Source organism: Pongo abelii, chromosome 20 (assembly GCF_028885655.2).
Source record: "Pongo abelii isolate AG06213 chromosome 20, NHGRI_mPonAbe1-v2.0_pri, whole genome shotgun sequence".
Classification (NCBI taxonomy): domain Eukaryota; kingdom Metazoa; phylum Chordata; class Mammalia; order Primates; family Hominidae; genus Pongo; species Pongo abelii.
In genome coordinates, this window is record NC_072005.2 from 22,074,384 (window position 1) to 22,146,472 (window position 72,089).

The window sequence follows — 72,089 nt, forward strand, 5'->3', positions numbered from 1 at the left end:
ACAACTGTAAAATTTAAAATAAAGTACTTTTAATACTTTAAAATAACAAAGTATTTTTGTTATTTTACTAATCAAATTGTTTGTAATAAAAAGGATAAATGCTAGAGGTGATGGATGCCTCATTTATTCTGGTGTAATTATTATATATTATATGCCTGTACCAAAAAATGCCATACATGGCATAAATATATACACATACTGTGTAACCACAAAACTAAAAAGAATAAATAAGAAAGGATAAAAATGGGGCCAGGCGTGGTGGCTCATGCCGGTAATCCCAGCACTTTGGGAGACCGAGGCTGGTGAATCACGAGGTCAGGAGATGGAGACCATCCTGGGTAACACGGTAAAACCCCGCCTCCACTAAAAATGCAAAAAATTACCTGGGCGTGGTGATGAGTGCCTGTATTCTCAGCTACTTGGGAGGCTGAGGCAGGAGAATGGCGTGAACCCGGGAGGCGGAGCTTGCAGTGAGCCGAGATCGCGTCACTGCACTGCAGCCTGGGCGACAGAGCGAGAATCCGTCTGAAAAAAAAAAGGATAAAAATTTAACCTGTGTGAAAAATATTTTTTAACTTATTTGCAATTTGAAGCCACTGGCAGAACAGAGTACTAGAGGTGTTATTCCACTATGTTTTCAAATAGTATATTGTTACCATATTTTACCTACACCCTTGAGTAAGGTATGTTAAAGTTAGTGGAATAATAATGCTCTATTGAATGCACAAGGCTTTTTTTTTTTGAGATGGGATCTTGCTCTTCTTATCCAGGCTAGAGTGCAATGGTGTGATCTTGGCTCTCTGCAATCTCTGCCTCCGGGGTTCAAGTGATTCTTCTGTCTCAATCTCCCAAGTAACTGGGATTCCAGGTACCCACCACCATGCCCATCTAATTTTTGTATTTTTAGTAGAGACAGGGTTTCACCATGTTGGCCAGGCTGGTCTCGAACTACTGATCTCAAGTGATCAGTCCACCTCAGTCTCCCAAAGTGTTGGGATTACAGGCTTGAGCCACTGTGCCCAACCAGAATGTACAAAAGTCTTAACGTGGTAAAAGAAAACATTTAATTAAAAATTAAGTCCACATATAATCTAAAAATTTTAAAATGTATTGCATTTTATTAAATAAAAGTACAATCAGTAACATTATATGGTACTATTTTCATTTACATTTAACTAAAATATGTTTTTCTCTCATAACATGAAAGAATATTACTCTGAACAACTACCTCATACATCACTGAGTAAGTTAACCACAAAGAGCCTATTCACTTAGATTCTTATCATGCGTCTTACATTTCAATGTCCTTATTCTTTTATAGAAGAGGTCATATATAATTCCCACCTAATAAAGTATCTCTCATATCTCTGGTGCAGCAATAGTTGATCACATGCTTTCACAGGTGAATAGAAATGAAGAAACAGCATGAAGTAATTTGAGAGTTAGCTTACATCATTATTTACTTTTAGAAAGTTTTATAATTTTACCAAAAAAGTATGCTTGAATGTAACTATGACTTTTCAAAGAAATGTCTACTCATTTTAAAGTTATATAAAATTAATTTACTCACCAACTGTAATTTTGGATTTTCTTTTTTTTTTAATTATACTTTAAGTTTTAGGGTAAATGTGCACAACATGCAGGTTAGTTACGTATGTATACATGTCCCATGTTGGTGTGCTGCACCCAGTAACTTGTCATTTAACATTAGGTATATCTCCTAATGCTATCCCTTCCCCTTCCTCCCACCCCACAACAGGCCCCGGTGTGTGATGTTCCCCTTCCTGTGTCCACGTGTTCTCATTGTTCAATTCCCACCTATGAGTGAGAACATGTGGCTTTTGGTTTTTTGTCCTTGCAATAGTTTGCTGAGAATGATGGTTTCCAGCTTCATCCATGTCCCTACAAACGACATGAACTCATCATTTTTTGTGGCTGCATAGTATTCCATGGTGTACATGTGCCACATTTTCTTAATCCAGTCTATCATTGTTGGACATTTGGGTTGGTTCCAAGTCTTTGCGATTGTGATTACTGCCACAATAAACATATGTTTGCATGTGTCTTTATAGCAGCATGATTTATAATCCTTTGGGTATATACCCAGTGAGGGGATTGCTGGGTCAAATGGTATTTCTAGTTCTAGATCCCCATCTACAACCATCTGATCTTTGACAAACCTGACAAAAACTAGAAATGGGGAAATGATTCCCTATTTAATAAATGGTGTTGGGAAAACTGGCTAGCCATATGTAGAAAGCTGAAACTGGATCCCTTCCTTACACTAATACAAAAATTAATTCAAGTTGGATTAAAGACTTACATGTTAGACCTAAAACCATCAAAACCCTAGAAGAAAACCTAGGCAATACCATTCAGGACATAGGCATGGGCAAGGTCTTCATTCTAAAACACCAAAAGCAATGGCAACAAAAGCCAAAATTGACAAATGGGATCTAATTAAACTAAAGAGCTTCTGCACAGCAAAAGAAACTGCCATCAGAGTGAACAGGCAACATACAGAATGGGAGAAAGTTTTTGCAATCTACTCATCTGACAAAGGGCTAATATCCAGAATCTACAATGAACTCAAACAAATTTACAAGAAAAAAACAACCCCATCAAAAAGTGGGCGAAGGATATGAACAGACACTTCTCAAAAGAAGACATTTATGCAGCCAAAAGACACATGAAAAAATGCTCATTATCACTGGCCATCAGAGAAATGCAAATCAAAACCACAATGAGATACCATCTCACACCAGTTAGAATGGCGATCATTAAAAAGTCAGGAAACAACAGGTGCTGGAGAGGATGTGGAGAAACAGGAACACTTTTACACTGTTGGTGGGACTGTAAACTAGCTCAACCACTGTGGAAGTCAGTGTGACAATTCCTCAGGGATCTAGAACTATAAATTTTGGATTTTCTATACTCAGCAGTCTGATTTAGTGTAATGTCTGAAGTGTCAGTGCCTTAGCTATTTGTACGTTAATTCTCTGATAATTATATAAACTCAATTTAAAATAAATATTTCTTCATATTTATTTCAACTGCAAAAGTATATTTTAGTATGAGCTCTCTGGCGTTTTCTATGCTATAGTTATTGAAAAAATGTTTTCCCAAATTGATTACATTTGCTAAATTCTTTTCCAATATAAATTCCCTAATGTTGAACAAAGTTTCAGCCACTGCTTCAGGATTATTCTCTACTACAAAATGTGTACAATAGGCTGGGCATGGTGGCTCATGCCTGTAATCCCAGCACTTTGGGAGGCCGAGGTGGGTGGATCATGAGGTCAGGAGATCGAGAACATCCTGTCTAACACAGCGAAACCCTGTCTCTATTAAAAATCCAAAAAATTAGCCAGGCATGGTGGTGGGTGCCTGTAGTCCCAGCCACTTGGGAGGCTGAGGTATGAGAATGATGTGAACCCGGGAGGAGGAGCTTGCAGTGTGCAGTGAGCTGAGATCATGTCACTGCACTCCAGCCTGGGTGACAGAGTGAGACTCCGTCTCAAAAAAATAAATAAATAAAAATAAATGTGTACAATAAAATCTGTGATACAAGTATTACAACCCCCTTATATTGTTTTTGTCTTCAGGATAGACTCTTCACTTTAAAGTCTTGTATTTCTGAAAAGTCATTTGACAGTGATTGTATTTATATTATTATTATTATGAACTCTCTGATGTTGTGTAATATGTGAGCAGGTATTAATGACTTTTCCACATTCTTTATATTTGTACACCATTTCTCAACTATAAATACTTTCCTGTACAATAAGTTGTGAACACTGGTTAAAAGTTATATTCTTCACACTTGGAGTTTTCTCCAGTATAAATTATTTTACTTGCAATCAAGTGTGAAAACGATTTAAAAACTTTTTCATATTCTTTCTATTTCTAGAGTTGTGCACTAGTATAATTTTTTTTTTAATGTTTAGAAAAGTTTGAGGTGTTGTTAAAGTACTGTGAGATTCAGGATCATAGAGTTTCACTCCAGTATGAAACATCTTATATCTGTTAAGAATTGAGGACTTGTTAAGGGCTTTGTGACATTCCTCACACTTTAGGATTTTTGTCCAGTATAAATTATGTGTAATAAGGGTTGAGAACTTTTAAAGGCTTTGTCAACTTCTTCACATTTGTAGGTTTTATCTTCCACATGAGTTCTCATCTTTAGTATGAGTTGAGAACTGGGTAAAGGCTATGCCACATTCATCCCATTTGAAGGGTTTCTCTCCAGCATGAATTCTTTTGTGCTTAGTATACGTTGAGGATTTGTTAAAAGCCAGGCCACATTCTTCACATTTGTAGGGTTTTTCTATTTTGAATTCCCTTATGTTTAGAGAGGATTGAGGAATGGTTACAAGCTTTGCCACATTCTTCACATTTGTAGGGTTTCTCTCAAGCATGAATTCTCTTACGTACAGTAAGGTTTGAGAAATGATTAAATGGTTTGTCACATTCTTCACATTTGTAGGGTTTCTCTCCAGTAGGAATTATCTTATGTTCAGTAAGGTGTGAAGACTGGTTAAAGGCTTTGCCACACTCTTCACACGTGTAGGGTTTCCCTCTAGTATGAATTATCTTATGTGGAATAAGATATGAAGACTGGTTAAAGGTTTTGCCACACTGTTCACTTTTGTAGGGTTTCTCTCCAGTATGAATAATCTTATGTCAAATAAGAGCTGAGGACTGGTTAAAGGCTTTTCCACACTCTTCACATTTGTAGGGTTTCTCTACAGAATGAATTCTCTTTTGTTGAGTAAGGGTAGTAAGAGCTGAGGACCAGTTAAAGGCTTTGCAACATTCATCACATTTGGAGGGCTTCTCTCTAGTAAGAATTCTCTACTTATGTTCAGTAAGGTGTGAAGACCAGTTAAAGGCTTTGCCACACACTTCACATTTGTAGGGTTTCTCTCCAGTATGAATCATCTTATGTTGAGTAAGGGCTGAGGACCAGTTAAAGGCTTTGCCACACTCATCACATTTGTAGGGTTTCTCTCCAGTATGAATTCTCTTATGTTGAGTAAGGTGTGAAGACTGGTTAAAGGCTTTGCCACATTCTTCACATTTGTAGGGTTTCTCTCTAGTATGAATTATCTTACGTTGAGTAAGGTGTGAAGACCGGTTAAAAGCTTTGCCACACTCTTCACATTTATAGGGTTTGTCTCCAGTATGAATCATCTTATGTTTAGTAAGGGCTGAGGACTTGTTAAAGGCTTTGCCACATTCTTCACATTTGAGGGAATTCTCTGTAATGTGAATTCTCTTATGTTGAGTTAGTTGTGAAAGCATGTGAAATGATTTACCGCATTTTTACATTTGCAAGTTTTCTTTTCAATATATCTTATCTTATGTCTATCTGAATTTGAAAATTTATAAAAGACTTTCACATATTCATCATATTGATATATTTTGCTCTGGGTAGTTATCAGACATTAATTAAGTCTATTATAACCTCCTTTGCCACCTTATACTCATTCACACTTTTACAGCCTAATCTTAATTGTAAATTATCATGTCCACATTTATCATATCTCCTCAGTATGACTTTTTGGAAAAAATCTTTTATGTCTCACTCTGGCCAAAGGTCTTCAGCAATATGAGAACACATAACTAAAAGAAATTAAAACAACAAATTACTCCACTTACTGGACTCAGGTAAATAATTTTTACAAATCTAACCTATAAAACTGTATAAACTACATAAGCAAGATGGCATAGCAAAATACCACAGGCTCTAATTTATTCAAAAACATATTTTGGAAAATTTATAAATAAGTGTGTGAAGTGCCCCAGGTGAGAACAATGTAAAAAGCAACATGAAGAAAAAGAAAAATCTGTTATATTAACCCAACACACTACTTCCTTCTCCCCAGTATAACATAGTGCCCTTAGAAGTAAATTGCCAACTCCTTGTTTCTATTTAAAAGACAAGAAAAATATTGGCACATACATTTCTATGTCTGGCTTTTAGGGGTCTTTCAAGACACTGGTTTCAGTCTCTCATTAAATAAAATGCTAAAAAAAATATTATACTTTGGAATGACAATTTGAGACTACTGAGACCAAAGAACAAATGTAGCAAGTGATTGATAACTAGGAAGAAGAAATACAAATAAACTTTTTAAACTAGAAAGTAAAACAATTCAGATAAGACACATTCTAAGAACATGTTTGAAAGGCTTCCAGAATGTCTAGCCATGACAACTGCTTTCAGACTATGCCAGGATAAATCTACATTGTAAAGATTGTGACAGGTAGCTTTTTTTTTTTTTTAATGTGCAAGTCTCAAAGATTACAATATGTACAAAATATTAGGGCAACAAGGCCCCATCAAAAAAATTATGAAAATTTCAGAAAGCAATCATTATAAAATAAAAATGTAAAAATTTTAGAAATTTAAAATAAGTTGAATAATACTCAATGAGTAAAAGGAGCACAGACAACTACTGAAAATCAGAAAAATTAGAAAAACAGCAAAAATATTAAAAGTATTTGAAAAACAGTAACTGTGGAGGTAAAAAATACAAAAAGACATAATAACCAATTCTAAAAGAAAAAATGGTATAAAAATAAAAAAGTTCCACAAACTAAAATACACAAGATATTTATAAAAAGCACATCTATAAGAACAATTTAAAATGTCCGAGACAAAAGAGAATCTCAAGAGCTGCAAGATAAAAGTGATGTCTCATTTATAACCAGAGTTACACAATAAAACAGTGAGTTTTTCAAAAGAAAATTTTGCAGGCCAGAAGAAAACTGTGTGATATTGCCCTGAAGAAAAATAGCTGTCAAGTGAGAAGAATAATCATCAGCTAAAATGTCCTACCAAATAATAATAAAAAAAGACCTAAAATAACCAAATCCTAAGACAGTATATCGGCACTGTAGATGGCCTATTTATCAAAGATGCTGAAAAATGTTTCTTCCACTGAAAATAACATGATGCAAGAAAAGACATCGTCATATAAAAATACATACGTTGCTGGGAAACATACACACAAAAAATTGAATTTCTTAGTATTCTCATAATGGGACAGAAAACACATAATTATTCTCTAAAATTAGAAAAATAAAAGCACAGAAAGTATTGTAAATATCTGTTAATAAATACACAACTTAAAAAGATATAATCAGCAATATCAATAACAAAGTTGAGGGCAGATGTAATGAGGAAAAATTTTTGTATGTAACTGAAGTTCATTTTTCACCAGATTAAATATATACTGTTTTATCTTTTAGAGGTTTTAAGTAATTCCCAAGGTACCACAATGAAAATATCTGCGTAGATACCCAAAAGAAAATAAGAAAGAAGTTAAACCATATCAATACTAAAATGAAACAGACACAAAGGAAGACAGAGAGAGAGAAAATGAGGGATAAAGATACAAGAATCAAATAAAATAATTAATAAAATAACAGGAAGTCTTTGTCTTTCAGAAAATTACTTACATATATGTATAATTAACTTTCTAATCAAGAGGCATAGTTTCAATAAAGGGATTTATTAAAAAAAAAACCTCAAGACTCGACTTGCCTTTCTACAAGAGTCAGTTTAGAACTAATAATAATAAAGCCTGAAAGTAGCAAGATTGAAGTAAGCATTTTATCCAAATATTAACCAAATTAGAGCAGAAAAGGTCAAATTAGTATTACACAAGCTACATCTTAAGTCAAAAACTCATATTATATAAAATGCATATGAAGTAAATACTCCAAAAAGACAAAAGACATTAAGCAATAATAGATTTATTCACTGGGAACCTATGAAAAATTTGTACATACACATGCATGTATGTGTGTATCTCACATTAGGGTTCCAAATATGTAGGGTAAATATTGACATAATTGAAGAAACACATAAAAAACAACGCAATTATAGGAGGATATTTTGCTACCTCACTTTCTCTGATAATAATAAAATAAGAATATTAGTAAGGAAACATTGGACTTGAAGGCAGTGTAAAACAAATATTTCTAACAGAGATACAGAGAACACTTCTGAACATCAGGAAACACACCCTTTGCAATAGCTCATACAACATTCTTTTTGATAGACCACCTGTTAGGTCAAAAATAAATCTTAACATATGTTGTAAAACTAAAATTTTGAGCCAGGCATGGTGGCTCACACCTGTTATCCCAGCACTTTTGGAGGTTGAGGCAGGTGGATCACCTGAGATCGGGAGTTCAAGACCAGCCTGGCCAACATGAAAATACAAAATTAGCCGGGTATGGTGGTCTCTACTGAAAATACAAAATTAGCCGGCTGTGGTGGTACATGCCTGTGATCCCAGCTACTTGGGAGGCTGAGGCAGGAGAATCGCTTGGACCTGGGAGGTGGAAGTTGCAGTGGGCAGAGACCATGCCACTGTACTCCAGCCAGGGTGACATAGCAGGACTCTGTCTCAAAAAAAATAAAAATAAAAATAAAAACACCTGGCCAGCCGTGGTGGCTCACGCTTGTAATCCCAGCACTTTGGGAGGCCAAGGCGGGTGGATCATGAGCTCAGGAGATTGAGACCATCCTGGCTAACAGGGTGAAACCCCGTCTCTACTAAAAATGAAAAAATTAGCCAGGCGTGGTGGCAAGCACCTGTAGACCCAGCTACTTGGGAGGCTGAGGCAGCAGAATGGTGTGAACCCCTGAGGTGGAGCTTGCAGTGAGCCGAGATCAAGCCACTGCATTCCAGCCTGGGTGACACAGTGAGATTCTGTCTCAAAAAGAAACAAACAAACAAACAAAAAAACACCTAAAACTTTGGGCTCATGCCTATAATCCTAGCAGTTTGGGAGGCCAAGGTGGGTGGATCACCTGAGGTCAGGAGTTTGAGACCAGCATGGCCAATATGGCAAAACCCTGTCTCTACTAAAAATACAAAAATTAGCTGGGCCTGGTGGCATGCGCCTATATTCCCAGATACTCAGGAGGCTAAAGCCCCAGAATTGCTTGAACCCAGAAGGCAGGGGTTGCAGTGAGCCGAGATCATGCCACTGTACCACTGCACCCCAGCCTGGGCAACAGAGTGAGACTCCTGTCTACACACACACACACACCCTAAAATTTTATGGATTACTTTCTATGAACAAAATGGAATAAGAATATAAAACAATAGAAAAAATTGAAAAATTCACAAATATATAGAAATTAAACAATACACTCAAGCATGCTCTTGTTCAAAGGTTAAAATAATTAATATTGTAAAGATGTTTATACCGTTTAATGTAATCTACAGATTTAATGCAATGTTTTTCAAATTTCTCATTGCATGTTTTGAAAAAACAGTAATAGCAAACCCAGGAGTGCTATTGCAAGAGACAATAAAGGACCCAAAAATCTTCAAAGAAAAGAAACAATGTTGGAGGCATTATAATTCCTCATTTCAAAACAGATTACAAGGCTAAAGAATTAAAACAATTTGGTATGAGTATCAAGCTGAAACCAAGACAAATCAAATAGAATGCAACACATAAACTTTCACATACATGGTCATATAAAGAGTCATTTGCATTCCCATAATAATCGTAGCATAGTTACTGAAAGCCAATAGGTAAAAACAATGCTAGTTTCTGTCACCAAATTATTTAATACATATAATTTGAAATGTAAAAATATTGGAATATCACTCAGTTTTCAAAAAGCAGAAAATATTCTAACAACTACACAGATAAATCTTGATGACATTTTGCCAAGTGACATAAGTCAGCCACGAACAGACAGAGATTGTATGAGATATATAAAGAAGTTACACCACTAGGAACAGAAAACAGAGTGGTGTTTGAAAAGTGCCACAATAGAGGAAAGATTGGTAGTAGTATAACATGCATTGAAATTTAGCTTTGCAAGATAAAAACACTTCAGCAATGTTGCATAACAATGTAAATATAACTAAACTGAATGTTTGAAAATATTTTATTATAAATTGTTGTGTTTTTGACAAGTACAAATGAACAATAATAGCTAGAAGAGAAATGTAGTTATGAGAGTTTTTTTTTTTTTTTTTTTTTGAGAAGTAGTTTCACGCTTGCTGCCCAGCTGGAGTGCAATGGTGCAATCTTGACTCATTGCAACTTCTGCCTCCTGAGTTCAAGTGATTCTCTTGCCTCAGCTTCCCAAGTACCTGAGATTACAGGTGCCCAACACCATGCCCGGCTAATGTTTTTGTATTTTTAGTAGAAATGGGGTTTCACCACCTTGGCCAGGCTGGTCTCAAACTGCTAACCTCAGGTGATCCACCCGCCTCAGCCTACCCAAGTGCTGGGATTACAGGTGTGAGCCACCACGCCCAGCTTACAGTTTTTAAATTATCTTCAGTCCAGGCACAGTGGCTCACGCCTGTAATGTCAGCACTTTGGGAGGTTGAGGTGGGTGGATCACAAGGTCAGGAGATCGAGATCATCCTGGCTATTGAGGTGAAAGCCCATCTCTGCTAAAAATACAAAAAATTAGCCGGGTGTGGTGACAGGCGCCTGTAGTCCCAGCTACTCGGGAGGCTGAGGCAGGAGAATGGCCGGAACCCAGGAGGCAGAGCTTGCAGTGAGCTGAGGTGGCGTCACTGCACTCCAGCCTGGGCAAGAGTGCGAAACTCCGTCTCAAAAATAAATAATAAATAAATAAATAAACAAATATTAAAATAAATTATCTTCAAATCCCAAAATATTTCTTTCACAGAAAAAATAATATGGATTCACAAATAAACAGGATATGGAAGATTCACAAATAATAGGATGTTCAAATTAGGAGAAATTTTATTACTCACTTACACAGGATTCCACAACCATTGACAATAAAACTACACAACAAATATACAAGTTATAAAGCAACATAGGGATAATATTTATAAAGGCAAACAAACAGAGATAATTACAATTATATTGGCAATAGATGTATGGCTGATTCATATTTAATTTTGCTCCACACTGTCTTAAATTGTTCAGAATTAAATATTGTCATACACAATTGTAAACTAAAAAATCAAAACACAACTGACTGGTATGAGGTGGCATGTTCTAAAATATATAATACAAAAATACAAAATTGCAAAACAAATTTAAAATGCAGAATGTAATACTTATTGGACAGCATCAAGCAGATCAATAAATTCATGAACAAAATCTTCAAAGAAGACTATAGGGAAAAAGTAATACAGAGTTTACTTGCAAATACAAAAGACTATGTAGTTCCCAAATTTTGAGGTAATAAAATAATACCTGACCAATAATACTTGATTTGAAATTATTTTACTTCAAAAAAGGATAAAAATAAAGACTTTCCAAAATAAAAGGTGAGAGTGTTCATCACGACTAGCACTGTTCTACAAAAAATGCTATATGGTGGCGAGGCACAGTGCCTCATGCCTGTAATCCTACAGTTTTAGGAGGTCCAGGCAGTCAGATCACTTGAGACCAGGAGTTCAAGAACATCCTGAGGAACATGGTGAAACTTTGCATATAAAAGCAAAGAAATGCTACAATGAGTCCATTATGTTAAAAAATAAAATTCTGCACAGCATCATATGACTATGCGAATATAAAGCTCTCTGTTAAATGTAAACATACAGACACACATAGAATTCATTACTGTTATAATGATGTTACATAAAATGCCTAAATTTCTTCTGTAGAATATGAAAAACAAAATATAAATCTGCATAAATATGTTATCAGATATAAAATATAAAAACTATGCTAAACAAAATTAAAAAATAAAGCAAGTCACTACAAAATTAAAATTTAGGGTGGTAAAACAGGAAATGAGAAAAATATATCTATGAGAAGCACATAAAACAATAAAACTGGCTCTCTCTCTCCCTCTCCCTCTCCCTTTCTTCGGTCTCCCTCTCCTTCTTTTTTTTGGTCTCCCTCTGTTGCCGAAGCTGGACTGTACTGCCGTGATCTCGGCTCGCTGCAACCTCCCTGCCTTGGGCTCCTGTGACTCTCCTGCCTCAGCCTGCCGAGTGCCTGGGATTGCAGGCGCGTGCCGCCACGCCTGAATGGTTTTTGTATTTTTGGTGGAGACAGGATTGCGCCGTGTTGACCGGGCTGGTCTCCAGCTCCTGGCCTCCAGTGATCTGCCTGCCTCGGCCTCCCGAGGTGCTGGGATTGCAGACGGAGTCTCGCTCACTCAATGTTCAATGGTGCTCAGGCTGGAGTGCAGTGGCGTATTCTCGGCTCGCTACAACCTCCACCTACCAGCCTCCTGCCTTGGCCTCTTAAAGTGCTAAGATTACAGCCTCTGCCTGGCCGCCACCCCGTCTAGGAAGTGAGGAACGTCTCTGCCCGGACTCCCATTGTCTGGGATGTGAGGAGCGCCTCTGCCCAGCTGCCCCATCTGGGAAGTGAGGAGCGCCTCTGCCCAGTCGCCCAATGTCTGGGAAGTGAGGAGCGCCTCTGCCCGGCTGCCCCGTCTGGGAGGTGAGGAGCACCTCTGCCCGGCCGCCACCCCATATGGGAAGTGAGGAGCGCCTCTGCCTGGCCACCCTGTCTGGGAGGTGAGGAGTGCCTCTGCCCGGCCGCCACCCCATCTGGGAGGAAGTGAGGAGCACCTCTGCCCGGCTGCTCTGACTGGGAGATGAGGAGCACCTCTGCCCGGCTGCCCCATCTGGGAGGTGAGGAGCGCCTCTGCCTGGCCGCCACCCCGTCTGGGAGGTGAGGAGCACCTCTGCCTGGCCGCCCCGTCTGGGAGGTGAGGAGCGCCTCTGCCCAGCCGCCACCCCGTCTGGGAGGAAGTGAGGAGCACCTCTGCCCGGCCACCCCGTCTGGGAAGTGAGGCACGCCTCTGCCTGGCCACCCTGTCTGGGAAGTGAGGAGCGCCTCTGCCCGGCCACCCCATCTGGGAAGTGAGGAGCGCCTCTGCCCGGCCACCCTGTCTGGGAGGTGAGGAGCTCCTCTGCCCGGCCACCCCGTCTGGGAGGTGAGGAGCGCCTCTGCCCGGCCGCCACCCCGTCTGGGAGGAAGTGAGGAGCACCTCTGCCCGGCCACCCTGTCTGGGAAGTGAGGAGCTCCTCTGCCCGGCCACCTCGTCTGGGAGGTGAGGAGCGCCTCTGCCCGGCCGCCACCCCGTCTGGGAGGAAGTGAGGAGCACCTCTGCCCGGCCACCCTGTCTGGGAAGTGAGGAGCGCCTCTGCCCGGCCACCCTGTTTGGGAAGTGAGGAGCTCCTCTGCCCGGCCGCCACACCGTCTGGGAAGTGAGAAGTGCCTCTGCCTGGCCACCCCATCTGGGAAGTGAGGAGCGCCTCTGCCCGGCCGCCCCTTCTGGAAATTGAGGAGCGCCTCTGCCCGGCCGCCCCTTCTGGAAATTGAGGAGCGCCTCTGCCCGGCCGCCCCGTCTGGGAAGTGAGGAACGCCTCTGCCCGGCCGCCCTGTCTGGGAGGTGAGGAGCACCTCTGCCCGGCCGCCCTGTCTGGGAGGTGTATCCAACAGCTCCGAAGAGACAGTGACCATCGGGAGCGGGCCATGAGGACGATGGCGGTCTTGTTGAAAAGAAGGGGGAGAACTGTGGGGAAAGGAAGGAGAGATCAGATTGTTGCTGTGTCTGTGTAGAAAGAGGTGGGCATAGGAGACTCCATTTTGTTCTGACTAGGAGAAATTCTTCTGCCTTGGGATGCTGTTGATCTATGGCCTTTCCCCCAGCCCCCTGCTCTCTGAAACATGTGCTGTGTCAACTCAGGGTTAAATGGATTAAGGGCGGTGCAAGATGTGCTTTGTTAAACAGATGCTTGAAGGCAGCATGCTCTTTAAAAGTCATCACCACTCCCTAATCTCAAGTACCCAGGGACACAAACACTGCAGAAGGCCGCAGGGACCTCTGCCTAGAAAACCAGAGACCTTTGTTCATGTGTTTATCCCCTGACCTTCTCTCCACTATTATCCTATGACCCTGCCATATCCCCCTCTCCGAGAAACACCCAAGAATGATCAATAAATACTTCATTAAAAAAAAATCTAAAAAAAAACAAACAATAAAACTGGGAATAGAAACATTTCTTTAAGCAATTATTTTAAATAAAAATTAATTAAACTATTTAATTTTAAAAAATGTAATCCCAGGACTTTGGGAGGCCAAGGTGGGCTGCTCAACTTGATCTCAGAAGGTCAAGACCTGAGTGGGCAACATGGCAAAATTGTGTCTCTACAAAAAATACAAAAAACCTCGCTGGGTGTGATGGCACATACTTGTAACCCAGCTACTTCAGAGGCTGAAATGAGAGAATCATCTGAATTTGGGAGGTTGAAACTGCAGTGAGTCATGATCAAACCACTGCAAACCAGCCTGGTTGACAGAGTGAGAACCTATCTCAAAAATAAAAAAAAATTATATTTAAACAATCAAATGCCTAATTGGCTTAAGAAAAATAGCATACAGTATGCTGCCTACAAGAGATTCATTGTAGCATTTAAATAGGCTGAAAATAACAGAATGAAAAAAATCTATATTCCATGCTAGTAGTAACTACAATTGGGTGAGGTAGTCATAATTATAGTAGACATGTCTTAAGTACTAGCATGAGACAATGATTGATATTACATAATGCTAAAATGGGTCAATTTAACTGGTATCTATCCATTGTATATGTATATATATGTATACATATAGATACGTGTATATATAACACATATATACATACACACATATAGATATCTATATAGGGCCGGGCATAGTGGCTCATGCCTTTAATTCCAGAATTTTGGAAGGCCGAGGGCAGGTGGATCACGAGGTCAGGAGTTCGAGACTATCCTGGCTAACATGGTGAAACCCCATCTCTACTAAAAATACAAAATCAGCCAGGCATGGTGTCATGCATCTTTAGTCCCAGCTACTCGGGAGGCTGAGGTGGAAGAATCACTTGAACCTGGGAGACAGAGCTTGCAGTGAGCTGAGATCATGCCACTGCACTCTAGCCTGGGCAACAAAGCAAGACTCCATCTCAAAAAAAAAAAATCTATATAGATATATTATATAGTACAATAAAATACTTATTTATCTATAGGTATATCTATAAGTAACATCAGGGCTCCAAAATATATAAAGCAAATATTGACAAATTGAAGCAGGAAATACATAGCAACATAATTGTAGACATCAAGACCCCATTTTCAATAATAAATAGAAAATTCAGTTAAAATAGCAATAATAAAATAGAGAACTTAGAAAGCATTATAGACCGTATTATTTTGCATGTACAGGAAGCCCAAGAATAGATAATTTATAAAAAAAAATTTGGCTCACAGTTCAGCAGACTGTACAAGAAGTGTGTGCCAACATCTGCTTCTGGTAGGGGTCTCAAGAAGCTTACAATCATGGGGGAAGGCAAAGAGTAACTGGACATATCACATGGTAACAGACAGCAAGTGTGAGGTGAAGGAGCCAGGTTCTTTTAATGAGCCAGCTGTCTTTTGAATTAATGGAATGTAAAATTTTGATTACAAAGAGGATGGTGCCAACCCATGCACAAGGAATTTTTCCTCACAAACCAAACACCTCCCACTGGTCTTACATCCAACATTGAAAACTGCACAGCAGCATGAAGTCGTCATGCCTATAATCCCACAGTTTGGAAGACCAAAGTGAGAGGATCTCTTGGGGCCAGAAGTTTGAGACCAGGCTGGGCAACATAGTGAGACCTTTTTCCTACAAATATTCAAAAAATTAGCCAGACATGGTAGTGCATGTCTCTAGTCCCAGCTACTAGGGATGCTGAGGTGAAAGGATCACTTGAGCCCAGGAGGCTGAGGCTACAGTGAGCCAAAATCATGCCAGTGCACTCCAGCCTGGATGATAGAGTAAGATCCTGTCTAGAAACAATAAATATATTTAAGTATACTAAAATTATACATTGTGTGTTTTCTGACCACCACTGAATAAAACTAGGAATTAAAAGCAAAAGTAAAACTGGCAAATCCAAAAGTATATAAAACTAAGTATATAAAACTCTTCAACATATTCTTGCTCAGGGGTCAAAATTTTAATTTTTCAAAGGTATCGATACAACCTACAGTGGTGAACAAATTTAATATAATAGCAATCTCAATAGTACAGTTTTTAACAGAAATAATATGCTTTGGCTGTGTCCCCACCCAAATCTCATCTTGTATTGTAGCTCCCATAATTCTCTTGTGTCATGAGAGAGACAGGGTAAGCCAATTAAATCACAAAAGTGGGTCTTTCCTGTGCTGTTCTTGTGATAGTGAATAAGTTCCAGGAGATCTGATGGGCTTATAGAGGGGAGTTCCTCTGCTAACGCCCTCTTGCCTTCCACCATGTAAGACATGACTTGCTCCTCCTTTGCCTTGTGCCATGATTGTGAAGCCTCTCCAGCCATGTGGAAGTGTGTGCCAATTAAACCTCTTTTCTTTATAAATTACCCAGTCTTGGGTATGTTCTTATTAGTAGCATGAGAACAGACCAATCAATGCAATAAATCTTGTATAAAAGTTTAAACCTTGATTACAACTATAGCCAGAAACCCATGAAAAAGAACAAGGAGGCATTATACTTTCTGATTTCAAAACATACTAAAAGCTAAAATAAAAACAATGTGGTACTGAAACAAAGACAGATAAACAGATGAAACAACAGAATATGAGTGAAGAAATGAACCCTCCTTTAAAAGATCAAATGATCTTGCCTAAAGTTGCCATGAGCGCATAATAGAGAAAAGATAATCTCTTCAAAAGTAATGTTGAAAACTGGATATCAACAATGATAAAATAAAGCTGGATTATTTCCTTGAACCATATATAAAAAATATTTTAAATAAAATACTTAGACATAAAAAACAACCAATTTTTTAGAAATAAATATAGAAGAAAAACCTGACACTGGTCTTGGCAACATTTCTTTACATATGACATTACATGCATCAGTAACAAATAACGGAAAATTTAACTGCATTATACTTCAAAATTTTTGCACCCAAATAAAACATTCAATAGGGTGACAATGCCTCATAGAAAATGTGTGAAAATATTTGCAAATCACATGATAGGAGTTACTATTCAGAATATATAAACAAGTCTTAGAACTCAACAATACATTTCAAGTTGATTTAGAAATGGCCAAATAATTAAACAAAATTTTTATCAAAAATGTACACAAATAAGAAAAGCATTTAAAAGAACTTGTAAAATTACTATTTTGTAGAGAAATGCATAAAAACCACAATAAAAACCAAAATCATCTCACACTCATCAGAATGGCCACTATAATTTTTTTATTTTTTATTTATTTTTTTAGACAGAGTCTCACTCTGTTGCCAAGGCTGGAATGCACTGGTGAGATCTCAGCTCACTGCAACCTCCGCCTCCTGGGTACAAGTGATTCTCCTGCCTCAGCCTCCTGAGTACCTGGGAATACAGGCACCTGCCACCACGCACAGATAATTTTTTTTTTATTATTTTTTTTTAGTAGAGATGGGGTTTCACCATATTGGCCAGGCTGGTCTTGAACTCCTTGCCCTTGTGATCTGCCTGCCTCAGCCTCTCAAAGTGCTAAGATTACAGGCATGAGTGACAGTGCCTGGCCTAGAATGGCCACTATAATTTTTTTAGAAAACACCAAATCTGGCTGGGTGCGGTGGCTCACACCTGTAATCCTGGCATATTGGGAGGCTGAGGTGGGTGGCTCACCTGAGGTCAGGAGATAGAGACCATCCTGGCTAACATGGTAAAACCCCATCTCTACTAAAAATACAAAAATTAGCCAGGCGTGGTGGCAGGCGCCTGTAGTCCCAGCTACTTGGGAGGCTGAGGCAGCAGAATGGTGTGAAGCCAGGAGGCAGAGCTTACAGTGAGCCAAGATCGTGCCACTGCACTTCAGCCTGGGTGACAGAGCAAGACTGCCTCAAAAAAAAACAAAAAACAAAAAAAACTCACTAAATCTGAATCTGTTGAAGATGCAATGAACATGAAACCCATGTTGATTGTTGGTGAAAATCAGGAGTGTAGCCATTATTTTAAAGTGTTATAAATGTACTTCAAATAATTAAAAATAAAATTATAAAATACAGCAATCTCATTTATGAATCTGTATCTATAACATGCAACACAGGACCTGGAAGACAAATTTGAACAATCATGTTTATTGTATTAGTATTCACAAAAGTCAAAAGGCTGAAGTAACCCAAATGTCTTTTTATTTGGAAATACATTGAAAAATGTAATACATAAATACAATGAAATATTATTCAGCCTTACAAAATCTTGTCATGTTTGAAGATTAACTGAGAATATTATGTCCCCTGAAATAAGCCAGTAACAAAATAATGAATAGTATATAATTCCACTAGCATGAGATATTTTAAGTAGTCACACTCATAAAAACAGAAAGTGAAATGGTGTTTGTCTAGGGCTAGAGAGAGGGTAAAATGGGTTGTTGTTATTTAATGGGTATTGAGTTTTAGTTTTACAAGATGGAAAATTTCGAGAAGTCTCTTGTATGTTAAGTACAATGTGAAAGTACTTAACATGCCGGAAATATATGCCATTTTTTTGAAACAGGGTTTACTCTGTCACCCAAGCTGGATTGCAGTGGTACAACTATGGCTCACTTCAGCCTCAAACTCACAGGTTCAAGTAATCCTCCCCGCTCAATCTCCCAAATAGCTACAACCACAGGTGCACACCCCCATGGCTGCCTGTTAAATTTTTTTGTTTGTTTTTTTTTGCAGAGAGCGGGTCTTTATATGTTGCCCAGGCTGGTCTCAACATTTTGGGCTCAAGCGATCCTTCTGACTTGGTCTCCCAAAATCCTGTTATTATAGATGTGAGCCACCACCATGCCTAGCCCTGAAATGTACACATAGATAGATTAAAGATAAATTTTAGGCCAGGCACGGTGGCTCAACCCTATAATCCCAGCACATTGGGAGCCTGAGGTGGGCAGATCACTTGAGGTCAGGAGTTCGAGACCAGCCTGGCCAACGTGGTGAAACCCCATCTCTTTTAAAAATACAAAAATTAGCTGGGTGTTGTTGCCTATGGCTATAATCCCAGCTACTCAGGAGGCTGAGGCAGGAGAATTGCTTGAACTCGGCAGGCCAAGGTTGCAGGGAGGCAAAGGTTGCAATGAGCCAAGATTATGCCACTGCAGTCCAGTCTGGGCAACAGAGCAAGACTCCATCTCAAAAAAAGATGGTAAATTTTATGTTATCTGTTTTTTCAACAATAAATGTTTTAAGGGAAAAACTGAAAAAAATACAGAATTATAAATCCTTTCAAAAATTACCTTCAAATCACAAAAGTTTTTAACACACAAAAAATATATATTCAATATTAAACACATGGTGAAAATAAGACTATTTCCATGACTACTCAGACAAAACCACTAAAAATCAGCTAAAAAATATATACATGATAAGCGATAACCAAAATTGGGGTATAGATAAAAACACACAACTATATAATCTGATCATGATAGAAATATGAATGAATGAATGGTTTATCTCTTTTTTTTCCCATGAGATGAAGTCTTGCTCTGTCACCCAAGCCGGAGTGCAATGGCATGATCTCGGCTCACTGAAAACTGCCTCCTGGGTTCAAGCAATTCTCCTGCTCAGCCTCCCGAGTAGCTGGGATTACAGGTACAGGTGCATGCCACCGTGCCCGGCTAACTTTTTGTATTTTTAGTAGAGACGGGGTTTCACCATATTGGTTAGGCTGGTCTCAGACTCCTGACCTCAGGTGATCCGCCCGCCTCAGCCTCCCAAAGTGGTGGGATTAAAGGTGAGAGCCACTGCACCCGGCCTGGGTGGTTTATCTCTTAATTCAAGCCCATACTGACTTAAAGTGTAAAAACAGATTTGCAAATCGTCTAAAATTATAGTATGTAAGTAAAACAAAAAAATCACAATGAACTGATGTTAAGAAACCTACACTGAAAAAAACACTGACATGGAACTGCAAAACAATAATAAGTAAAATGTTTACTCATATAATCTGGCATGCAACATTGATGTACCATAAAAAAATTGTCTAGATAACTACAATAAGTAACTGTGTATTTATGGAAGGCAGGTATTTTGAATCATTGACAGGCACTGTGTGGCAGTAAAATTTTAGAGAAAATGCAGTATAATCATAAATAGAAGATACCAATGAGAAACATTAAATAAATAAGCATTTAAACTAGAGATCATTTTTATGTTTTAATTGTATGTTATTCTTTCATGAAACAAAACTGCTGTAATCCAACTTTAGAAGCAAGGAATAGCCTTTCATTGCTAAATTATATATATGTAATTTAATATAGATATTATTAAATATATTTTATATACATATAATATATAGCAATATGGTTAGAGTCTCTTATATAAAACAAATATTTATAAATAAATTATGTTATTATTTAGACATAGGCTAGAGAATGTGTGTGAAAAGCTTATAATTCCTGTTTGCCTGCAGCAAACGTACATTTATAAGTAACTATATTAGTAAATATGGAGTGCCTACTAATTATCTAATTAACTTCAAACATAACATGTAAATTCTAGCTTATTATTCCTAAATGTCTGAATCTAAAATAACAGGAAATTTGAAATAGAAAATAGAAATTAAAACCTTATAGAGTGACATTAGTAAGATGGAGAAATAAAAGATGTCCTATGTGCCTATTCCACCACAGCAAGAAAATTTGTTGGCCATCCCTGACAAAAATACCTTTATGAGAGAACCAGTCCTCATGGCTTGAACCTGTAATAACAGCTACATTATATGTTAAGGTTGGAGAATTGCTTCAGGCCAGGATTTCAAGACCAGCCTGGGTTATGTAGCAAGATCTCATCTCCAAAATAAGTGCCTTTAAGAGATCTTTAAGGTCCAGGGATGAAGTTGTGAAATTCTTCTAAGCCAAAGATTGAGGGGTGTTTTCTTCAGAAGGCAGGCTCTCATTTCAGTGGCAAACTACAGGACCCCGGTCTTGGCTACAGGACAGGAAATGGCCAACCCACCTTGGTCCCACTGAGAATTCTGAATTTACTCTGTAATTATTTCAAAATCCTTTCAGCCAGTCAGAGAGAGGTTCTTTACTTTCATAGGCCTGGAGGAAGACACTCATTTATAGCCATGCAGGCAGGCCTGCAGACCCTGGCTTTTAATGTGGTGCCTTTAGCAGTTCAAAGTCTCAGTTTCAGCTTCCCGGGCCACAGTTTATGGCCAGTTCTCTTTACCTAGAAACCAACACAGTGACCCGAGGAAATCCTCTGTGGTACTCAGTGAAAGCCATACTCATTTACATCCCAATTTAAGGTACATTATATACAGACCCAACTGCAAAAACCTGCCCTAGTGTCTGCCCTACAGAGCAAAATTTTGAAGGATATCCAGTTTGTCCAAAAATAATATGGGAATTACAACTATCCAAGCCCCTTGTGACAAGCCAACCAAAGGTGGACCCTAGTGCAGACCCAGCAATTTTGTGACCAAGCTACAACCCTTCATCGTAAACCCAGAGGGAATCCCATCACCCTGGGGGCCCAGTGAAAGAAGATCTTTACCTCCTGAAACTAGTTTATAGAAACTTGAAGAGGTGTTTGCTCCTTCAAGTTCACAGACACCAAATGCAAAATTATATTGTGCACCTTGTCAATGATTGTTTTAACATAGCACTGAAGTATGTGGCAGAATAATTAGTCAAAACAATTTTCAAAAAGCCATTGAAACTTAAGACAAATAAGTAAAAGTTTGCTGTTTGTAGATTACATGATCTTATATATAGAAAACCATAAGTAGTGCATTAAAACCTAAGTTAATAAATACATTCAGTAAATTAGCAAAATATCAAATTTACATACAAGTTATGGTCCCATATACTTAGAACAATCTATCTGATAAAATAGACAAAAAAAAAAAAATCTTATTTACAATAGCATTAAAATAATAAATTTCTGGCTGGGCATGGTGGCTCACACCAGTAATCCCAGCACTTTGGGAGGCCAAGGAGGGTGTTTCATCTGAGGTCAATAGTTCAAGACCAGTCTGGCCAACATGGTGAAACCGGATCTCTACTAAAAATACAAAAATTAGCTGGGAATGGTGGCAGGTGCCTGTAATCCCAACTACTTGAAAGGCCAAGGCAAGAGAGAATCACTAGAACCTGGGAGGTGGAGTTTGCACTGAGCTGCGACCATGCCATTGCACTCTATTCTGAGCAAGAAGAGTGAAACTTCGTCTCAAAATAAATAAATAAAATAAATAAATTTCTGAGAACAAATTTGACAAAGGAGATAAAAAATCTTTAGACTGAAAGACTTTTTATTTCCTAGCTATATAAGGTAGCTAGGAAAAGAAATAGAGAAGACACAAATAAATGTAAAAATGTTTTATGTCTCTGAGTTGAAAGAATATAGATTCAATAAATATAGATTCAATAAGTTCCCTATAAAAATTCCAATGGCAAGTTTTTTCACATGACTAAAGTTCACATGAAACTATAATAAACGTTGAATAGCCAAAGCAATCTTGAGGAAAAAAACCAAAGCAGAATGACATCATATTTTATAATTCCAAACTATCTTTCAATAATATACTAAAAATAAAAAAAGGATGGAATGTGCAGAAAAATTAAAAAGTTTAATGGAACAGAAACCACTACTCCATTCATTTCAGACATGTTGCAAAAAGAGAACTTAAAAAATAGCTTAACATAGAGTTTTTGAAAATTATGCAGATATTTGTGTGTCCCTAAAAACAATGAAAAAGGAGTCAGATTGTACAGTCTTTTATATGCCACGAAGAGGCCTTTGGCTCTCACTGTAAACTTGAAGGAAAATGATTGAAAGAAAAGTAGATGCTTTAGAGAATGTAAAAGCATAAGACAGAAAATGTCCCTATGTGGGAGCAAAGAAAAAAGAAAAAAAACTCAGGCTTCCAGAAACTATATCCTTTGGAAAATAGCTTCCCAAATGACATTTTAAGGACTTGCTTTCTCCTTGACCTTTGGATCTCTCATCTGTGTCATCTGTTGTACTGGCTTTCACTCTCACCTACCTGGGGGTTTGGCTACCATCTCATGTCTCTTCATATTCCAGGGCTCTTTTCCTTGCTCCAGACAGGTGATCAGGTCTGGCTTAGAGACAGCAATACCTGATTAAAAATAAGTAACATGCATCTTGCTCATATTCTCCAATTATCAACTTAGTAATGTGCTCAGTAAAGGGGATGTAATACAATATTCTAATACATTTATACCAAAATACTAATTTATGACAGAAATTTCTAAATATTTAGAAAATACTGTATATTTGTAGGTTCTTAATTCACTACCCAGTACTACTGAATAAAAAAATTGGTGGTAGCAATTAGATTTTAAGGTGGAGGCAACAATATTTTATGCCACTAAATTTTTGGAATTACCACTATCTAGAGTGAGGGATACAGATCAGCTCAGCAATGTAGAAAGTTTAGCTCAAGATGAAACATCTTGAAATTTTTTTTCTACACTGACAAATCCTTATGATTTTCTTGAAAATAGGAATTTGAAACTCATTTATGTAAAGTATAATTATAAAAAATGACCAAATTACCAAAAAAATTTCTAAAAAGAACAAAACAAAACAAAAATAAAGCCTTTAGGGTATATTAGGAATTGAGTATTGAAGTTATCCTCACCCAGGAAGACCAGGTTTCTGTAGTTCTCTAACATCACATCCCTACATAAATTCTGCTGAACAGTGTCCAGGCATTGCCACTCCTCCAGAGAGAATTGCACAGTCACATCCCTAAATGTCAGTGGTCCCTGAAAACACACACACACACACACACACACATACATATTTACCAAGTGGTCATGGACAGAATTTTTAATTTCACTAACAGGTTCTGACTTATAGGAGTGACTGAAATTATCCAAGAAAATAATTTTTAACACAGAAATATTCTCTAATGTATTCTCTGACTCTAAAAAACAACCCCACACACATTTACCAAGTGGCCACGGGCAGAATTTTTAACGTGACTCAAGGTCAAATGAGAGAGTAGAGAACTGGTTCTGATTCACAGAAGTGACTAAAATTTAATAAAATAATTTTCAACATAGAAATATTCTCTAATGTATTTACTTTAAATTTTTTATTATACCTTAAGTTCTAGGGTACATGTGCACAACGTGCAGGTTACATATGTATACATGTGCCATGCTGGTGTGCTGCACGCATTAACTCATCATTTACATTAGGTATCTCTCCTAATGCTATCCCTCCTCCCTCCCCCCACTCCATGACAGGCCCTGGTGTGTGATGTTCCCATCCTGTGTCCAAGTGTTCTCATTGTTCAATTCCCACCTATGAGTGAGAACATGTGGTGCTTGGTTTTCTGTCCTTGTGATAGTTTGCTCAGAATGATGGTTTCCAGCTTCATCCATGTCCCTGCAAGGACATGAACTCATCCTTGTTTATGGCTGCATAGTATTCCATGGTGTATATGTGCCACATTTTCTTAATCCAGTCTATCATTGATGGACATTTGTGTTGCTTCCAAGTCTTCACTATTGTGAATAGTGCCACAATAAACATAGGTGTGCATGTGTCTTTATAGCAGCATGATTTATAATCCTCTGGGCATATACCCACTAATAGGATGGCTGGGTCAAATGGTATTTCCAGTTCTAGATCCTTGAGGAATCACCACACTGTCTTCCACAATGGTTGAAGTAGTTTACAGTCCCACCAACAGTGTAAAAATGTTCCTATTTCTCCACATCTTCTCCAGCACCTGTTGTTTCCTTACTTATAACTACTTGATAGAGGTTCCAAGATGGCTGAATAGGAACAACTCCAGTCTACAGCTCCCAGCATGAGTGACACAGAAGATGCGTGATTTCTGCATTTCCAACTGAGGTACCGGGTTCATCTCACTGGTGCTTGTTGGACAGTGGGTGCAGTCCATGGAGTGTGAGCCAAAGCAGGGTGGGGTGTTATCTCACCTGGGAAGCACAAGGGGTCAGGGAATTCCATTTCCTAGCCATGGGAAGCCATGACAGATAGTACCTGGAAAATCAGGATATTCCCACCCTAATACTGTACTTTTCCAATGGTCTTAGCAAACGGCACACCAGGAGATTATATTCCATGCCTGGCTTGGAGGTTCCCATGCCCACGGAGCCTCACTCACTGCTAGTACAGCAGTCTGAGATCAAACTGCAAGGTGGCAGTGACACTGGGGGAGGGGCATCCACCATTGCTGAGGCTTGAGTAAGTAAACAAAGTGGCCAGGAAGCTTGAACTGGGTGGAGTCCACTGCAGCTCAAGGAGGCCTGCCTGCCTGTGTAGACACCACCTCTGGGGACAGGGCATAGCTGAACAAAAGGCAGCAGAAACTTCTGCAGACTTAAGAGTCCATCTGACAGCTTTGAAGAGAGTAGTGGTTCTCCCAGCATGGAGTTTGAGATCTGAGAATGGACAGACTGCCTCCTCAAGTGGGTCCCTGACCCCTGAGTAACCTAACTGGGAGACACTTCCCAGTAGGGGCCAACTGACACCTCATACAGCCGGGTGCCCCTCTGAGACAAGTCTTCCAGAGGAAGGATCAGGCCATTCTGCAATATTTGCTGTTCTGCAGTCTCTGCTGGTGATACCCAGGCAAACACGGTCTGGAGTGGACCTCCAGCAAACTCCAACAGACCTGCAGCTGAGGGTCCTGACTGTTAGAAGGAAAACTAACAAATAGAAGGGACACCTCTAATGTATTCTCTAACTCTGAGAAAAGAGAGTGGCAAAGGATCCACAACATCAGTATACATATGCTATTTTTCTGAATAAAGTATAAAATTAAGGGCATAAACACAAACTTAAATTTTTGAGTGCTATATTTACATCATACAGAATGAGTTGTGTATATTTTTTCAGATCAAAAAGACATGTTGAGTTAGAAGGTACCTCTCAAATTTTAATGTGTAGAATAAACTGGATAACTTGTTAATGCAGATTATTTTTTCAGAAGAACTGGAATAAAGTCTGAATTTCTGAATTTCTTTCTTTTTTTTTTCAGTTTCTGAATTTCTAACAAGTTCAACAGTAATGCCAATGTTTTTGGCCCAAGAATAATATTTTGTCAAACATCCAGTAAGTAAAAGACCCTGTTTTTCCTAGTATTTCTGGACCGTAAAAAATGCTGAGAGCTTTCACTTGCTAAAGACAGATATATGCAAAGAAAACCTAAGAAAGAGGGGCAGCTACCAGATAAAATGTGATGGTTTATGCACATCAGCTGCATAAAAATAATTTATAATGAAAAGACATAATTAGCTTTCTAGTAAAAAAAATCTGTCACAGAGCTCCTTAACCAAGTGAATCATTAACATTAACTGCATTAGGACAAATTTTTTTGATGTGCTGATGCACAAAAGGACATAGCATCATCACTGTGACATTTTCCCCCAAAAGTAAATTGTAGTCTGAGTTTAACCATAAAGAACCATCAGTTTTATACCAAGTTCAAGACACAGATATCTCCCATGTTCTGTCATTTTTAATAGTGATTTTAAGTAGTCTTTCTTTAGCACTCTAGAAAGCAGGTATTTTCTAATTTTTTTTTCAGGACTTTCTGGGTAATAAATGCCATCCTCTTTAAATAAACATTTTCTTAATCCTGTACTGCATAGTTAATGAAGAACACAGATGGAATCTCAACATTACAAGTTTTCCATCTTTACTAAGAACCCCTTTCTTCTCCAGTAGGAATCTTGAGTATTCACACCTTCCCAGCCACAAAGGGAACATTTTTAATACAGGTAGATTATAAATTCATGAAAAGAATTCTGCGTGGCATATAAGAAGCCGTGATGTAGAAGGCTTTGGTATATGAGAAAAAACATATTTTTCAGAGACCCTTGACTATCATAAGAATTTTTTAAAGTAGTTAAACTCATTAGGGAGGAAAAACACAAGTAGAGAAGTAAAGGTTTGCATGTAAAAATGCATGGCATTTCAGAAGGCAGGGTGGACACAGCTCTTGATATGAGACATGTTAAGCTGAAAAAAAAAAAAAGCAATTTTTTCCTCTTTCTCCTCTGGAATTCCTACTCAGATGAAATTTTCTGCACAAATTACACCAGCATCTTGAGAATATGCCTTAAAAGGTGTCAGCACCACCCATTTACCTGCTATCACCACACCCACAGGCAGAAGGACCAAGACCTGCAGAAAAATTCCATCCTTTTCTGTCCTTTATACCAGAAGAGATTCAGGAACAATGAGCTGTTCCATGAAGATAAAAATATGTTTCTTCTTTTCTGTCCTCAGGTGCCACAGACAGCAGCAATTTCTGCTACAGTAATGGTAATATGGGCCACACTGCCTTGTCTCTCCCAAACCCAAACAGAACAGGCCCTGTGACCACCCTTTAGTGCAAAGGTTTCTACCTTAAGTCTCATGAATGTCTTGAACCCTTCATTGTTGATTCTGGCCTCACCTTGGAATTATATGAGAGACTTAACTAAAACAACAAGTATGATTCCACCTAAAACAATAAACAAAACCTGCAAAAAAAGCACAAATGATTTTTCTGCAAATTGACCATGTAATCCTAATTAGAGGTCTGGGCTTATAACCACTTAGCTAGGCATTGGCTCTCACGCTTTAGTGAGCTTATAAATCACTTGCTAATTTTGGCCCCACTCTTTGTAATGTGATTCTGCAGGTTTGAAAAGGGTCCAAAAATGAATGTTTTAAACAAGTCCCCTGTCAATGTTGATGTTGCTCCCCCTGGGCTCATGATCAGCATTAGTTAGAGAAAGCAGGTACAGCACAGAGTCCCTTACACTCAGCGCTCCTCACAACACAAATACTTTTAGGGCAAACGAAGACAACCACTGTCCATCCTAAAGTATCATATTCTTTGCTGGCTCTGTAGAGCATACAGAGGAAATAGAAAGCAGTAATGTCTGAATAAGTCTGAGTTTTAATAACAACATGTACAAATGTACTGATGGCATGTTTATTAAACATTGTGCTCTATGTGCTCAAGAGTATGTTACAGAGCACTGTGCTGGGAATAACACATTATGTGACTTAATCCTCATAACACCCTGGGAGTTGGTACCAAGTGCTTAATAATTCCCAGTATTTAGATAAACGGCACAGCATTTTAATATTTTTTCTCTGTCATTAATTTTTTAAAAAAATGTATAGAAGAAAAGCTAAATAGATAGATGAGAGGGATAAAGGAAAAATTTAATGTAGATTAGAGGAATTTTTATTGTGTTTATATTTAATTTTTTGTGACTTGTGGAGCAACTACTGATTTGTAAGAATAGAAAACAAGTTGCTAAATGGATGTCTCTGCAAGCACTGTTTTTAACAAAAAAATTAAAAATTAAGACCCAAAAATACATACATTATTCCCATTTGTCTGCTTTTGGATTTCAGGAAATTGTGAACACCACCTCTACAAAGGCAGCAGGATTCACCAACCAAAAGTCTGGTCTTATTAAATCAGTTCTTTGAGGCAAGACTCCACAGAGGGGACAGGCCTAAATAAAGCCCCCAAGTAGGGTGAATCTAAACAGAACTGGAGCAGGGAGTGGAGCCTATGTAGAATTCTGTTCTCTATGACACGAGGGTACTTCCAGTTCTGTTTCCTAAGCTTACCTAAGAAAAACAAATCCCAGAGTTTGTGTAACTTTAATCTTTTTTAGCTACTACCCTGTCAATTTTATAATATATACTAATAATCCATTTAAACAAATATCTTAAGGATATGTAGAATAATCTTATTAGAAAATAAATATGTATTACCAAAGTAAAAGAAATAATAATAATAACAATTCTGCCCATAAACATTCCTTCAGGTGATGACATCAGAAGTCACAATATAAATATTTTTTATTTGGTCGCTTACAGCCCAAAAAACCCCAAGTTTTTTTTACAAATCTATTTATTGTATCAACCATATGATGCTTAATTCATCATTTATCCAGTTGCTAGTCTGGACTAAAAGTTCATGGATGGTAGTAGAACAGGAATTAAAAGAAATTAAAGAATGTGTAAGCAAAAACTCAGTTATACATAAGAAAACCCAATTCCCCCTGAGGAAGAGAAAGATCTGGAGTCCTTTAAAAATTAACTGCCTATTTTTCTGTGGCCAGTGAGCCTAATCTCTCCTTTTCCCAGGCATTGTGAAGACCATTTCTCTAGCTGTGCAGCTGCAAGGTCACTAGACAGATAAACTCAAGTCATAAAACATGTTTTTCCTTGAAAAGTGGGAAGTGATGTAATGCATATCTCAATTAATTGAATAACTGTCTTTGTTTCTCACTTCTGTAATATGCTTCCCCCTGCACAGATCTCCTCCTGCCCCACGAAATGCTTAAAAGATAACTTAACTCTGTTCAAGGCTCAGTCCTTTTGGATGTTAATCCGACTGGGTTGGTGCACCTAAATAATAAATCCTCCTCAACCCCTCAGTCTGATTCCTAAGTTATCCCACAACAGTAGGGACCATGACTGCTTCATCTATTATTCTAATGGCCATATAAGATGGAAGCATTTAGTTTATCTGTTTGAATCTCCAGAACAACTTCTTTTCCTCCCAAGTACCAGGAATCTGAAGAAACTGTTATCTGGATACCAACCAAAGACATGCCTTGAATTCTTGACCTCGTGATCCACCCACCTCGACCTCCCAAAGTGCTGGGATTGCAGGTATGAGCCACTGCACCCAGCTGAAGATCCAGTTTTATTCTTCAGTATGTGGCTTCCCAATTATCCTGGCACCATTTATTGAATAGGGTGTTCTTTCCCCACTTTATACCTTTGTTTACTTTGTCAAAGATCAGTTGGCTGTAAGTATTTGGGTTTATTTCTGGTTTCGCTATTCTGTTTCATTGGTCTACATGTCTATTTTTATATACAATGCTGTTTCGGTAACTATAGCCTTATAGCATAGTTTGAAGTCAGATAATGTGATGCCTTCAGATTTGTGTGTTTTTGGTTTTCTTTTTTTTTTTTCTTCATTTTGCTTTGACTATGGAGGCTCTCTTTTTAATTTATATAAATTTTAGGATTTTTTTTAGTTCTGTGAAGAATGATAATGTTATTTTGATGGAAATTACTTGAATCTGTAGATTGCTTTTGGTAGGTTGATCATTGTCACAACAGGATTGCTATCCATCCATAAGCATGAAATATGTTTCCATTTGTTTTTGTTGTCTATGATTTCTTTCAGCAACGTTTTGTAGTTTTTCTTGTAAAAATCTTTCACTACCTTGGTTAGACATATTCCTAATTATTTTTTTTTGCAGCTATTTTAAAATGATGGGTTCTTAATTCTTAGTTTGGTCACTGTCAGTGTACACCAGTGCCACCAATTTGTGCACATTGATTTTGTATCCTGAAATTTTACTGAATTTATGTATCAGATCAAAAAGTTTTTTTTTTTTCTTTTTAAGACAAGGTCTTACTCTGTCACCCAGGCTGGAGTGCAGTGGCATGATCTTGGCTCACTGCAACATCTGCCTCCTGGGTTCAAGTGATTCTCCTGTCTCAGCCTCCCTTAGCTGGGATTACAGCCACTCACCACCATGCCCAGCTAATTTTTGTATTCTTAGTAGAGACGGGGTTTCTTCATGTTGTTCAGGTTGGTCTCGAACTCCTGACCTCAGGTGACCCGCCTGCCTCATCTCCCAAAGTGCTGGGATTACAGGTGTGAACCACTGTGCCCGGCCCAAAAATATTCTTAACAGGACCTAAAGAATCTATTTTAAAATTCATATGGAACAAAAAAAAAACCAGCCCAAATAGCCAAGGCAATCCTAAGCAAAAGGAACAGAGGTAGAGGCCTTACATTACCAAACTTCAAACTATACTACAGGGCTACAGTAACAAAAGCAGCATGCTACTGGTACAAAAACAGGCACAGAGACCAAAACAACAGATTAAAGCACCCCAAAATTATTCTGCACACCTACAACCATCTGATCTTTGACAAAGCTGACAAGATGAATTTGAAAAAAATTCCCTATTTAATAAATTTTGCTGGAATAACTAGCTAGCACTATGTAGAAGATTGAAACTGGACCCCTCTCTTACACTATATATAAAAATCAAGATTGATTAGGCCAGGTACCGTGGCTCATGTCTATAATCCCAGTGTTTTGGGAGGCCAAGGTGGGCAGATCACCTGAGGTCAGGAGTTCGAGACGAGCCTGGCCAATATGGTGAAACTCTGTCTCTACTAAAAATACAAAAATTAGCTGGGCGTAGTGGTGGGCACCTGTAATCCCAGCTACTCAGGAGGCTGAGGCAGGAGAATTGCTTGAACTCGGGAGGCAGAGGTTGCAGTGAGCCAAGATAGCACCACCACACTCCAGCCTGGGTGACAGAGCAAGACTCCATCTCAGTGAGGAAAAAAAAAGAAAAAGGAAAAGCAGGCAAAAGACATCAACAGATGCTTTTCAAAAAAAGACATACATGTGGTTAACAAGCATATAAAAAATGCTCATCACTAATCATTACAGAAATGCAAAGAAAAACCACAATGAGGCATTATCTCACACAACTATGAATGGCTATTACTAAAAAGTGAAAAATATCACAGATGCTGGCAAGGTTGTAAAAGGAATGCTTATACACTGCTGATGGGAGTGTGAATTAGTTCAACCACTATGAAAAGCAATGTAGTGATGCCTCATATAAGTAAAAACAGAATTACCATTTGACCCAGCAACCTCGTAATTGGGTATATACCCAAAGAAATATAAATTATTCCATCATAAAAACACATGCACATGCATGTTCGTTGCAGCACTATTCACAATAGCAAAGACATGGAATCAACCTAAATGCCTATCAGTGGTAGACTGGATAAAGAAAACATGGTATGGGCAGGTACGGTGGCTCATGCCTGTAATCCAACACTTTGGGATGCCAAAGCAGGTAGACTGCCAGAGCTCAGGAGTTTGAGAGCAGCCTGAGCAACATGGCAAAACCTCATGTCTACAAAAAATAGAAAAAGAAAAAAATAGTGGGTGTGGTGGCATGTGAGTGTAGTCCCAGCTACTTGGAGGGCTGAGGTAGGAGGACTGATTGAGCTCAGGAGATTGAGGCTGCATTGAGCCTAAATCACACCATTCCACTTCAGCCTGGGTGAAAGAGTAAGACCCTTTTTTCAAATATAAATAAAATAAAAGATTTAATAAAAACAAATTATGGTACATAAGTATCTTGGAATACAGTGTGGGCATAAAAACAAAAAACGAACAAGAAACAAAATCATGTCCTTCATAGCAACATGGATGGAGCCAGAGACCATTATTCTTAGAAAACTAATACAGAGACAGTAATCCTAGCACTTTGGGAGGCCAAGGTGGGTGGATCACCTGAGGTCAGTAGTTCGAGACCAGCCTGGCCAATATAATGAAACCCCATCTCTATAAAAATACAAAAATTAACTGGGTATGGTGGCAGGCACCTGTAATCCCAGCTACTTGGGAGGCTGAGGCAGGAGAATCGCTTGAACCAGGGAGGTGGAGGTTGCAGTGAACCAAGATTGTGCCACTGCACTTCAGCCTGGGTGACAGAGCGAGACTCCATCTCAAAAAATAATAATAATAAATAAATACATTTTACCATTTATAAGAGCTAAATAACAAGAACACAGACACAAAGAGGAGAACAGACACTGAGGGCAAGTTGATGGTGGATGATGGGAGGACAAAAAAGGTCAGAAAAAACACCTACTTGGTGCAATGTTTAGTATCTCAGTGACAATATAATCTGCATACCAAACCCTCATGACACAATTTTACCTATATAACAAACCTGCACGTGTACTTAGGAACAAAAAATAAAAGTTAAAAGGAAAAAAATCCATAAGTTTGTTTGGGAAAGTGCAATGTAGGTGATAGGACTGGTTTGTGCTACAGATAGTAGCCCAGGTGTGACTCTACTCTGATTTATTTCTGGTTTCATGCAGGCAGATGAGATTATGAACAAGTGGTCCAGAACCCTACGTTGGTGGAGAAAACAGGCTGCTGCTGCAGATTCAGTGTCTGGGGAAGGGATATGCTAGGAGACTTGGAGACACTTGTGGGTTTTTGGCAAGAAACATTAGGATCAAAAATGCTGTGGTGAAATTCCTGAGGGTGGTGTCTAGCCCTGGGAGTGGTGTAGACACCTCAATGTCTAGTGGGTGTGTTTGTGAGTGGGTAGAAATCCTGTGCTGGCAGCTGTGGAAAAAGGGAATCTGCTATCAGAGCTTCTTTCCTTTAAGTTTTCAGTTCTCTCTCACCCTGGGAGGAGACCTAGAATCACAAAACAATGGTCACTGTGAAAGAAAAGCAGAGCCTCCCAGAGTTTCATTCCAGGCCAAATCTGTAGAGTTTGCTGAACACCAAGATTCTCCAACATCAACTCATTATCTAAAATTTGCATTCTGACACCACCTATTCAGCACAGACCCTGATTCAGGGCTCAGTCCCACAGTATTCTCCTTACTGCAGATGTCAGAACAAACCCAATGAACCCATCTATGCTCCTGAGCTACTGTTTAAAAATCAGGGACTCCTGGGCCATGTCACTTTGGGAGGCCGAGGCAGGCGGGTCACCTGAGGTTAGGAGTTCGAGACCAGCCTAGCCCACGTGAAACCTCGTCTCTACTAAAAATACAATTAGCCAGGCGTGGTGGCAGGTGCCTGTAATCCCAGCTATTCGGGAGGCTGAGACAGGAGAATCGCTTGAACCTGTGAGGCGGAGGTTGCAATGAGCGGAAATCTCACCCCTGCACTCCACCCTGGGCGACAGAGTGAAAATTTCTCAAAAAAAAAAAAAAAAAAAACAGCAGAAAATTACTCTCCTGTGGAGTGTGAAAATAATTAAGTGGCAGGCAACTAGGCTGAGGTGGCTCTGGTCCCTGGATTTCTACTTTAAAGAAATTTAACTTAAATGCATGTTTTTTATTTTGTTTTTTGAGATGGAGTTTCAAAAAACACAGGCTGGAGTGCAATGGCGCAATCTCGGCCCACCGTAACCTGCACCTCCTGGGTTCAAGCAATTCTTCTGCCTCAGCCTCCCAAGTAGCTGGGATTACAGGCATGCACCATCACACCCGGATAATTTTGTATTTTTAGTAGAAACGGGGTTTCTCCATGTTGGTAAGGCTGGTCTTGAACTCCCGACAGATGACCCATCCACCTGGGCCTCCCAAAGTGCTAGGATTACAGGCGTGAGCCACAGCGCCTGGCCTCAAATGCGTGTTTTTATAAATTACTAAACTGGGAGAAACAAAATTGAGGCTTAGCCAACTATAAACTGCCAATTAACCTCTGATTATATAACCAAGAAATGTCCACCTTGATTGTACAAATTAAGAAACTATGTTAACTGTACCTAGCCAATTATTGAATTTAGTTTTCTTTATCGCACCTTATAAAAGTGTTTTCTTCAAGCCCCTGGTATGGACGACAAACCATAGCTGGGTACTCTACAATTTTTTTTTTTTTTTTTTTTTTTTTTTTTGAGACGGAGTTTCGCTCGGTTGCCAGGCTGGAGTGCAGTGGCGCCATCTTGGCTCACTGCAACCTCTGACTTACTGGTTCAAGTGAGTCTCCTGCCTCAGCCTCCCTAGTAGCTGCGATTACAGGCAGGTGACACCACGCCCGGCTAATTTTTGTATTTTTAGTAGAGACAGGGTTTCACTATATTGGCCAGGATGGTCTTGATCTCCTGACCTTCTGATCCGCCTGCCTCGGCCTCCAAAGTGCTGGGATTGCAGGCGTGAGCCCCCGCATCCAGCCTACAATTTTTGAATCACTCGTTAAATTCTTTAATATTTTTGCAGTGACTTTTGTACATTTTCAGTAAGAGAAAAGGACTCAGAACCCCACAGACCAAAGCTCTTCCCATTCATGAACCCCGCACCCCAAGTCAGGATTCTCCCCTGATTACCCTCCCATGGTCCCTGAACAATCTGGAAGAAACCTGAGCTGCGGGTGCAGAGCTCCCCAGAGAGGGCTCCAGGCCAGGGCACAGTCACTTCGCAGGGAAGAGACAGGACTCCCGGGGTCCCGGCTTTCAAAGCAGCCTCCATCGTATGGCTGAAGGGGACTGAGGCCGAGCTGGCCAAGGAAAACTCTGGCGCAGATTGTGGAGCTCACTGCAAGGAGGCTTGAGTCCCCCCACAGCCCCTTCCCCTCTCCTGGGATGTCGGACCCAGCACTCTCACCATTTCTAGGCTTCCAGGGGGTACCTGGCGTCTTAGCTGGGGATCTCCCAATACCTGCAGGTCACAGGGCCACAGAGACTGGGCCTCTAGGAGCAAAGAACATAGACAAGGGAAGATAAGACCTGCAGCTCCCACCTCAGCGAGAGACAAAGTCCCTGGCAAACGTGGAAGCCGCCCCGTCCGCTGAAGCTGCGTGTCTCATTGGACGGTTTCCAGCCCAGCGTCTCTGATTGGATAACGTTTAAGGCCCCGCCCCTTCAGGCCTTGAGTGACAGGAGATGTGATCAGATGTTGGCCTGAATGAAGAAAGAGTGACAGCCTAAGCTGCAGCCTTTTCAGGCAAGGCTTCTTCCCGGAGCTGAGCCAGTCCCAACCCAGAGATATTTGCATTTAACCTTGCCTGTAAGGTCGTATGCGTTTATACATAATACATTATATGGCCGGGAGAGGTGGCACATGCCTGTAGTCCCAGCTACTCGGGAGGCTGAGGCAGGAGAATCGCTTGAACCTGGGAGGCGGAGGTTGCAGTGAGCCGAGATCACTTTGAACTCCAGCCTGGGCAACAAAAGCAAAACTAAACTCTGTCCAAAAAATAAGGAGGCAATCTTCTGAAATAGAATGTGAGGCTTCTATTCACAGCTTGGCCCTGGCCCTAGTTTATGTGACTTTCCTCTTCTTCCTTAGCCCTGCTCACCTGAGGACATTATAACATATCTGAGCCCATCACCTAGGTTATGTGACTCTCTTGCCTGATCTTCTCGGGGGTAGTGTTTTATGTTGTCAGACCCAGCAACTAGGTGATATGACACTTCTCTACTGCTTGGGCTCTGCCCAATAAGAAATTGTGATGTATCACTGGGCCTAGGTTATGTGATGCTCTTCTCCTCCCTGGGCTGTACATATGTTGCTATTGTGACATGGCTGGGTGCAATGTCTAGGTCATGTGAGTTTCCTGCATGGGCCCTGCCCACAGGAGCATTATCACATATGTTGTTAGTTATCTAGGTGATGTGACTCCCCTCTTCTGCCTGGGCCCTGACGAAAAGAAGGATAGTGAATTATCACTGGACCGAGCACTTAATGGTGTGACTCTCCTCTTTTATCTGGGCCTTGCATAATTTTGTTATTGAGACATATTGCTGGGTCCAAAACCTAGGAGGTGAGAGACTTTTGTCTTGGCCCTGACTACAGAGGGCTTTTTGATATTTCTTTGCATCTATCACCTAGGGGATGTGTCTCTCCTCTGCCTGCACCCTGCCTTCAGGGAAGATTGTGACATAACACTGGGTGCAACAACCAGGTCATGTGTCTCTCCAGCCTGGGCCTAGCCCACCGGGGAGCACTGTGACATATTGCTGCTTCCAGAAACTAGGTAATGTGATTATACCGACTGTGCCCTGCTTTTAGAAGGACATTGTAACATATCACTGGCTGAGCACCCAGGTGATGTGACTCACCTGTCTGGTCCCCACATTCAGGGAAGATGGTGACATATCCCTAACCTAGCACCCAGGTGATGTGACAATACTGCCTGAGCTCTCTCCTCGGAGGGTATTGTGATACATTGCTAAACACAGCACGTAGGTGATGTGACTCTCTTCCACTGCTTAGTCTCTGTTCAAAGAGAGATTGTGATGTATCACTAGTCCCAGCATGTGGATGATGTGACTCTCATGTTTGGGCCAAACCTATATCATGTATTGTAACATATGTCTGGGTCCATCACCTCATTAATATGATTCTTCTGTATGGACTCTGTCCACAGGGGTACTATAAAATATTTTTTCATTCATCCCCTAAGTTATTTGCCTCTTCTCTTCTGCCTGGGCTCTGCCAAAAAAAAAAAGGAGATTGTAACAATTCACTGGACCCAGAACCTAGTTGAGGTGACACTTCTGTTTTGCCTGGGCCCTGCATATTCGGGTATTGTGTCATATCACTGGACTCAACACATAGGTGATGGGAGGCACATGCATGGGCCCTGCTCACAGAAGGCCTTGTGACATAACTGTGCAACTATTACCTGTGAGATGTGACTGTCCATTTCTACCTGCACCCTGCTTATAGATGGTTGTAACATATTGCTGGGCCTACATACCAGATGATGAGTTTCTTTTGCCTGAAACTTGCTCACAGGGAGCATTGTGACATGTCACTGGGCTCAGCACCCTGGTGATGTTCCTCTCCTGCCTGGTCCCTTCTATCAGGGAATATTGTACAAATCTCTGGCCAAGCACCCAGTTGATGTGACTCTCCTGCTCACTACCTACTCACAGGTTACATGTCCCATGTCGCAGGTGAGATGATGACTCTCATATCTTAAACCAGACAACAGTTGATACGCTGTCTCTCATAGCTCGGCTTAGGAAAATGGGTAAGATTCTGGATCTCCTATTTTTATGAAGGTCAGAGGGGATTACCACACTCTCACCTATGGTATAAAGTCTTTGGATTGTACACATTGTGTCATCACAGAGCCCAGCACACAGATGAGATTGACTTGCATGTATGGACAACCAAGCACCTGTTAAAACTGTGACTCTCACAGATGGACAGACCACAATTGTGAATCCCCCACATGGACGCAGTCCACAGTTAAAATTGTGACTGTCATATGTGACCATCCATCCAGATTTGGGATAGCAACACATTTTTAAATGCAGCTCATAAGATAGTGAGGGCTCTCCTATCTGAACCCAGAAAATTGGAGAGATGTTGACCCTCAGAACTGGGCTTAGGGACACAGATACAATCATAGGTTTATACCAGCATGAAACTCTCAGGCTGGATTGTGGCTCCCATGCAAACCATATAAAGCCCTAGGATAGTACAGAGAGTGTCCTAAAAGGGCCAAGCACACAGGTGAGATTATGACACTCCTACACGCACCCTGACAACAGCAAAGATTATCATTTTCCCACATGAACCCAGCCAACTTTTGAGGGTCTGAACCTCAGATCCAAAGGCAGCTGAAAGTTGAAAAATTGAATCACATACATGGATCTCATCCACAGGTGGGTTGGTGACTCTTAGACCAAGATTCAGCACACCTGTGAGCCTCTGACTCCACTAATGGAACACAGTTCATGGGAGGGATTGAGGATTTAATACACAGATCCAGTTCACCTTTGAGATGGTGACTCATGTAATTAGACACAACATACAGTAGGTATTGACTCTCGTACCTTGAACCAGATCATGTGTGGGATTGTTAATCTCATTCTTAGACCATCTTGCATGTGTGATTGTACAATACAGCTCTTCCCAGCACCTGAGTGATTTGACCCTTCTGCCTAGGTCCTACAGGTGAAATTGTGGCATATCACTGAACCCAGCATCTAGGTGGTGTGAGACTATGCTTTTGCCTTAGCACTTTTCACAGGGGCATTGTGACATTTCACTGGCCCTAGAACCCAGGAGAAGTGACTTTCCTCTACTTCTTGGTGTCTTCCCAACAACAGATTGTGATATATCACTGGGCTCAACACCTAGGTGATGTGACTCTTCTTTTCTGCTTGAGCCCTGACAAAATGGAGGATTTTGACACATCACTAATCCCAGCACTTAAGTGATGCTACTCTTCTGTTTTCCCTGGGTCCTGAGTGTGTTGTGTGCTCTTATATATACCTGGGCATCATTCCTTTAAGATGGGAGGCTACAGCCTGGGCCCTGCCCATGGGGAGCCTTGTAAGATGTTTCTTCCTCCATCACCTAAGAGATGTGACTCTCCTCTTTTGCCTGCATCCTGCCCACAGAAAATCTTGTAATATATTGCTGGACCCAAACACCAGATGTGTCTCTCCTGCCAAGGCTGTGCCCACAGAGAGCATTTTGACATATCACTGGGCTCAGCAAAGAGGTGAAATGACTCTGCTGCCTGTACTCTGCTTTAAGAGGGGATTGTAATATATCTGTGGCTGAACACCTAGGTGATATGACTTCTGCCTTGTTTCTGACCTCAGGAAAGATTGTGACATATCTTTGCCAAAAACCTGCGTAATGTGAATCTGCTGCTCACTTCCTACCCACAGATAGAATTGTGACATATATTTTGTCCAGCTCACAGGTTCATTAATTGCTCTTATACCTCAAACCAGCAAATAGAAGAGATACTGTCTCCCATAACTAGATTTAGGAAAATAAGAGATATTATGAGTCTTCTCTACTCATAAAGGACTACTATTATTTTAAATGTTATATAAAGTCCTTGAATAGTACAGAAAGTGTCATTACAAAGCACACTAAAGAGGTGAGACTGTGTTTCTTATATGTACATACCACCAACTGTTCAGACTGTCACCCTCACAGATGGACAGAGCCCATTGGAGAGGTCCTGAATTTCACACATTGACACAGCCCACAGTTTGGATTGTGACTGTCCAAAATATCCAGCTACAGTTGGGATGGTGACTCATTTCTAATTCTGGCAAGTTAGATCCTTTCTACCTGGATTTATTCAATGGAGAGATGTTGACTCTTATTCCTGGGTTTGGGGCCACAGGTAGGATCATGAGTCTGTAGATGCACAAAGGTCTCAGAGCATACTGTGACTTTAATGAGTATATATATATACACATTATCATGTATATACACGTTATCATATAGACACATTATCATATATATATCATGTGATATATATGTGATATATATGATATATATGATAATGTGTGTATATATATATATACACACACACATTAAAGTCACAGTATGCTCTGAGACCTTTGTGATACAAAGGGTGTCCTAACAGAGCATGTCACAGAGGTGAGATTATGACACTCATATATGTATACCCAGCTGGCAGTAAATATTGTCATTCTTCCACATGAACATAGCTGACTGTTGAGTTTCTGAATTTCCCATCCAAAGAAAGTTGAAGTTGTAAAATTGATTCATACATGGATTCGGTTCACAGGTGGGTTGGTGACACTAAGACCAAGATCCAGCATATCTGTGAGGCTTTGACTCCACTAAAGGGATACAGTCTGTAGGAGGGGTTGGGGGTGTTATGGACGGATTCCCTAAACTGTTGAGATTGTGGGTTATACACTTAGACCCAACATACAGGAGGTGGTGCCTCTCATACCTAGAACCAAGACATGTTCAGGATGCTTAATCTCATCTCTGGACCTTCCTGCAGCTGTGATTATGACATATACCTCAGCCTAGCACTTGAGAACTTTTACGCTCCTGCCTGGGCTCAGCCCACAGACTGGGTAGTGACATCTTGCTGCACCCAGCACTTAGTCAATGTCTTGGATCTGCCCATAGAGACAACTTTGACATATTGTGGCTCCTCACACTTAGGTTATGTGACTCTCCTGCCTGTGTTTTGCCCACATGGGCCATTGTGACTTATTGCTGAGTCCTACATGAAGGTGATGTAATCCTCTACACTGTTCTCTGCCTACAGAAGGCATTGTCACATACTTTTGGTCCCTCACACGGTGATGTTACTCTCTGGCTCACCCTTCTTTCAAGGGGTATTGGGACATTCTGCTGTACCCAGCACCTAGGTTATGTAAATTTTTCTACTGCTTTGGCTGTGCCCAATGACAGGCTATGAAGTGTCTCTGGGTCCAGCACCTAGGTGATTTGACTCTTCTTTTTCTTTTTCTTTCTTTCTTTCTTTTTTTTTTTTTTTTTTGAGACAGAGTCTCACTCTGCTGGAATGCAGTGGTGCAATCTCAGCTCACTGCAGCTTCTGCCCCCCGGGTCCAAGCGATTCTCTTGCCTCAGCCTCTTGAGAAGCTGGGATTACAGGTACCTGCCACCATGCCTGGCTAATTTTGTATTTTTAGTAGAGACAGGGTTTCACCATGTTGGCCAAGCTGGTCTTGAACTCCTGACCTCAGGCAATCCACCTATCTTGGCCTCCCAAAGTGCTAGGATTACAGGCATGAACCACCATGCCCGGCCAGGTGAGAAAGCATCTGTATAACAAGGGCCATTTATAACTCTTCAGTTCTTAGCAAAACATGATATCTGCAAAATTAAGTGTTCTAGTTAAGAAAACATTGAGCAAGCTTATCCTGCATTTCTACACAAAGAGCACAACAACAATATAATCCACAACAGTAAAGCAAAATAAGTAAAATTATCCCAAGTAAACTAAATAAGGGCAGATGTTGGAATGAAGCTGATATGTGTTTGCTACCTGATTCCATAAAATTCTAACTGAATTTTCACAGTTAGAATACTGATCTGGATTATTTATTTATTTATTTATTTATTTATTTATTTATTGAGATGGAGTCTTGCTCTGTTGGCCAGGCTGGAGTGCAGTGGCACAATCTCGACTCACTGCAACTCCGCCTCCTGGGTTCAAGCAATTCTCCTGCCTTAGCCTCCTGAGTAGCTGGGATTACAGGGATGTGCCACCACTCCTGGCTAATTTTTGTTTTTTTAGTAGAGACAGAGTTTCATCATGTTGGCAAGGCTGGTCTCGAACTCCTGACCTTGTGATCCACCCGCCTCGGCCTCCCAAAGTGCTGGGATTACAGGCATGAGCCACCGCACCTGGACCCTGCTCTGGATTTTTATATTACCCATCTCTCTTGTTTCTTTTGAGCTGCAGTCAGAGATCACTGGTGTGTTCACAGGAATAAGCAGAATTAGTCTAAATAGCAGAGAAAATACTCAAAAACAACAAATGAGACTAGTGTCTAATAACAGGTGTATTATAGTTCTTGAAACATAATTTTTTTCTCTCTCCAGTCTTCCATTTCTACTAAAGACAAATCATGGTAAAACTGATTTACTTGCATAAAAAGCTTTAGTCTTAGATTTGGCCTGATTATTTGTATAAAGTACAGCAAAAATAATTATTTTTCACATATGTTTTAAAAATTGGCTTTGATATAACTATGTTCCATTAAAGGAATATCAGAAAAGACTTTTTAAAAGCCAAGCCAAACCATGGGTTTGTACCATCAAATACCTATGAGTTGGGTGAGTTTCTGTCTTCTTGGGGTCCCAAGATAACTTTGGGCTCGTGGTTCTGTCAGAAAGAGACATTCCTGGCCAGGCATAGTGGCTCACACTTGTAATCCCAGCACTGTGGGAGACCAAGGTGAGTGGATCACCTGAGGTCAGGAGTTCGAGACCAGCCTGCTCAACATGGTGAAAACCCATCTTTACATGAAATACTAATATTAGCTGGGTGTGGTAGCATTCACCTGTAGTCTCAGTTACTCAGGCACCTGAGGCAGGAGGATCACTTGAACCTGGGAAGCAGAGGTTGCAGTGAGTTGAAATCAAACCATTGTACCCCAGGCTGGGTGATAGAAGGAAACTCTGTCCTAAAAAAAAAAAAAAAAAAAAAAAAAGAAATGACATTCCTTACTTACCATGGGTCAGGAACCCTGCACAGGGACTGTGTAGACATAGTCAGAGGCCAGGTTTCCCAAAAGGCTTATATTGACTCTACAAATTCAGTATGGTTTCTTCAAGGAAAGCACCCCATTCCAGTCAAAGTCTGGTGAAATTACCAGTGTCTCCAGTTGTGCCCTGTTGCAAAAGAAAACATGTTTATGGCACGTATGCAAATAACTATATTTCCATAAATTAAAAATACCAATAGGTTTCTAAATTCTGGAGAAATCAGGTAGAGAAAAACAAATATGCTCCAAATTCTCAGTTGTTAAAATCTGTAAATAGCTATAAATATTTTGACTCTGAAAAACAAAACAAAAAAAGGATTTGCAGCATTTTAAGAAAAAAGTCAAAAACCATTACTTTTGTCTTCTATTAGTTCAGTTTATGCCATAAATTCCTTTTCTGCTTGATATTCATTAACATTTCAGCTCTCCATGAGAGTCCTAAAAATTTTTCCTCTGTTCTAATGTTGCAGTCTCCAAAGTTATCAGAAACCTGTTTTTAAAAGCACCTGGCAAAGTTCCATAGCGGACCATTAATCACCTCTTGAAGAAGATCAAATCAAGACAACAATTGTCTCTGGGTGACAAAATGTCTTAGGACAGCTGTAATTTATTTATTTATTTATTTATTTATTTATTTATTCATTTATTTATTTAGAGACAGAGCCTCATCTTGCTCTGTCATCCAGGCTGGAGTGCAATGGCACAATCTTGGCTTACTGCAACGTCCGTCTCCTGGGTTCAAGCAATTCTCCTGCCTCAGCCTCAGGAGTAGCTGGGATTACAGGTGTCTGCTACCATGCCAGGCTAAATTTTTTTGTTATTATTATATTTAGTAGAGACAGAGTTGCACCATATTGACCGGGCTGGTCTTGAGCTTCTGACCTCAGGTGATCCACCTACTTCAGCCTCCCAAAGTGCTGGGATTACAGACGTGATCCACCGTGCCCGGCCAATGCCCTAAATATTAGAAAGGACTCAAACCTTCTTAACTTAGGCCTCAAGCTTTTTATTAAGAGAGATCTTTAACCCAGTATGTCTTAGGAGAGACTGTAACTCTTCGATGTTGGGCCTCTAACCCAATCCCATTTTTTACCCTGGTAAAATGTACCCCACTAGTTACCCAAAGTTGGCTAATTGGTGCTGCAGTTTATTTTCTTTCATTCAGTTTTCTCCTCAGTATAGTCCCTTTATAGTTTGCCAGAAAGCTGTTACTGTGAAGGGCTTTTAATCCAGAACCCAAGAAGTCAGGGTGAGCCCATGCAGTAAAACAAAAGCAAGTTTATTAGAGAAGTGAAGAAACAAACAAAAAACAAATGGTTGCTCCATAGGCAGAGCAGCTAATGTAATTCTTGTCTCTTAAATTGGCTTTGACCATAGGAGGGATTGAGACAATTCTGTAAGCCCAGCACCTAGGTGATGTGACTTTCATCTTTTGTTTGGACCCTGTGCACAAAAGGAAGAGTGGCTTATCACTGGACCTCACACACAGGTGATGTAACACTTCTGTCCAGGGTAATTGTGATATGTTCCTGTGCCCATCACCCAGATAATGTGACTCGTCTCTTTTCCTGAGACCTTCCTAAGTGGGGATTGTGACATATTGCTTGGCCCAGTACCTATGTGATGTGACTCTTCTCTCATACCAGAGACTTGCACCTAGGGTAGTTGTGACATATAGCTGGGCTCAGCCCCTGGGTGTGACTCTTTTGATTATCCTCAGCTCTACCTACAAGGAGCACTGGGAAATATATCTTTGGGCCCCTCAATTAGGTGATGTGACTCCCCTTCTTGGACTCTTTCCTCAGGAGGTATTGTGACATATTCCTGGACCAAGTACCCAGGTAATATAAGTCTTTTCTACTGCTTGGACTCCACACAAGGAGAGATTGTAATGTATCACTGGGCCCAGCACCTAGGTTACATGACTTTCCTCTTGTGTCTGAGTCTTGCATAAATTGTGTATTGTGACAAATAACTTGGTCTAAAACCTAGGTGATGAGACTCTTTTGCGTGGGCCCTGCCTACCGGGGTATTATGACATATATATATTTTTTTAATCACCTATGTGATGTGCCTTTGTTTGTGTGTGTGTGCGTCCTGGCCCTGCCAAAAGTGGGGATTGTAACATCTCACTAAACTTAGTACCAAGGTGTTATGACTCTCTTTGTTTGCCTGGGCCTTGCATATATTTGGTACTGTGACGTATGGCTGAGACAAATACCTAGGGCATGACAGCCTCCTGCCTGGGTCCTGCCCACAAGGAGCCTTTTGGCTTATCTCTGCATCCATGAACTAGGAGGTGTGACTCTTCTTTTCTGTCTGGGTTCTGCAAAAAGAAGTGATTGTGACATATCATCAAACCCAGCAACTAGACGATGTGATTTTTCTTCCCTGCTTGAGCCCTGGATATGCTGTGTATTGTGATATATGGCTGGGTCCAACATCAAGATAATGTGACTCTTCTAAATGGACTCTGCCCACAGGAGTATTATGACATATCTTTACATTTATCACCTTGGTTATGTGACTTTTTATTTCCCTGAGCCCTCTTGAATTAGGAATTGTGTCATATCGCTGAACCTAGCACCTAGGTGATGTGACTCTGTTTTGTTGCCTGGGTTCTGCATTTTTTAAGTATTGTGACATGTCCCTGACCACAACACCTAAAGAATTGGGAGGTACCTGTTTGTACTTTGCCTATGGGGGCATTGTGACATATCTCTGTGTGCATCAACTGCTTCATTTGAGTCTCCTCTCCTACCCATGTTTTGTCAATAGGAGAGATTGTGACATATCTCTGGAACAAGAACCTTGGTGATGTGACTCTTCTCTCCTGCTGAAGCCATGCCCACACAAGGGAAAGTGACTTATCACTGGGCCCAGCACACAGGTAATGTAATTCTTCTGCCTGGTTTTTGTACCCAGAAGCCATTATAATCTATCTCTGGGCCCATCATTTAAATGATGTGACTATCCTTTTCTTCCTGAGCCCTATTCACAGGGAAAATAGTGATGTATCTGTGGGGTTCTCACTGGATTGATGTGACTCTCTTGCCTGGGCTCGCCTCCCAAGGGAATTGTGACATATTACTGGACCAAGCACCTAGGTGATGTGGCTCTGACAAAGGAGAAATTGTGATGTACCACTGTTTCCAGCACCTAAGAGATCTGACTCTCCTCTTTTCATAAGCCCTGCATTTATTGTGTATTTTGACATATGGCTTGGTCCAACACCTAGGTGATGTGACTCTCTACTTCTTCCTGGGCCATGCCAAAGAAGAGGATTGTGACATATCACTGGATCCAGCACCTAGGTGATGTAAATCTTTTCTTTTGCTGAGCCATGCATATTTTCCATATTGTGACATGTCACTGGACCGAACACCTACAGGACTAGATCAGAGGCTACTGAATAAGCCCTGCCCATAGGCGGCCTTGTGACATATGTCTGCATCTATCATCAAGGTGATGTGACTCTTTTTCTGCCTGCATCCTGCACATAGAGAAGATTGTGACATATCACTGGGACCAGTAACTAGGTGATGTGTCTTTTCTGGCAGGTTTTTTCCCACAGGGAGCATTGTGAAATATCACTGGGCTCAGCCACCAGGTTATGTGACCCTTCTGCCTGTGCCCTGCTTCCTGGAAATATTGTGACATCCCTCATACAGCACCCAGGTGATATGACCCTTCTGCTCATTTTCTACTTATACTTGGGATTGTGACAAATATCCTGGCCCAACTCCTAGGTGCTATGATGATTCCCATACCTGGAATCAGCCAATAGGGGAGATAGTGTCTCTTGTATTGTAGCTTAGGGAAACAAGTAAGATCCTGGGCCTCCACTTTGTATGGATATCATAAAGAATTATCAATCTGACTGGGCTCGGTGGCTCATGCCTGTAATCCCCACACTTTGGGAGGCCAATGTGGGTGAATCATGAGTTCAGGAGTTGGAGACCAGCCTGGCCAACATAGTGAAACTCCATCTCTACTAAAAATATAAAAATTAGCTGGGTGTGGTGGCACATGCCTGTAGTCCCAGCTACTCAAGAGGCTGAGGTAGGAGAATCACTTGAACCTGGCAGGCAGAAGTTGCAGTGAGCTGAGACCATGCCATTGCACTCCAGCTTGGGTGACAGAGTGAGATGAGGCTCCTTCTCAAAAAAAAAAAAAAAAAAGAAAGAAAGAATTACCAATCTTTGGTATGTTTCATAAACCATTTGGATGGCACAAAGAGTGTCTTCACAGGGCTTAGCACACAGCTGAGATTGTTTCTAAAATGTAGAAACTGCCAACTGTTAGGATTGTCACTCTCACACATGACAAAAGCCAACTGGTGAGCTCCTGAATCTCACAGGTGGACACAGTTCAAAGTTGGAATTGTTACTGTCATATATTAACATTTGGCCACAATTAAGGTGGTGACTCATTAATAAATGCAGTGCATAGGCAGGTGAAGACTCTCCAATCTAGACCCTGCAGACTAGAGAGTGAGGACTCTCTAATCTGGACCTTGCCAACTATGCTCAGAAAGGTCTGAGAGCAGGCTGTGACTTTTATGCACACTCTAAGAAGCCCTCCGGCGGGGCAGAAAGTGTTCCAACAGAGCCCAGCACACAGGTGAGATTGTGCCACTCATATGCACACCCAGTCAAGAGTAAAGATTGTCATTCCATCTCATGAAAACAGCCAATGATTGAGCTTCTGAATCTCAGACTTGGAGGCAGTCAAAAGTTAGAAAATTGACTATCATACCTGGATCCCATTCACGGGTGGGTTGGTGACTGTCAGATTCAACACAACTCTGAGGCTGTGAGTTCACTAAGGACATACAGTCCACACGATGAGTTAAGGGTCTCATGGACAGATTATGCTACCATCTAGATTGTGACTCTTTACGTAGGCCAAACATACATGAGCTACTGAATCTTACACCTAGAACCTAGACATATACGGGATTGTTAATCTCACACCTGGACATTCCTGCAGGTGTGATTGTGACATAGATTCTGCCCGTCACCTGAGTGATTTAACTCTACTCCCTGGGCCCAGCCCAGAGTTGAAATTATAAAATTTCATGGAAACCAGCCATTAGGTGATGTAGCTGCATGCTCCTGCCTTAGCATTGCCAAAAGGGAGCGTTGTGACATATTGCTTGGCCTTGCACCCAGGTGATGTGAGTCTCTTCTGCCTTCATGCTGCCCACAGGCGGCACTGTCACATATCACTTGGCACCACATTCAGGTTATGTGACTCCCCTGCCTGTGCCCTGCCCATATGGGCAATTTTGACGTGTTGCTGAGTCCGATACCCGGGTGTTGTAACTCTCTGGCCTGGTCCTGCCTACAAGGTTTTCTGTGACATATCTGTGCACCAATCAACTTTGTGTTTTGATAATCCTCTTCTACCAATTCCTGCTCAAAAGAAGAATTTTGACCAATAATTGGGACCAGCACCTAGCTGACATTAGTCTACTCTTCTTTCAAGGTTTGATTTGCAGGGGATGTTGTGACATGTCGCTAGGCTAACAGACAGGTGATATTCTTCTGCCTTGGCTCTTCCAAAATAAAGCATTTTTACATAGTGCTGTGCCCAGGACCACAGTGACTGAGTCTCCTGCCTAGACTCTGCCCACAGAAAGATTGTAACATATCTCTAGACCCATCAACTATTTGATGTGAGTCTCTTCTTTTACCTTGTCTTTTCCCACAAAAGATATTGTGATATATCTCTGGGCCCAGCACCTAGGTGATGTGACTTCTTCTGCCTGGGTCATGCCCATAGAAGGAAGAGTAACTTACTACCAGGCCCACCACAGACATGCTGAGATACTTCTGCCTGTTGCTTGCCCACAGGATCCATATGCCATATTTCTGGGCCCATCACCTAGATGATGGGACTCTCCTCTTCTTTCTGGGACCAGTACACAGTGGGAATTGTGATGCATCGTTTAGCTCAGCAGCTACATGATGTGACTCTCTTCTCATGAGAACCCTCCCACTTGGGTAATTGCAACATATAATCTAGCCTAATTTCTAGGTTACCTGACTCTTCTCTTATTCCTGAGCCTTACACAGAATTGGCAACATCTCTGGGCTTCTCACCTAGATGAGGTTACACTCCTCCCTTATCTCTCCCTTCAGAGAATATTTTGACACATAGCTAGACCCAACACCTGTGTGATAAGACTCTTCTATCTCTTGGGCTCTGTCCAAGAAGAAATTGGGATGTATTGCTAGGCTCAGTACCTAAGTTATGTGACTCTTCTCTCCTGCCTGGGCCCTGCATACATTGTGCATTTTGACATGTCGTGGGCTCCAACACCTAGGAAATTAGTGATTTCTACCTGTCGCCTGCCCACAGGAGGCCTTGTGATGTATCTCTGCATCATGACCTAATAGATATGACTGTTGCTTTTAGCCTCCGCTTTGCCCACAGGGAAAACTGTGACATATCACTGGGCCCAGCAACAAGGTGATGAGTTTGTTTTGCCTGCACCTTGCCCACAGAAAACAGTGGAATATATCCCTTGGCCTAGCACTAAGGTGATGTTTCTTTTATCCCTGGTCCCTGGCCTCAAAAATGATTGTGACATGACCCTTTCCCAGCACTCAGGTGATGTGACCATCCTGCTCACTCTCTACTGACAAATGGGATTGTAACATACATCTTGGCCTGGCTGACAGGTGCAATAATGACTGTCATACCAGTCACCAGGAGAGATACTCTCTCTTGTAGCTAAACTTAGAGAAATGGGTAAGATTCTGGATCTTCTTTTGGTAGGAAGGTCATAGATTATTTCCACTCGCTCACATACTGCATAAAGCCCTCAGGTGATACAGAGAGTGTCTTCACAGGGCCCAGCACACAGGTGAGATTGTTTATCTTGTGTGTACACCCCTCCAATTATTAGGATTATTGCATTCACACAAGGACACAGTGTACTGGTGAGTTCTTGAACTTCATACATGTATGTAGCTTACAGTTGGAATTGTGACTGTCTTATGTAAACATCTGACCACAGTTGAGATGGTGACTCATTTCTAAAACCATCTCATATGCAGCAGAGTAATCTCCTCTCTGGACCAAGTCAATTAAAGAGATGTTGACTCTCATATGTGGGTTTAGGGCCATGAGTACAATCGTGGGTTCATACCAGCATGGAGGTCTCAGAGCAAATTCTGACTCTCATGCATAGCATATAAAGTCCTTGAATGGTAGAGAGACTGTCCTCACGGGGCCCAGCACACAGGTAATATTGTGACACTCTTATGCACAGGTAGCCAATAGCAAAGATTGTCATCCTTCCACATGAACACAGCCCACTGTTGAGGCTCTGAATCTCCCACTCAGAGGCAGTGGGAAGTTGAAGAATTAACTCTTATATGTGGATCTGATCCATAGTTGGATTGATTACTCTCAGACCAAGATTCCCCACAGCTGTGAGGCTGTGGCTTCAATAAGGGGACACAGTCTTCAGGAGGGATTGGGTCTTTTGTGTACAAATCCAATCCATTTTTGAAATTGTGACTCAGGTACTGAAACCAAACCTACAAAAGGTGTTGACTCTCATACCTGAAACTGGGACATGTGTGGGATTGTTAATTTCATTTCAGGACCTTCCTGCTGGTGTGATTCTGATGTATGCTTCTGCCCAGAATCTGAGCGATTTGACTTCCCAGCCTTGGTCCAGCCCCCAGTAGGGATTATGACATATCACTTGGCCAAGCACTTAGCTGATGTGACCTATTCTCCTGCCAAGGCTCTGCCCATAGAGGGCATTGTGTGCACTGTCAGGCCCTGTGCCCAGGTTATGTGATTTCTGCCTGTGCCCTGACCACATTGGCTCTTTTGACATATTGCACTGTCCAACACTCAAGTGATGTTACACTTCTGCCTGTGTCTTTCCTACATAGTATGTTATGAAATATCTCTGTGACCATCACACATGTATTTTGACTCTCTTCTTCTGCATGGATTCTGCTCACAGGGGGATTGGGTCATATGTGGGCTCAGCACTCAGCTGATGTGATGCTTCTCTATTTTTTTTTTTGGGATGGAGTCTCACTCAGTCACCCAGACTGCAGTGCAGTAGCGCGATCTTGGCTCACTGCAACCTCCACTCCTGGGTTCAAGTAATTCTTCTGTCTCAGCCTCCTGAGTAGCTGGGACTACAGGCGCCTGCCACCACACTTGGTGTATTTTGTATTTTTAGTAGAGATGGGGCTTCACCTTGTTGGTCAGGCTGCTCTCGAACTCTTGATCTCAGGTGATCCACCCTCCTCAGCCTCCCAAAGTGCTGGGATTACAGGCATGAGCCACCGCGCCCGGCCAACGCTTCTCTTTTTCCTATGTTCTGCTCCCACAAAGGATAGTGGCCCAGCACAAAGCTGATGTGAGTCTCCTGCCTGGACCCTGCTCACAGGGAGCATTGTGAAATATCTCTTGGCCCATCAACTATTTGATGTGAGTCTCCTCTGTTACCTGGGCTTTGCCTATGGAAGACATTGTGACATATCAGTGGGCCCAGCACCTAGGTGGTTTGATTTGCCTCTTCTGACTGGGCAGTGCCAACAGATAAATAGTAACTTATCACAGGGTCCAGCACACAGGTGCTGTGGCTCTTCTGCCTGGCCCCTGCCCACAAGTGTCATTGATACATATCTTTGGTCCCAACATGTAGATGATGTGACTCTTTACTTGATTCTGGGACATGTACACAGTGGGGATTGTGACATACCGCTAGATCCAGCATTTAGGTGATGTTACTCTTATGCCTAGGCCCTGCCCACTGCAGTGATTATGACATATATGTGGATGCAGCCCCTAGCTTATGTGACTCCTCTTTTCCATGATCCCTACTCATAGCATGAATTGTGACATATGTCAGGTTTTCTCACCTGGGTTATGTGACTTACTTGCCTTTGCCCTTCCATCACAGGGCATTGTGACATATTGCTAGTTCCATTATCTGGGTGATTTGACTCTCCTCACCTGCCTGTGCACCACCCAAAGGGGACATTGTGACAAATCCCTGAACCAATTTTCTACATAATGTGCCTCTTCTCTGTTGCAGGAGACATGCCCCAAAAAGGGATTGTGGCGTATCTCTGAGTCCAGCACCCAAATGTTGTGACTCTCCTGCCAGGGCTGTGCCTAGAGAAAATATAATATGTCACTGGGCCCTGCATACAAGTGATCTGATTCTCCAGCCTGGGCCCTGCCCATAGGGGAGATTGTGACATATTTCAGGTGAAGAATTCAGGTGATGTTACTCTCATTTCTTAGCCTTTCCCACAGGTAAGATTGTGAAATATAACGTGGTCCAGCACACAGATGAGATTTTTATTCTTGTATGCAATCCCAGACAACCAGACCACAGTTACTATTGTCACTATAACACATGGACAAAGATCACTGTTAAGGTCCTGAGTATCATGAGTGAATGCAGTCAACAGCTGCAATTGTGACTGTCATATATATATGTTGCCAGAAGTGGGATGGTGACTCATTTCTGGATTCAGCTCACAGGAATGGTGATGACTTTCAAACATGGGCCCAGCCATTAAGAGAGATGTTGACTCTGGTAGCTAGGCTTAGGGGTCTAGGTCTTTTACTTGTAGGAAGGTAACAGAAGATTATGACACTCACACATATAGTACAAAGCTTTTGGGCAATACAGAGTGTCATTACAAGACTGAGCACACAGGTGAGATTGTGACTTTCCTATACACACCTAACCAACGGTTTGTATTGCCACCCTCACACATAGGCCGAGTTTACTGGTGAGGTCCTGAGTCTCACACCTGAACCTATTCCACCGGTTGGATGGTGGAAAATATCTGAACACAATTCACTTGCACAATAAACCCAGCCAATAGAAGATATGTTGGTGCTTGTACCTAGGCTTAGGTACAGGTAAAGTTTTGGGTTTTCTACTTGTATAAATGTCACAGAAGATTACCTAATATTGTATAATGTCCTCAGGCTCACTAATATTGTATAATGCCTTCGGGCTGTGCGGAAATTGTCATTACATAACTCAGCAAAATTTGAGATTGTGACTCTCAAATGCACACCCAGCAAACAGTAAGAATTGTCACCCACACACATGGACAGAACCCACCGGTGAGGTTGTGAATCTCACTTACAGATCCAGTTCACAGTTGGAATTTTTAATGTCATGTGTGGATCCAGCCACAGGTGGGAAGTTGACTCATAAAACCCAACTAAGAGACACAGCAATGACTTTCATACCTGGACCCAGCTAATAGGAGAGATGTTGACTCTGATACCTAAGCTTAGGGCAACAGGCAAGATCATGAATTTATACTAGTGGTAATATCTCACAGGGGATTGTGACTCTCACACATTCAATGTAAAGCCCTCGGGTGGTACAGAGAGTGTCATAAGAGGGCCAGAACAAGTTGAGATTTTAATTCTCGCATGTACTTCCAGCCCATCATAAAAATTGTCACCCTCCTGCATGGATACAGAAAACTGTTGAGCTTCTGAATCTCACACCTGGACACCATCAAAAGTTGGAATTGTAGTTGTTTTATGTGGATTTTGTCTACAGGTGGATGGTGACTCTAAGATCAGGATTCAACACACCTAAAAGGCTTTGACTCTGATACCAGTCACAGAAGGCTCTGTGACTCTTCTATTTTCTCTAGGTAATGCAAATGGAGGTGGACTGTGACATGTCACAGGGTCAACACAACACACAGTCTGCAGGTGGAATTGGGACTCTCATGCATAGATCCAGTTCATCATTGATATTGTGACTCATGTACTTGGATGCAACTCACAGGTGTTGACTCTTTTACCTGAAATTGGGACATGTGTGGAATTGTGAATCTTAACCCTAGATCTTCCCACAAGTATGATTGTGACATATAATTTGCCTAGCACTTGAGTGATTTTACTTCTCTGCCTGAGCCCAGGTCTCAGAAAAGATTGTGATGTGACTCTCTTGCTTAAGCCCTACCCAGAGAGGGTATTGTGAAATTTTACTGGGCCCAGCACTTAGGTCATGTGACTCTTATTTTCAGCCTGGGCCCTGTCCACAAAGTCATTGTGAGATGTCACTGAGCCCAGCACCTCTGTGATGTGACTGTACTGCCTGGGCCCTGCCCACAGTAGGTATTGTGAAATACTTCTGAACTCATTACCTAGGTGATGTAAGGCTAGTCCTCTGCCTGCATTCTGCACCACCCCCTCCCAAATGAGCTGTAACATACCACAGGCCCAAGCACTTAGGTGATATAATTCTCCTCTTCTGCCTGGGCTCTGGCCTCAAGGGAGATTGAAACATTGTATTGAGCCCAGATTGCAGGTGATGTGACCCTCTATCTTAGGCCCTGCCCACAGGAGGTATTGTGATATATCTCTGTGGTCATAATTTAGGTGCTGTGACTCTTCTATTTTCTCTAGGTCATGCAAATGGAGGGGGATTGTGACATATCATAGGGCCAATACAGAAATAATGTAAAACTCCTGCCTGAGCCATGCCCATAGAAGGCATTGTGACATATCACCAGTCACAGCACTCACGTGATGTAACTCTCTTTCCTGAGCCCTGTACACAAGGCATATTGTAACATATCTTTAGCCTAGAACTTAAAACATGTGACTTTCTTAGCTTGTTTCTTTTCCACAGGTGGGATTTTGACATATAACTGCACCCAGCACACAGGTGAGATTGTGACACTTGTATGCTCATCCTGCCAAAAGTTATGAGTGTCACCCTCACACATGGACAGAGACCTCTGGTTAGTTCTTGAATCTTGTACATGGACACAGTCCACATTTGGAATGTCATACATAGATCCAGCCACAGGTGTGATGTTGACCTATTTATAAAGTTAGCTTACAGGCACACTGATAACTCTCATACCTAGATCCAGCCAATAAAAGATATGTTGACTATTATAGCTAGGCTTGAGGAAGTTGGTAGGGTCCTGGGTATCCTACCTGCATGAGACTCACAGAAGACTATGACACTTATGGAAATTACATAAAGTCCTCTGGCAGTACAAAGTTTTATCCCAGGGCCCAGCACGCAAGTGAGATTGTGACTTTAATATGCAGACAAAGCCACCACTTAGTATTGTCACCTTCACATATAAACAGAGCCCACTGGTGAGGTTCTAAATCCCACAGATCAAAAAAATTCACAGTTGGGACCAGGCACAGTGGCTCACACCTGTAATCCCAGCACTTTGGGAGGCCAAGGCGGGCAGATCATGAGGTCAGGAGATTGAGACCATCCTGGTGAACACACGGTGAAACCGTGTCTCTAGTTAAAAGACAAAAAAATTAGCCAGGCTTGGTGGCAGGCGCCTGTAGTCCCAGCTACTCGGGAGGCTGAGGCAGAAGTTGCAGTGAGCCAAGATCATGCCACTGCACTCCAGCCTGGGTGACACAGCAAGACTCCGTCTCAAAAAAAAAAAAAAAAAAAAATTCACAGTTGGAATTGTGACTGTGATATGTGAGTCTGCCTGTAGGTGGAACGCTGACTCATTTCTGGATTCAGCTTAGAAAAATGGTGATGACTGTTTCACCTGGACTCAGCCAAATGGAGAGATGTTGACTCTCTTAACTAGGTGTGACAGTTAATACTGTGTGTCAACTTGATTGGATTGAAGGATACAAAGTATTAATCCTGGGTGTGTCTGTGAGGATGTTGCCAAAGATTAGCAATTGAGTCAGTTGGCTGGAAAAGGCCCACTCTTAATCTGGATGGGCAAAATCGAATCAACTGCTAGTGTGGTTAGAATATAAGCAGGCAGAAATATGTGAAAAGATAGACTGGCCTAGCCTCCCAGCCTACATCTTTCTCCTGTGCTGGATGCTTCTTGCCCTTGAACATCAGACTCCAAGTTCTTCAGTTGTGGAACTTGTAGTGGCTCTCCTTGATTCTCAGTCTACAGATGGCCTATTGTGTTATCTAGTGATTGTGTGAGTTAATAATAAACTCATATATATATACACTTTTATATATACATTTTTGGTATATATGGTATATGGTGTATATGGTATATATGGTATATTTGATATATATGGTATATTTGGTATAATGGTATACACACACACACACACACACACACACATATATATATATATACCATTAGTTCTGTCCCTCTAGAGAACCCTGACTAATACAGATTTTGGTACCAGGAGTGGTTCTAGAGGAACAGAATATTAAGGATGGAGTTCTTTTTTTGATTCTGGCATTTCTGAAGTTGGTTGCTTAGTATGATTAGACCCAAAAATGCTAAAGACTCTACCTCTAATAGTATGGAGAACACTGATAGTCCTTGAGATGAACTGTTTAGAGAGTTATGTAAAATAAATGCATTTGACACTCCTGATTTATCGCTCTTGAGAGGCAAGGAGTTTAGTGACTCTATACATAATACCTCTGACCAGCTGGGCATGGTGACTCACACCTGTAATCTCAGCACTTTGGAGGGGCTGAGGTGGGTGGATCATGAGGTCAGGAGTTCAAGACCAGCGTGGTCAAGACGGTGAAACTCCCTCTCTACTAAAAATACAAAAATTAGCCAGGCATGGTGGTGGGTGCCTGTAATCTCAGCTACGCAGGAGTCTGAGGCAGAGAATTGCTTGAACCTGGGAGGCGGAAGTTTGATGATACGTGGAGAACCATGGAACATAATGAAGCTGGTTGTCATAAGTTCAGTGGACAAAGTGATGATAGAAAATGATGAACTCAGGGATTCTATCTTTTGGCTTCAGAAGCAGTTACTGAGCCTCAAATCTGCTAAGATTGCCCTGTGTGAGAGTCTCATCTGTAGAGAAAGAGCTGAAATTATGGAAAAACAGACACAAACTCTTATTATGCTAGTGGCTTACCTGCAATGAAAGGTGTATGCACAGCCTTGCCAGGTGTCTACTGTTAAAGTGAGGGCATTGATTGGAAAAGAATGGGACACTGCGAATTGGAATGGGGATGTGTGGGAGGACCCTGATGAAGCTAGGGGCACTGAGTTTGTAAACTCTGATGAGCCTCTTGTCAGAAGAAACAGCTTCCCCATCCCCTGTAGTGGAAACATCCCCTTTCTGATCCATGCTGCCATCAGCCTTTCTACCTTCGTCTGAGATAAACCATGCACTGCCTGAGGCAACATTGATGGTCTCCCCTGAGAAAGTTGCCCGCCAAAATAATGTTGATTTTTCTCAGGAGATACCCTCAACACCCCTGTTTGCTTCTAGGCATGTAAGTAGACTAAAGTCCCAGCAGACCCCTAGAGGTGAGGTTGGGAGTGTGCCCCATGAGAAAGTACACTACACTCAAAAAGAACTGCTTGAGTTTTCTAATTTATATAAACAGAAATCTGGAGAACAGGCTTGGGGATGAATATTAAGGGTGTGGGATTATGGTGGAAGGAACATAGAGTTGAACCAGGCTGAATTTATTTATTTGGACCCACTAAGTAGGAAAACTGCACTTAATGTTGCAGCTTGGGGAGTTAAAAAAGGTTCTAATAGTTTATTTGCTTGGTTAGCTGAAATATGGATTAAAAGATGGCCCCCCTGTGAGCGAGCTGGAAATGCCTGATGTCCCTTGGTTTAACATAGAGGGAGGAATCAAAAGGCTTAGGGAGATTGGGATACTGGAGTGGATTAGTCACTTCAGACCTACTAATTCCAACAGGGAAGGTCCAGAAGATACACCCTTGACCATTGCCTTGCAAAATAGATTTGTGAAGGCAGCACCTGAATCTTTGAAGAACCTTGTAATTGCTTTTCTCTGAATGTCAGATCTAACAGTGGGAACCGTGGTCACTCAACTACAAAATTTAAATACGTTGGGAATAATTGGATCCTGAGGTGGCAGAGGCCAAGTGGTGGCACTCAACCATCAAAGATAAGGTGGGCATAGCTACTGTAATGGACAGCAGAGGCTGAATGGCAATCAGAATAGTCTGACTTGTGTAGAGTTCTGACATTGGCTGATTCATCACGGTGTTCCTAGAAGTAAAATTGATAGGAAACCTACTACATTCCTACTTAATTTATACAAGCAGAAAGCTTCTAGGTCAAATGGAAAAAAGACTAATTTGAAATATAAAAACAGAGAATCATGGCCCCTCAATCAATTTCCAGACTTGAGCCAGTTTACAGACCCAGAACCTCTTGAATAAAGGGGAGGCCGGATTCCCTTGAGGAACTACCCCACTACACTAACAACAATTTATGAATTGAATCTTTCTCCCATCTTTCCCCAAGAAGATCTCTGGCCTTTTATGGGGAAACTGTGCATTGGGGAAAGGGAAATGATTGGACATTTTGGAGACTATGAAACACTGGCTCTGATTCCAGGGGACCCAAAACATCACTGTGGTCCTCCAGTTAAAATAGAGGCTTATGGAGGTGAGATACTTAATAGAAATTTAGCTCAGGTCCAACTTACAGTTGATCCAGTGGATCCCAAGACTCACTCTGTGGTCATTTCCCCAGTTCCAGAATGCAAAATTGGCATAGACATACTTAGGAGATGGCAGAACTCCTACATTGGCTCCCTGAGTAGTAGGGTGAGGGCTATTAGGGTGGGAAAAACCAAATGGAAGCCATTAGAGCTGCCCCTACCAGGGAAAATAGTAAATCACAACCAATATTGCATCCATGGGGGGATTGAGGGATTAGTGCCACCATTAAGGACTAAAAAAGGTGGAGAGGAGGTGATTCCTACCACATCCCCCTTCAACTCTTTCATTTGGCAGAAGACAGATGGATTTTGGAGAATTACAGTGGATTATCATAAGCTTAACCAAGTGGTGACTCCAGTTGCAGCTGCCATACCAGTTGTAGTTTCATTGCTTGAGCAAATTAACACATCTCCTGGTACCTGGTATGCAGACATTGACTAAGCAAATGTCCTTTTCTCCATTCCTGTCCATAAGGCCCACCAGAAGCAATTTGCTTTCAGCTGGCAAGGCCAACAATACACCTTTACTGTCCTACCTGAAGGATACATTAACTCTCCAGCTTTGTGTCATAATTTTATTCAAAAAGACCTCTGTCGCTTTTCGCTTTTGCAAATATCACAGTTGTCCATTGCATTGATGACATTATGCTGATTGAATCCAGTGATCGAGAAGTAGCAAACACACCAGACTTATTTATGAGACATTTGCATGCCAGAGGATGGAAAATAAGTCTGACTAAAATTTAGGAACCTTCTAGGTCAGTAAAATTTCTAGAGGTCCTGTGGTCCAGGGCCTGTCAAGATATTCCTTCTAAGGTAAAAGGTAAGTTGATGCATTTGGCCCATCCTACAACCAAGAAAAAGGCACAATGTCTAGTGGGCCTACTTGGGTTTTGGAGGCAACCTATTCATCATTTGAGTGTGTTACTCTGGCTCATTTATTGAGTGACCCAAAAAGCTGCCAGTTCTGAGTGGGGTCCAGGCTGGGCGGAGGTGGGGGGCTCAGCAACAGGTCCAGGCTGCTGTGCAAGCTGCTCTGCCACTTGGGCCATATTACCCAGGAGATCCAATGGATCTTGAGGTGTCAGTGAAAAATAAGGATGCTATTTGCAGACTTTAGCAAGCCCTCTTAGGTGAATCACAGCAGAAGCCTCTAGAATTTTTTCTTTTTTTCTTTCTTTCCTTCCTTCCTTTCTTTCTTTCTTCGTTTCTTTCTTTCTTTCTCTCTCTCTCTCTCTCTCTTTCTCTGTCTCTCTCTCTGTCTCTTTTTGGATGGAGTCTTGCTCTTGTCATCCAGGCTAGAGTGCAATGGCATTATCTTGTCTCACTGCAACCTCCACCTCCCAGGTTCAAGCAATTCTCCTGCCTCAGCCTCCTGAGTAGCTGGGATTACAGGCATGCACCACTACACCTGGCTAATTTTTGTATTTTTAGTAGAGATGGGGTTTCACCATGTTGGCCAGGCTGGTCGCAAACTCCTGACCTCAGGTGATCTGCTTGCCTCGGCTTCCCAAAGTGTTGGGATTACAGGCATAAGCCACTGCACCTGGCAGCCTCTAGGATTTTGTAGCAAAGCCCTGCCATTTTCTGCAGATAACTACTCTCCTTTTGAGAGACAGCTCTTGGCCTGTTACTGGGCTTTGGTAAAAACTGAATGTTTGACTATGGTTTATCAAGTCACCATGTGACCTGAACTGCCTGTCATGAACTGGGTGCTTTCTGACCCATCTAACCACAAAGTGGGTCATGCACAACAGCATTCCATCATCAAATGGAAGTGGTATATACATGATCGGGCTCAAGCAGATTCTGAAGGCACAAGTAAGTTACATGAGGAAGTGGCTAAAATGCCCATAGTCTCCATTTCTGCCACCCTGCTTCTCTCCCCCAGCCTGCACTGATGACCTAATGGGGAGTTCCCTGTGATCATTTGACAGAGGAAGAAAAGACTATGGCCTCATTTACAGATGGTTCTGTATAATATGCAGGCACCACCTGAATGTGGACACAGCTGTGGCACTACAGCTCCTTTCTAGGACATGCCTGAAAGACGCTGGTGAAAGGAAGTCTTCCCAGTGGGCAGAACTTTGAGCAGTGAATCTGGTTGTGCACTTTGCATGGAAGGAGAAATGGCCAGATGTGTGATTACATACTGATGCATGGGCTTTAGCCAATGGTTTGGCTGGATTGCCAGGGACTTGGAAGAAGCATGATTGAAAAATTGGTGACAAAGAAATTTGCAGAAGAGGTATGTGGATGGACCTCCTGAGTGGTCAAAAACTGTGAAAATATTTGTATCCCATGTGAGTGCTAACCAATGGGTGACCTCTGCAGAGGAAGATTTTGATAATCAAGTGGATAGGATGACCTGTTTTGTTGACATGACTCAGCGTCTTTCACCAGCCACCCCTGTCATTGCCCAGTAGGCTCATGAACAAAATGGCCATGGTGGCAGAGATACAGGTCACAAAGCGACAAAGTGCTGAATGAAATGGTGATATACTTTGGAATGACAGTTTGGGTCTGCTGAGACCAGAGGTAAATGTTACAGCAGCAGAGAGGCTGCAGTACCACAGACAGGGAACAGGTGTAGCAAGTGAAGACTATTAAGAAGAAAGACAAACTTCTTTAACTAAAAAAGAAAACACCAAATTTCAGACAAGACACATCCTAAGAACATGTTTGAAAGACTCCCAGAATCTCTAGCAAAGACAATTGTTTTCAGACTATGCCAGGACAAAGCTACGTGATAAAGATTGTGACAGGTAGCTTTTTAAAAAATGTCCAAATATCAATTAAAGATTAAAATGTATACAAAACAGCGCAATACATTCCAATCCAAAATATTATAAAATTTTCAGAAAAAAAACCTTAAAAAAGGAAAATAAATTGGGCCGGGTGAGGTGGCTCACACCTATAATCCCAGCAGTTTGGAAGGCAGCGATGGGTGGATCGCTTGAGCCTAGGAGACCAGCTTGGGCAACATGGCGAAACCCTGCCTCTACTAAAAATTTGTAATAATGCTGCAATTATTATGAGCATGAAAATAACTCTTCATATGACTATATATGTTAAAGGTTATATATGTGCTGCATTGTTTTTTATTAGTCTACATTTTTACTTTTACACTCACACCAAATTGTTTTAATTTTGTAGATTTGTAATGAGTTTTAAAATCAGGAACTGTAATGCCTTTAACATTATTTCTTTTTTTGAAGATTGTTGGGTATTTTATTGTCTCATTAGATTCCATATACTTTTGGAATTGCTGTTCCTATTTCTTCAAAATGTAGTGTGAACTTTTAAAGAACATCCCATTAATTCTGTAGGTTACATTGAACAGTATGGATATCTTCAAAATATTTATCTCAACCTTTGAACAGGAGCATGCTCATAAGTGTGTTAATTTCTATATATTTATAATTTTTTCAGTTTTTTTCTATTATTGTTTCATACTCTCATTTCATTTTGGTCATAGAAAGTAATCCATATAAATTTAGTTTAAAAAAATATGTTAAGACTTCTATTTTGGCCTAACAGGTGGTCTATCAAGGAGAATGTTTTATGAGCTGTTGGGAGGTCTGTGTATCCTGATGTTGTTGAGGAGTGTTCGCTATACCTCTGTTAGGAATGATTGTTTTATACTTATCTTCAAGTTCTCTGTTCTCTTACTATTACGCTGTCTTGTTTTGTTTTTATTATACAAATTGGGGTATGGAAATATGCTACTGTAGGCTGAGTGCAGTGGCTCAGGCCTGTAATCCCAGCACTTTGGGAGGACAAGGCAGGGAGATCACGAGGTCAAGAGATGGAGAACATCCTGGCCAACATGCTGAAATCCCGTCTCGACTAAAAATACAAAAATTAGCTGGCCGTGGTGGCATGCACCTGTAGTCCCAGCTGCTTGGGAGGCTGAGGCAGGAGAATCACTTGAACCCGGGAGGCAGAGGTTGCAGTGAGCTGAGATCACACCACTGCCCTCCAGCTTGGCAACAAAGGAAGACTCCGTCTCAAAATAAATCAATAAATAAATACATAAAGATACAGCTAAAGTAACATTATTTTGACCTCTTCTGCTCTAATTTAATTAATATTTGCATGGAATATCTACATCTATCTTGCCATTATCAAATTTTTTTATTATTAGATCTCTGATGACTCTATTATAGAAAGGCAAGTTGGATCTTGGATTTTAAAATTATCTAATTCCTTTATTACAACTATGTCTCTTAATTGGAAAGCTCATTTTATACACAGTTTTAAATAATTTTCTGAATCAGAAAGACTTAGTAAGGTTATTTTATTATTTTATTTGATTGTTGTATCTTTGTCTCTAATTTTCTCTCTTCTTGTCTTCCTTTGTGTCATTTTGATTTTTGTACTGATATGCTTTTAGTTTTTTTCTTATTTTGTTTTGCATATCTATACAGATTACAGTTTTTTTGTTGTACCTTGTGGTACCTTGGAAATTACATAAAACCTCTAAAAGATATAATAATATATTTTAATCTGGTAGAAGATGAACTTCAGTTGCATACAAAGATTGTACTCTCAAAATTTTAATAATTTTCCAAATCTTTTTCAAATTATAGACAATACTTAAAAATGTTTTCTGCACCATTATGATTATGATAAGAAATTTCATTTTGTTTGTATGTGCATATCTATCCAAGAAAGTAATTCTTTTTTTTCTTTTCTCTTTTGGCTGGATGCAGTGGCTCATGCCTGTAATACCAGCACTTTTGGAGGCTGAGGTGGGCAGATAATGAGGTTAGGAGTTTGAGACCAGCCTGGCCAACATGGTGAAATGCCATCTCTACTAAAAATAAAAAAAATTAGCTGGGCGTGGTGGCAGGCACCTGTAATCTCAGCTACTTGGGAGGTTGAGGCAGGAGAATTGCTTGAAACCAGAAGGCAGAGGTTGCAGTGAGCTGAGATCAGGCCACTGCACTCCAGCCTGGACAACAAGAGTAAAACTCCATTTCAAAAAAATATGTATCTATATTTTTATGTGATTATGTGTCATTTTCTAGAGTCATTTTATTTTCAGTAAAAGAAAGTGCCTTCAGCATTCTTTTTTTTTCTTTTTTATTATTACATTTTAAGTTCTGAGATACATGTGCAGAATGTGCAGGTTTGTTACACAGGTATACATGTACCACCATGATGGTTTGCTGAACCCATCAACCCGTCATCTACATTATGTATTTCTCCTAATACTATTCATCTCCTAGCCCCCCTCAATCTGACAGGTCCCAGTGTGAGATATTCCCCTCCTTGTGTCCATGCATTCTCATTGTTCAACTCCCACTTGTGAGTGAGAACATACAATGTTTGGTTTTCTGTTCTTGTGTTAGTTTGCTGAGAATGATGGTTTCCAGCTTCATCCATGTCCCTGCAAAGGACATGAACTCATCCTTGTTTATGGTTGCATAGTATTCCATGGTGTATATGTGCCACCTTTTCTTTATCCAGTCTATCACTGATGGGCACTTGGGTTGGTTCCAAGTTTTTGCCATTGTGAATAGTGCTGCAATAAACATACTTGTGCATGTGATTTATAATCTTTTGGGTATATGCCCAGTAATGGGATTGCTGGGTCAAATGGTATTTCTGATTCTAGATCCTTGAGGAATTGTTACACTGTCTGCCACAATGGTTGAACTAATTTACACTCCCACTAACAGTGTTAAAGTGTTCCTATTTCTGCACATCCTCTCTAGCGTCTGTTGTTTTCTGACTTTTTTAATGATTGCATTCTAACTGTCGTGAGATGGTATCTCATTGTGGTTTTGATTTGCATTTCTCTAATGATCAGTGATAATAATGAGCATTTTTTCATATGTTTGTTGGATGCATAAATGTCTTCTTTTGAGAAGTGTCTGTTTATATCCTTTGCCCACTTTTTGATGGGGTTGTTTGTTTTTCTCCTGTAAATTTAAGTTCTTTGTGTATCTTAGATATTAGCCATTTCTCAGATGGATAGATTGCAAAAATTTTCTCCCATTCCGTAGGTTGCCTGTTCACTCTGATAATAGTTTCTTTTGCTGTGAAGAAGCTCTTTAGTTGAATTAGGTCCCATTTGTCAAATTTGGCTTTTGTTGCCATTGCTTTTGGTGTTTTAGTCGAAGTCTTTGCCCATGTCTATGTCCTGAATGGCATTGACTAGGTTTTCTTTTATGGTTTGGGGTGTTACATTTAAGTCTTTAATCCATCTTGAGTTAATTTTTGTATAAAGTGTAAGGAAGGGGTCCAGTTTCAGTTTTCTGCATATGGCTAGCAAGTTTTCCCAACACCATTTATTAAATAGGGAATCATTTCCTCATTGCTTGTTTTTGTCTGGTTTGTCAAAGATCAGATGGTTGTAGATGTGTGGTGTTACTTCTGAGGCCTCTGTTCTGTTCCATTGGTCTATATATCTGTTTTGAGACGAATACCATGCTGTTTTGGTTACTGTAGCCTTACACAATAGTTTGAATTCAGGTAGTGTAATGTCTCCAGCTTCATTCTTTTTGCTTAGGATTTTCTTGGCAATGCAGGCTCTTTTTTGGTTCTACAAGAAATTTAAAGTATTTTTTTTCTAATTCTGTGAAGAAACTCAGCGGTAGCTTGATGGAGATAACATTGAATCTATAAATTACTTTGGGCAGTTTGATCATTTTCATGATATTGATTCTGCCTATCCATGAGCATGGAATGTTTTTCCATTTGTTTGTTTCCTCTCTTATTCCCTTGAGCAGTGATTTGTAGTTCTCCTTGAAGAGGTCCTTCACATCCCTTGTAAGCTGTATTCCTAGGAATTTTATTCTCTTTGTAGAAATTGTGGATGAGAGCTCACTCATGATTTGGCTCTCTGTTTGTCTCTTATTGGTGTATAGGAATGCTTGTGAATTTTGCACATTGATTTTGTATCCTGAGACTTTGCTGAAGTTGCTTATCAGCTTAAGGAGATTTGGGGCTGAGATGATGGGGTTTTCTCAACATACAATCATGTCATCTGCAAACAGAGATAATTTGACTTCCTCTTTTCCTATATGAATACCCATTAGTTCTTTCTCTTGCCTGATTGCCCTGGAAAGAACTTCCAATACTATGTTGAATAGGAGTGGTGAGAGAGGGCATCCTTGTCTTGTGCCAGTTTTCAAAGGGAATGCTTCCAGGTTTTGCCCATTCCGTATGATATTAACTGTGGTTTGTCATAAATAGCTTTTATTATTTTGATATATTTTCCACCAATACTTAGTTTATTGAGAGATTTTAGTATGAACGGGGTGTTGAATTTTATTGAACACCTTTTCTGCATCTATTGAGATAATCACTTATTTTTTGTCATTGGTTCTGTTTATGTGATGGATTATGTTTATTGATTTGTGTATGTTGAACCAGCCTTGCATCCCATGGATGAAGCCGACTTGATCATGATGGATAAGCTTCTTGATTTGCTGCTGGATTCGGTTTGCCAGTAGTTTATTGAGGATTTTTGCATCCATGTTCATCAGGGATATTGGCCTGAAGTTTTCTTTTTTTTTTTGTCTCTGCCAGGTTTTGATATCACGATGATGCTGGCCTCATAAAATGAGTTAGGGAGGAGTCCCTCTTTTTCTATTCTTTGGAGTAGTTTCAGAAGAATTGGTACCAGCTCCTCTTTGTACATTTGATTCTTCCTAGTTTAGTCTTTGGAGGGTGTATGTGTCCAGGAATTTATCCATTTCTTCTAGATTATCTAGTTTATTTACATAGAGGTGTTTATAGTATTATCTGATGGTAGATTGTATTTCTGTGGGATCAGTGCTGATATCCCCTTATCATTTTTTTTTTTCTTTGAGATGGAGTCTTACTCTGTCGCCCAGGCTGGAGTGCAGTGATGCAATCTCAGCTCACTGCAAACTCCGCCTCCTGGGTTCATGCCATTCTCCTGCCTCAGCCTCCTGAGTAGCTGGGACTACAGGTGCCTGCCACCACGCCCGGCTAATTTTTTGTATTTTTAGTAGAGACAAGGATTCACTGTGTTAGCCAGGATTGTCTCGATCTCCTGACCTCATGATCTGCCCACCTCAGCTTCCCAAAGTGCTGGGATTACAGGTATGAGCCACCACACCTGGCCCTTTATCATTTTTTATTGCATCTATTTGATTCTTCTCTCTTTTCTTCTTTATTAGTCTGGCTAGTGGTCTATTTATTTTGTTGATCTTTTCAAAAAACTAGCTTCTGGATTCATTGATTTTTTTTTTTTTTTTTTTTGAGATGGGGGTCTCGCTCTGTCCCCAGGCTGGAGTGCAGTGGCACGATTTCAGCTCACTGCAAGCTCCACCTCCTGGGTTCACACCATTCTCCTGCCTCAGCCTCCTGAGTACCTGGGACTACACATGCCCGCCACCACACCCAGGTAGTTTTTTTTTTTTTAAATTTTTAGTAGAGACGGGGTTTCACCATGTTAGCCAGTATGGTCTCGATCTCCTGACCTCGTGATCTGCCTGCCTTAGCCTCCCAAAGTGCTGGGATTACAGGAGTGAGCCACCGCACCCAGCCTCATTCATTTTTTGAAGAGTCTTTTGTGTCTGTATCTACTTCACTTCTGCTCTCATCTTACTTATTTCTTGTCTTCTGCTAGCATTTGAATTTGTTTCCTCTTGCTTCTCTAGTTCTTTCAATTATGATTTTAGGGTGCCAATTTTAGACCTTTCCTGCTTTCTCTTGTGAGCATTTAGTGTTATAAATTTCCCCCTAAGCACTGCTTTGTCTGTGTCCCAGGGATTCTGGTACATTGTTTCATTGTTCTCATTGGTTTCAAAGAACTTACTTATTTCTGCCTTCATTTCATTATTCACCCAGTAGTCATTCTGGAGCAAGTTTTTCAGTTTCCATGTAGTTGTGCGGTTTTGAGTGAGTTTCTTAATCCAGAGTTTTAATTTGATTGCACTGTGGTCTGAGAGACTGTTTGTTATGATTTCCATTCTTTTCCATTTGCTGACGAGTGTTTTACTTCCAATTATGTGGTCAATTTCAGAATAAGTGGGATGCTTTTCAGCATTCTTTATAGGGCATATGCAGTGTCCGTATGCTTTTTCAAAATTTGGTCATTTTGAAAGTTTTCCCTCTTTTTATTTGGCATGACAGGTTTGCTGATGCTATTATTTTAACTTAAAGTAAATGTAAAACAGGAAAATCCAAAAGCGTATAAAAATTAAACACATGAGCTGGGTGCAGTGGCTCACCTCTGTAATCCCAGCACTTTGGGAGGCTGAGGCAGGTGGATTACCTGACATCAAGAGTTTGAGACCAGCCTGACCAAGATGGTAAAACCTCATCTCTACTAAAAATACAAAAAAATTAGCCAGGCATGGTGATGGATACCTGTAATCCCAACTATTCAGGAGGCTGAGGCAGGAGAATCACTTGAACCCAGAAGGTGGAGGTTGTGTTGAATCGAGATCATGCCACTGCATTCCTGCCTGGATGACAGAGACTCCATCTCAAAGAAAAAAAAAAAAAGCAAGATCCTTTCTCTCTCTCTCTAAAAAAAAAAATAAATAAAATAAAAATAAAACACTCTTTAACATATTCTTGCTCAAGAGTCAAAAAATTTAATTTTGTTAAGATGTCAGTACAACCTACAGTGGTAAACAAATTCAACATAATGCCTACAAAAATCCTAATAGCACAGGATTTTTAAACAGAAATATTCTTCAACATGTTAAAATTTGATTATGAACTATAACTAGCCAAACACCCATGAAAAAGAGGAGGCAATATACTTTCTCATTTTAAAGCATACTAAAAGCTATAACAAAAACAATGTGGTACTGACACAAAGACAGATAAACAGATGATAAATCAGAATAGAGAGCCCAGAAATGAACCCTTCTGTCAATAAATGATCTTCCACAAATCTGCCTTGAGCACACAATAGAGAAAAGATAATATCTTCAAAAATTAATGCGGAAAACTGAATATCTATACTGATAAAGCTGGATTCTTTCCTTGAACCATAGGCAAAAAAAATTTAAATAAAATACTTAGATATAAAAAATAGCTAAAAAATATCCTTAAAAAACGTGGAGAAAAGACATGACATAGGTTTTGGAATCATTTTCTTAGATGACATTAAACGTATGAGCAACAATGAAAAGAACAGAAAAATTTAACTGAAATATACTCCAAAATTTTTGCACATCAAAAAAAAATCAAGAGAGTGATGATACCTCCTAGGAAATCAATGAAAATATTTGTAAATCACATATGATAGAAGTTAATATTCAGAATATATAAGCAACTCTTAAAACTGAAAAATAACATTGAATAACAGGATTTAGAAATTGAAAACTAATTAAACTAAATTTTTATCAAAAGTATAAATGGGAAGAGCATTTGAAAGGAAACACAAAATTGATAATTTGTAGGGGAATTCATAAATATCACAATGAAATACAAAATAACTTCACACCCATTAGAACAGCCACTATCAATTTTTTAAGAAAACCAAATCTGTTGATGATGTTATGAAAATGAAATCAATGTTGATTGTTGGTGGAAAACAAAGATACAGCCATTATTTTAAAATGTTATAAATGTTCCTCAGATAATTAAAAATAAAATTATAACCAATTACAGCAATCTTATTTATAAATTGATTTCCAAGGTATGCAACACAGAACCTGGAAGAGATATGCAAATGTTTATGCTTATTGTACCAGATTTCACAAAAGCCAAAAGGCTGAAGCAACCTAGATGTTCCTTGGTTTATAAATACATCAAAAATTTAACATATACATATATGGAATATTATTCAGCCTTAAAAGAGAAAATTTTGTCACATTTTAAGATAAACTTTGAAAATATTATGTCACGTGAAATAAGCCAGTAACAAAATGATGAATACTACATGATTCCATTTACTAGATAAGTTAAATAGTCAAACTCATAAAAACAGAAAGCTGAAAGGTGTTTGCCAAGGGCTGGAGAGATGGTAAAATGGGCAGTTGTTACTTAGTGGGTATTGAGTTTTAGTTTTACAAGATGTAAAACCTCTAGAAACCTTTTTTGTAACCAGGTGAATATACTTTAACATGCCTGAAATCCACAGCTTTTTTTTGACAGAGGGTCTCACTTTGTCACCCAAGCTGGCGTGTGATGGCAAAATTATGGCTCACTTCAGCCTCAAACTGCCAGGATAAAGTACTCCTTGTCCCTTAATCTCCCAGTTTGCTGGAACCACAGGTGCACACCACCATGGCTTGTTATTTAAAAAATTTTTTTGGATACAGCAGGTCTTTATGTTTCCCAGGCTAGTCTCAAATATTTAGGCTCAGATGATCCTTCAGTTTTGATCTGTCAAATTTCTGGGATTACAGAGGTGAGCCACTACCATGCCTGGCCATAAAATGTACACTTAAATAGATTTTAGAGAATCAATTTTATGTTATCTGTTTTTACAAAAATTATTTTAGATGAAAAACTAAATGAAGAATTATAAATCTTCTCTAAAATTACCTTCAAATCACAAAAGGGTTTCTCTCACACAAAGGAAATATATATTCATTAATAAACACAGGGCAAAAATAAGATTATTTCCACAACTACTCACTTAGACAAGATAAAACAACCACTGAAAATCAGCTAAGAAAGAATATATACAAGATAAGCCATAACCATAATTGATGTCATATTTATAGATAAAAACACACAAATATATAATCTGATAGTGATAGACATATGGCTAATTTATTTCTTAATTAAACCCCACATTGACTTAAAGTGTACAAACAGAATTGCAAATTGTCTACAATTATAATGCATAAGTAAAACAAAAAAACCAATACATTGATATTAAGAAATTGACACTAAAAAGCACACATATAGAACTGCAAATAATAATAAGAGAAATGTTTACTCATAGGATCTGGTATGCAATATTGATGTACCATTACAAAAATTTGTCTAGATATCTGCAATATTTGACTGGATCTTTGTACTCATCGAAGGCAGGTATTTTGAGTCATCGGCATGCACCGCATGGCAGTAAAATTTAAGAGAAATTGCAGTATAATCATAAATAGAAGATTCCAATGATAAGCTTTTAATAAATAAGCATTAAATAAAACTGAGGTAAATTTCATCATTATATACGCTGTTCTTACACAATATATGCTACATATATTCTTAAAGAATATATGCTATTCTTACACAAAATGAAACTGCTGCAATTTAACTTTAGAAGGAAAGAATAGTCTTACCTTGCTAAATTAAAAAAAAAAGTCTCACAGAATATAATTAAAGCATCTCATATACAAAACAAGTATCTGGGAAGATCTTCTTTTATTATTTAAATATAGGCTGAAGAAAGTGAATGGAAATCATATAATTCCTCTCTGCCTGCAGCAAACTTAAATTTATAACTAAATATTTTAGTAAATATGGAATGCCTACTAATTTACTTCAGGCATAACATGTAAATTCTAACATATTATCCTAAATGTCTGAAACTAAAATAACAGAGAAATTTGAAATAGAAAATAGAAAGTAAAAATGCATAGGGTGAATGACATAAGTAAAATTTTTTAAAAAAAGGTGACATATTTTCTTATCCCTTGACAGCAAGAAAACTGTGAGCCAGCCCTGACAAAAATGTGTTTATGAGAGATCCAGGCATCCTGGCTCATATCTCTAATGATAGCTACATAATACACTCAGGTTGAAGAATTTCTTCAGGCCAGGATTTCAAGACGAGCCTGTGTTATGTAGAAAGACTTCATCTCTAAAACAAGTACCTTCAAAAGAGCTTTGAGATCCAGGAATGGAGTTGTGAAACTGCTAAAGCCCAAGACTGAGGAACTTTCTTTTCAGGAGACAGGCTTCCGTTAAGGTGGCAAACTACAGGACCTCTGTTCTTGGCTTCAGACCAAAAAATAGCCAACCCAACTTGCTCCCACTGAGAATTCTGAACTTACCCTATAACCATTCCAAACTCCTCCCAGCCATAGCCTAGGAGAGCTCCTGCTGTACAAGAGGCCTAGAGAAAGACACCCATTGTAGCCATACACTTTAATGTTTTACTTCTAGCTCCAAGCCACAGTTTATGGCCAATTCTGCCTAGGTAGAATCCCACACAGTGACCTGGGAAGTCCCTCTCTAGTACTCGGTAAAAGGCATCCTCATCCACATCCTGATGTAAGCCCCACCATATACAGACCTGACTGCAACAACTTCCCCTAGTGTCTGCTCTACGGATGAAAGTCCTGAAGGATATTCAGTCTGTCCAATAATAAAATGGGAATTACAACTACCCAAGCCTTCTGTAACAAGCCAACTTAAGGTAAATCCTATGCAGAGGCAGCAGCTTTTTGACCAACCTACCACCTCTCTCTATTAAAAATAAAAAGGGCATCCTATAAATATGGGGGCCCAACAAAAGAAGATCTTTACCTCTTGTAATCAGTTTGTATAAACTTGAAGAGGTTTTCACTCCATGAAATTTACAAAAACCAATGCAATGCAAAATTATATTTTCTCCATTGTCAATGCTTCTATTTTAACATAACCCTGGAAGTATGTGGCAGAAAAATTAGGCAAAAAAAATTGTTTAAAGCCATTGAAATTGAAGACAAATAAGTACAAAGTTGCTGTTTGCAAATCATATAATCTTATATATTAAAAAAACATAAACAGTGCATTTAAGGCCAGGCGCGGTGGCTCACACCTGTAATCCTAGCACTTTGGGAGGCTGAGGCAGGCAGATCACTTAAGGTCAGGAGTTCGAAACTAGCCTGGCCAATTTTGTGAAACCTTGTTTCTACTAAAAACACAAAAATTAGCCGTGCGTGGTGGTGGGTGCTTGCAATCCCAGCTACTCGGGAGTCTGAGGCAGGAGGATCACTTGAACTGGGGAGGCGGAGGCTGCAGTGAGCCAAGATCACACCACTGCACTCCAGCTTGGGTGACAGAGCGAGACTCCATCTCAAAGAAAAAAATATTTTTTTTAGCCTAAAATGTTAGTTCTGTGCTTCAGAAATATAAATTTTCTTGTTTCACCTAAGTTGTCCATTAAGAAATGCAATGAGAGGGACAACAACACAAAAATAGTGGGGGAC

At 40.4% G+C, this 72,089-nt stretch overlaps 1 pseudogene; it reads right to left on the bottom strand.

The window, feature by feature from the left end:
• Positions 1 to 4,157: 4,157 nt before the first annotated feature.
• Positions 4,158 to 36,659, bottom strand: LOC112130186 (zinc finger protein 257-like; annotated as a pseudogene).
• Positions 36,660 to 72,089: the final 35,430 nt, after the last annotated feature.